General features: G+C 33.9%; 4 protein-coding genes and 1 long non-coding RNA gene across 7 annotated transcripts; 2 read left to right on the forward strand and 3 right to left on the reverse strand.

Annotated features, from left to right (window-relative positions):
- The first annotated feature begins 8,211 nt into the window (after positions 1 to 8,211).
- Positions 8,212 to 8,798, forward strand: LOC120579701 (uncharacterized). The gene is made up of 2 exons (XR_005645453.1): positions 8,212 to 8,356; positions 8,491 to 8,798. It is a non-coding gene; the product is annotated as an uncharacterized lncRNA (long non-coding RNA).
- Positions 8,799 to 12,131: 3,333 nt separating this feature from the next.
- On the forward strand, positions 12,132 to 16,845 carry LOC11410424 (protein PNS1). Of its 2 annotated transcripts, none has more exons than XM_003599402.4 (5): positions 12,132 to 12,294; positions 12,407 to 12,802; positions 13,399 to 14,310; positions 15,017 to 15,250; positions 15,765 to 16,845. In XM_003599402.4, the coding sequence occupies exons 1-5, from the start codon at positions 12,277 to 12,279 to the stop codon at positions 15,945 to 15,947; spliced, it is 1,743 nt and encodes a 580-aa protein (XP_003599450.3). In that variant the 5' UTR covers positions 12,132 to 12,276; the 3' UTR covers positions 15,948 to 16,845. The 2 variants fall into 2 exon arrangements, with proteins under 2 accessions (XP_003599450.3, XP_013459229.1); XM_013603775.3 differs by having other exon boundaries at positions 13,402 to 14,310.
- A 3,621-nt stretch (positions 16,846 to 20,466) lies between these two features.
- On the reverse strand, positions 20,467 to 23,642 carry LOC11416442 (uncharacterized). 2 transcript variants are annotated; one of them, XM_024780072.2, is made up of 3 exons: positions 23,029 to 23,642; positions 22,644 to 22,829; positions 20,467 to 21,051 (listed from the first exon to the last, which is right to left on the reverse strand). In XM_024780072.2, the coding sequence occupies exons 1-3, from the start codon at positions 23,533 to 23,535 to the stop codon at positions 20,764 to 20,766; spliced, it is 981 nt and encodes a 326-aa protein (XP_024635840.1). In that variant the 5' UTR covers positions 23,536 to 23,642; the 3' UTR covers positions 20,467 to 20,763. The 2 variants fall into 2 exon arrangements, with proteins under 2 accessions (XP_024635840.1, XP_003599451.1); XM_003599403.4 differs by having other exon boundaries at positions 22,957 to 23,635.
- A 2,936-nt stretch (positions 23,643 to 26,578) lies between these two features.
- LOC112420077 (uncharacterized) lies at positions 26,579 to 30,554 on the reverse strand. Its single transcript, XM_024778697.1, has 3 exons — positions 30,515 to 30,554; positions 27,918 to 28,950; positions 26,579 to 27,635 (listed from the first exon to the last, which is right to left on the reverse strand). The coding sequence occupies exons 1-3, from the start codon at positions 30,552 to 30,554 to the stop codon at positions 26,579 to 26,581; spliced, it is 2,130 nt and encodes a 709-aa protein (XP_024634465.1).
- Positions 30,555 to 66,903: 36,349 nt separating this feature from the next.
- Positions 66,904 to 70,489, reverse strand: LOC25488788 (protein RETICULATA-RELATED 4, chloroplastic). Its single transcript, XM_013603776.3, has 8 exons — positions 69,835 to 70,489; positions 69,398 to 69,466; positions 68,506 to 68,637; positions 68,134 to 68,187; positions 68,013 to 68,057; positions 67,596 to 67,729; positions 67,233 to 67,358; positions 66,904 to 67,139 (listed from the first exon to the last, which is right to left on the reverse strand). The coding sequence occupies exons 1-8, from the start codon at positions 70,399 to 70,401 to the stop codon at positions 67,091 to 67,093; spliced, it is 1,176 nt and encodes a 391-aa protein (XP_013459230.1). The 5' UTR covers positions 70,402 to 70,489; the 3' UTR covers positions 66,904 to 67,090.
- Positions 70,490 to 72,089: the final 1,600 nt, after the last annotated feature.

The raw sequence follows: 72,089 nt of genomic DNA on the forward strand, positions 1-72,089 counted from the left end.
AGTTTGATGTGGCAAGAATTAGGTTAGAGCTTGACCTTTGTGATTTTTTCATAAACATGCTTTGCAATTGTATATTATTAAGATTAAGATTAGGATTCTTTGTTTGGAGGATAATATTCAATTGGGTTTTCAGGGTTTTGAGGTGGAGAAGTTGAAAAAAGGTGGAATAATCTGACCTATATATAGAGAGAAGATGAACAAATGCGTGAGTCAGAGATTGAACGTTAGATTTGAATTTTGAATTTTAATTGTAATTTTTTTTGTCTTCTACATACAGTTGGAACAAAGGCAAGGAGGCAGGGAAGCGTTGTTTTCACATTGTGCTTATGCTTCTGGCTTTTGATGGCTTCTCACAAAATTTTATTTTTTGATGTGTAAGAAGTGAGCAGATGCTACAAATAAGAAAGTATTTATTGGGCCTAGGAGATGTGGGCTTCCAATTTATTTTGTTTTTGTTTGTATTTTAATGAGTGTCCTAAAATTGTATATAAATTGTTTTTACTTCTTTAGCATTAGTTTTGATAATGATCAACTTTTTGAATACTTTCTTGAAAAGATATGATGATATATGTTAATTAATCAAGACTTAATTAGGTAAAGAAAAAATTTACATTTTTAGTATGACGTTGCAAGAATTAGTTTAGAGCTTGACATGTGTGTTTTTTTTTTCTTTCTAAAACATGCTTTGCATTTGTGGTCTATTAAGATTAAGATTAACATTAACATTAAGATTAAGATTGCAATTGTGAATTTTGTCTTCTACATACAGTCTGAACAAAGGCACGGAGGCATGGAAGTGTTGGTTTCATATTGTACTTATGCTTCTAACTTTTGATGGCTTCTCACATATTTTTACTTTTCGATGCGTGAGGAGAGAAGCAGATGCCATAAATAGGTTAAACATTTATTGAGTCTGGGTGATGTGATTTTATCATGATGTATGTTAATTAATCATGGCTTAAGGGGGTGTATTGGATTAGGATTTTAAAAGACTATTTTAATAAAAAAAAAGTCTTTAAGATTTTAAAAGAATGTGTGAGATTGTATTGATTCTGTGAGATTTTAAAAGACTTTTTATGTAAAAGACTTTATACACTCAAGATTTTAAAGGATTTATCACACTGATTTTTAAGGATTTCAAAGGATTTTATGTGATTTTAAAATTTCAAAGGATTCAATGAATTTTAGGGGAAAAAGAACAAACTTACAAGCGTGAATGATAAAAATAATGAACAAATAAATTCTAGCGTTTGAATAAAATAAAATAAAACCAATAAAAAATTCTTTTACTATTGATTTTCAAATTTTAAGAATTTTATGAGATTTTAAAGGGACTAAAAAACACTCTAACACATTATTCTCAACGAGAGAGAGAGAGAGAGAGAGAGAGAGAGAGAGAGAGAGAGAGAGAGAGAGAGAGAGAGAGAGAGAGAGAGAGAGAGAGAGAGAGAGAGAGAGAGAGAGGAAATAGTAACTTTTAAAAGAAAAACAATCTCAAGAAATCTCATCTTTTCATGAAAGACTTTTTCTTGTTAAAATTACACTACAAAATCCATCAAAATCCAATTTATTAAACAATCCTTCCAAATTTGAATGATTTTAAATACCACAAGACTTTTTGTAAGTGATGAAAAGTCTTGATTGAATACCTCAAGACTTTTTTAAAATGACAAAGAGTCTTGATTGAATACCACAAGACTTTTTCATAATTAAAAAGTCTTTTAAAATTCCATAGAATGCTAATCCAATACATCCCCCTTAATTAGGTAAGAAAAAGTTAAGTTTTTTAATGTGATGTGGCAAGAATTAGGTTAAACCTGTGTGATTTTTCTTCCTAAAACATGCTTTGCATTTGTGTATTATTAAGATAAGATTAAGATTGTAAAATTTTCAATTGTGATTTTTCTCTTCAACATACAGTTTGAACAAAGGCAAGGAGGCGGGGAAGTATTGTAAAAATAGATTAAGCATTTATTGGATGTGGGTGATGTGGGCTTTCGGTTTGTATAGTTTTTGTTTGTTTCTGAATGTGAGGTTCAAAATTGTATATATATATATATATATATATATTTTTTTTTTTTGCTTCTTTGGCAATAGTTTTGATCATGATCCATTTTTAAAAAAAATATTTTCTTGAAGAGATATGATGTATGTTAATGAATCAAAACTTAATTATGTAAGAATTTTTTTTTACTTTTTTAGTGTGATGTAGCAAGAATTAGGTTAGAGCTTAATATGTGTGAGTTTTTCTTAAAACATGTTTTGCATTTGTATATTATTAAGATTAAGATTAATAGTGGAGTTGTGATTTTTGTCTTCTACAAATAGTCTAAACAAAGGAAGGAAGGCAAGGAAGTGTTGTTTTCACAATTTGCTTATGCTTCTGACTTTTGATGACTTCTCACATAATTTTATTTTTTGATGCATGAGGAGAGAAGCAGATGTCAGAAATAGGTCAAGCATTTATTGACTATGGGTGATGTGGGCTTCCAATTTGCATTGTTTTTGTTTGTTTCTGAATGTGAGGATCAAAATTGCATATAAATTTTTCTTCTTCTTTAGCATTAGTTTTAATCGTAATAATTTTTCTTTAATATTTTCATATAGAGATATGATGTATGTTAATAAATCAAGACTTAATTAGGTAAGAAAAAATGTATTTTTTAGTGTGACGTTGCAATAATTAGATTCGAGCTCGACATGTGTGATTTTGTCCTAAAACATGCTTTGCATTTGTGATAACAGTAAGATTAAGATTAAGATTGCAATTACAATTATTTTTGTCTTCTACATACAGATTGAACAAAGGCACTCAGGCAGGGAAGTGTTGTTTTCACACTTTGCTTATGCATCTAACTTTTGATGGCTTCTCACATATATTTATTAATTTATTTTATGCATGAGGAGAGAAGCAGATGCAAGAAATAGGTTAAACATTTATTGGGCCTAGGTGATGTGGACTTCCAATTTTTTTTTATTTTTTATTTTTGTTTATGAATGCGTGGCTCAAAATTATATATAATTTTTTTTCTTCTTTAGCAATAGTTTTGATCATGATCATTTTTTTTTAATATTTACTTGAAGAGGTAGGAAGTATGTTACTTAATCATGGCTTAATTAGGTAAGACAAATTAACCTTTTTAGTGTGATGTGGCAAGAATTAGGTTAAAGCTTCACATGTGTAATTTTTCCCTAAAATATGCTTTGCATTTGTGTATTGTTAAGATTAAGATTGAAACTCTGATTTTTTTTTCCTTCTACACACAGTCTGAACAAAGGCAAGGAGGTGAGGAAGTGTTGATTTCACACTTTTTTTATTCTTATGTCTTTTTTTGGCTTCTCACATATTTTATTTTTGGCTTAATTGTACTTTTGGCCCCCTATGTATTAGATCTTTGGCAGTTTTCGCCCCCTAGACCAATTTTGACTCGGTCAACGTTGACGTGACACTTCAAAGCCACCACGTGTGCATTGTTTTAATTAAAAATAAATAAAAAAACCACATATAAATTAAAGAATTAAATAAATGAAAAAAACAACAAATAATTAAAAAAAATAAAAAAGAAAGAAAAAAAAGGAAGGAAATAGTGTTCCAAAATCTGATTCTCTCTAAAACACTGATTCCTTCCGATTGAATCTCTCTCGTATTCAAATTTTAACCAAAAACACGAGGAAGTAAAGTGGAATTCTAATTTTTCAAACACAGGTAAACTAGTTTTAGGCTTATTGGATCGTTTGATCCCTTATTCAATTTCTTGTTTTCATTTTGGTCCCATAATTAATAAAAATGGCATTTTGGTCCTTCACTTTTTTCTCCGTTTGCCAAATAAATCCCGACTGTTAACTTTAACTTCAAATGTCTATGGTGAACCAACCTTAAAAGTGGTCTATCATATACCTTATTAATTTTGTTAATTTTAATCATTCGATCTTTTGCTAAAGATGTGAAATACCTAAAACACCCCTAATGTCAAATTAAAAATCCCAATTTATGTTGTCCTCTTCTTCTCCAACAATCACTAACACAAACATATTCTTCCCCTTCATCACAAACACAGCAGCAACATAGCAGAACCCATAACACAGCAACAATAACAACACAACAACAACACATCACAACAACAACAACAATTTTCAACAATTTATCTCTTCCCCTTCATAACAAAATAACAAAAATCCAGAAATTAAACTAAATTAAATCCGAAATTTGTTTTAGGGTTATAACATGAAGCAGATTCTGATAGATTTTTGGAAATTTCAGAATTGAAGTTAACTGATATCGAACAATGCAATTTTTTAGAAGAAGCTGAAGAAGAAGAAAAGGAAATCTAGAAGCGTTATGTTGTTTACATTTTTTAGATCCAATGCAATTTTAATGCTTAATCTTTTTCTTCTTATCCCATCGTCACCGCCGTTAAACCCATCGCCGCTGCCGTTACAACCGTTAGAATCAATCAACGACGTCGCAACCACCGCTTCCATTAGCCTCTGAATCCGCTTCCAATTCCACTTCCATTAGCCTCTCAATCGCAACAACCCTATGTCTTTGAATCGCAACAAAATTCGAATCCACCTTCTTTCAGATCTGGGTAGTTTTTCCTGGAAAATTGATGAAGGAGTTGTTTTTTTCTGGGTAGGAAAATCAGAGGATGAATTTTTTAATTGATTGTGATTTTAATTGAGGATGAAGAAATGGTGAAAATATTAGTTCTTGAAAGGGAAAATGGGATTTTGTCAAAACTGTGATTGTGGAACTGTGAATGTTAAACCGTGAATATAGAAGATGAAGAAAAGGAAAAAAAATTAGGTGTTGGTGATACTTCTTAAGATAAAATAGACTTGCCTAATCCAATGGTTCTTTGTTAAAAGAAAAATCAAACGGTCGAAATTAAAATAATTAATAGGATCTATGGTGGACCGCTCTTAAGGTTGGTCCACCATAGACATCATTTGGGTTAAACTTAACCGTCGGAATTTATTTGGTAAACGGAGGAAAATGTGAGGGACTAAAACGCCATTTTTATTAATTATGGGACCAAAATGAAAACAATAAATTAAATAAGGGATCAAACGATCTAATAAGCCCTAGTTTTAGCATTCAGGAACAAATTTAAAATTGGTTTGGGGGGCCAAAACTGCTAAAGATCCAATACATAGGGGGCTGTTTTGTATTTTAATTAGTTAGTGGGCCAAAACTGCCAAAAATCCAATACATAGGGGGCTGTTTTGTATTTTAATTAGTTAGGGGTCGAAAATCGCAACTTCTTGAAACATAAGGGGCCAAAAGTGCAATTAAACCTTTATTTTTTTATGTTTAAGGAGAGAAGCGGACGTCAGAAATAGGTTAAGCATTTATTTAGCGTGGGTGATGTGGGCTTCCAATTTGTATTGTTTTTGTTTGTCTCTGAATGTGAGGCTCAAAATAGCATATAACTTTTGCTTTTTGGGCATTAGTTTTGATCATGATCAATTTTTTTTAATATTTTCTTGAAGAGATATGATGTATGAATTAAGACTTAATTATGTAAGTTTTTTTTTTTTTTTTTTTACTTTTTAGTGTGACGTTGCAAGAATTAGATTAGAGCTTGAGATTTTTCCTTAAACATACTTTGCATCTGTGTATTATTAAGATTAAGATTAAGATTGAGATTGCAATTTAGATTTTTGTTTTCTACATATAGTCTGAACAAAGGCACCGAGGAAGTGTTGTTTTCACATTTTACTTATGCTTCTAACTTTTTATGGTTTCTCACATGTTTTTATTTTTTGATGCATGAGGAGAGAAGCAGATGCCAGAAATAGGTTAAATAGTTATTGTGTCTGGGTGATGTGGACTTCCAATTAGTATTGTTTTTGTTTCTTTTTGAATGTGTGGCTCAAAATTTTATATAATCTTTTTTTGCTTCTTTAGCATTAGTTTTGATCATGATCACTTTTTTTTTTTTTTAATATTTACTTCAAGAGGTATGATGTATGTTACTTAATCATGGCTTAACTAGGTAAGAAAAAATTGACTCTTTTAGTGTGATGCGGCAAGAATTAGAGCCTATACAAATTTTTTATAGATACTAAATTATAAGATCGAGTCATCCAATTTAATCCAATTTAGTCATGCGGTTCAATCAGTGATTCAGTGACTTTATCGAGTCGATGTCCGATCCGAGTTTTAAAACTAAGATTAAAATAAAGATATGTATTGAATAATAATGAAATCATCATGGCACAAAGTAAGAGATCATGCACATAAATGAACATAACGACAATTAATTACAATTTTACTTCACATTTCAGTTTTATATATTTATTCTAGGAGATTTTGGTTTTATGTTGGAATGTAAACTATACGTATTGATTTGTATTAAAGTATATTTTATTTATTTCCTTATGTACTAGGTTGGAACATATCATTGCTCTTTAATATAATTGGCCATCTCTCAATATATATAAATAGGGAGACTAATATAAAACTTCTCAACACAATTCAAATTCATCTCCTTATACTCTCTATATACTCTATAACTCTATAGTTTGTACAAGATGAACACTACAAGGAATTTTGCTATCACAATGATATTTTTATTGGCTTTTTTCATGTTAACATCAGGTTTGAACCCAATTAAATTAATTGAATAAATTGTCTATTTCAAACATGTTAATTTACCCTTCTTTGCTTTCATTGTTTATCTCATGTTCTAATGTATTGGTTGAATATATAGATACGTGCTTGGCATTAGACAGAAAAAGACCTATCGGGAAGAAGTTCCCTTGTAAAGCTGATAAAGACTGTGGATGCGGAAATGGAGAGCGTCCAGAATGTCTTGGTGGGCAGTGTTGGTGTTTTTCGCCACCATCTTCTGCTAATAAACATACCTAATTAGTTTCATACCCCCAAATTATAAATTTACTATTGAATTTGAATGTTATGATGCAATTATAATGTATTAATAAAAGAGAATTTGAATGTTATGATGCAATGATAATGTATGAATAAAAAAGCAATATAATAAATTGCAAATTGGGCAGTGTTGGTGTGTTTTCTTTCATGATACTTCTTTCACTAGTAACTCTTTTTTATACAATTCTTTAAAGGGAAATGCTAACCGGTGCCTCGGGGGCACCGGTTAGCCGGACCCTTCTTTAAAAATAAAAAATAAACTCTTTTTATTACAATTAATTATCATTTATATGAATATATTACCAAAATCTACTATATAAGAAAATCAATTCACACTAAATATTCTCCAATGTCCTTTTTCGTTGCCTTTTGAATTGTGACACACTCGCCTTTTAAGGTGTATTTTTTTTCTTCTTTTCCCTAATTAAAACTTGGTACCACATGCATATAGAGTAGAACTAGAACATCGCATACATATGAGTCTATGTGACAGTCGTGTATTTGATTATGTGAACTTATGTGAAGATGTGTACGTGGATATTTGTGCTTTGTGATAAATGTGTAATTGTGTTAGTTTGGTAATGAAGTGTTAATAATGTATATTCGACTTTGTGACAAAATGATGATGTGGATACTTGCTATAACTTGTGATGATAATTGAAAGTTGTTGCAGTTATTTTATTGATTGATTGAATGAAATGATAAATGTTTATAGTAGTTTAGGAAATGAATATGTGTATATGATATTTGAATCATAAATATTAAGCTTGAGTTCATATATTCTTTATGTTGAACATATATCTTTTCCTCCAGTGACATTTTGGTCGCCTACATCATCGTAGTGAAGACGTGCAGGTTGAGGACGCTTGATCGGCGTGAGTTCCTGAGGATGGCATGATGTCTATCCTCCTTTATTTGCTTTTATCTTGGAGTCTTAGTAGAAGTGTTCTAATTAGGTGTCAGGGATTTTATTTACTTTATGGATTTTGATGTCTAAGATGTTATTTTCGTTGTGACAATTTATATTTATGATGTATATGCATTTTTTGGATTAATGATGACGTAGCACCTTGAACCTTTGTGATTATCCGTTGATTTTATTATTAAATATTATATGTGGGGTTTGAGGGTGTTAGATCTTCTAAAAAATATGATCAAGGTGAAGTCTCACCATATGGAAAGACAAATTATAGATAAATATAAACTATAAAATATAATATACTATTTCTGTCTCATATAAATAAATGTTATTTATAAATATATTATTTATATTTAAAATAATCAATAAGGTCAAGGTGCAGTATCACCATATGCATGTATAAATAATTGACATCTATAGAATACTATATGTTTTCCTGAAAGAAAGAAAAAATACTATATGTTCTATGTACAAAATGGACACTAAAAGGATAACTGTTGTCACAATGATATTTTTATTGGAATTCTTCATCCATGCTTCAGGTTTGAAATCAATGATCAAATTGTCTTGCTTTGTTCTGTGATGAAATTAGATAACTTCAAAAAATAAAAAAATTTCACTTTTTACATACAACATATTAATCTTATATGTCCTCGTGCATTGTTTGTATATGTAGATATGTGCATGAAATTAGAAGGAAAAGGAGTTGAAGGAACTCACCCTTGTAAATATGATTCAGATTGTCAGCCTGGTTGTCCTCCTAACACACATGGATGTTGTATTCACGGGCGGTGTTGGTGTTTTAATTCACCCATTTTTGCTGATAAAATTCCTGGCCTAATACCACAAGGAAATTGTTTTATACGCTAGATACATAAGATTGGTCATTGAGGTATCATCTCACTAGTAAAAGTGTGACCTTGTAATATCAAGTGATGCAAAAATAAAACCATCTTAAAAAGAGGTGTAAAATTAGTAATTGAATATTGTGATGCAGTTATCATAAATAATATATAAAAATAATAATATTCATAGCTAAGCACAATGTCTTTTATATCAAAATATCATCTTATAAAAGTTAGATAAACCTTTTTAAATATATTGATCTCAAAATAAAAATATATATTGATCATTCTTGTAAAACTTTGACAAATGTTTGGATTGATGATAACCAATGGAATGAAATGGTAAGTTATTATATTCCATTGGTTTAGATTTGAAAAAAAAAAAATGAATAAAGTGGAATGGAACATAATGAATGGAACACATTTCATAAATCCATCTTATCCCATTTTATCCAATCCATCAATTTTTTATTCCTCCCAATTTAGGGTGTGTGCAATGAAATGAAACTTTATAATTTAAATATTAATTTTTATCTCTATCTTTATTTGATCATTGTTTATTTCCTATTTCTCTCAAATACAATCTGTAACACTCATATTTCTATTAAAGCAATTAAACATGCGAATAATACATTTATTCAAGAAATAGAGGCTACGCCACATTCAAAATTCAAAACCAATAAACATGTATATAAACCTCAACAGTTGCAGCGGAATATAAACCAGAGTAATCCGAATATGTACATGTCATGAATCAATAAATCACATCACATAGATGCATCTCAAAAATCCCAAACAAACGTGTAATCTCCAACAAGACAAAATCCAAAAATAACCTAATATAGACCGACACAATAAGCCTAGATCAGAGCCGACTCAACACTGATATCGGAGAAAGCTCCCGATATCACCAAGCACAAACTCACCAAGCACTACTCCTGCACAACGTCTACCCATCCATACAGACAGATAGGTGGTTAAAACCACTGGGGGTAAGTATTACATTATCATAATCCAAATAACAGTTAACATGAATATTTCAATTAACATCATGCATTTGACCAATAAAAACCACATGTCAATACTTACGTCACACTCCAATATCTCACATTAATAATCACCAATCACATGAACAACAATCAATTCACAATTATCCATTCACTATCACAAATCACATTTATCATGAATAATCAATAATCACATTTCATGAACAATCACCAATCACATATATCAAATCAGACTCATGTTATGATATGCACTTATTGACACATAAATTCATGTGGTACCAAATCTCCAAAAGGTCGCCACCTTCGATGATAAAACACATCGTATGTAAGGGTTCACACCCGCCTTACATAATCTCTGAAGTAGAAGAGCTCAACCCTTTTACAACTACACGACTATGATGCATGGACATGTCACAAGACTCGATAATGCGACAACAATAACAATTTTCTCCACAATATATAGGACAACACCCAATTGTATTGTTCATCTTCACATCATTTGCATTATCAAGAAAACATGCCCATACACAAATAAATCATAGTATTCACCATGACACGTCAACTATCACATATAGTTTCACCATTTCAGGCATTCTCATACTCCAAGTAAGATAGCATACATATCTCATGATAATCATCATATCCAAAATATAACTATTCAACATCTTCACTTAGTTATATAAACAAAGTCACCATAATTCTTAAGACAAACGACATAGACAATTTGAAAACCTTCAAGCAATCTTAATCGACAATGTATTCATGAAATTAAGTCGCCTCCGGATCATCAACATTAACCCAAGCACAACTTAAGTCCATACAAAAATCTCGTTTTCATAACCTTTTACTTTCCACCCGAAATATCACTTTATCCTTGATTAAGATGTTTGACCACCCTTGCAAGTATTACCTAAGTCTATATGAGCTGTAGGTTTAACTTGTAAACCTTATTAGTTTACAAAATTTGTTTTCGACAAAGTTTGGAATTCCCTAAATTCACAAGTTAAGACTCAATTCAAAATTTTCAAGTATAGGCAAGCAATCATTGTTCCAGTTGGCTTTGGAGGATTAACAGTGGTTAAACATGCTTAAAGAATCATTTAAGAAAACTCGGATTGGCCCCCAAAGACCCGGAACAAAAGATTAAAGTGACTGAAACTGGACATGTTCGCTTAAGCAACCACCTGGTTCGCTTAAGCGAACAAGTTACATTAGCAACTCACTTTGTTCGCTTTCTGGTCGCTGACTGGTCGCTCACCAGTTCGCTTAAGCGACCACATGTCCTTCATTGTTCTTTAATGAAAGTGACATCCATTGACCTTCTAACACTCCAAAACCATTATACTTGATTTTCATAACTATCATAGCTTGACATCCAATGCTTATGCTCCTTTGTTCTTCTGCTTATCTAAAGTCTGACTTCCAAAGTCTGAGGTCCAGCTTCTGGTTGATCTTCAGAGTCTGATTGTACCAGCTTCTAGGTAGTCATCATAGTATGACTTGCAACTTGGTTTTTCTTGAAAATTATTTTGCTCTAAATTTGTTCTTTTAGAACCAATACTTTAATAAGACATTATAAATTTTAGTCCATGATCTTGCACACTTTGAACAAATATTAACATATTTAATTGATCTGTTACTATCAAAACTTAAGAGGCTTGTTTAAACTTGTTTTGTTCCAACCACGGCCTCTATTATCCTTCAACGATTCAGGTACACCACCCCCAGCCTATGGAGAAGGATTATCAACAGAACATGACTCGCAACAGAACCTGACTCCATTATCCCTCTGTAGAGCGGATCTCAACCAACCAAACATATCAATTCCTATTTACTTAGATAAATCAGTCTCATGAACTACATATATTTTGATGACTTGTAATCGAACTTTTTTTTTTAACTAAATATAAATTTTAAAAATTTTAATCTTTATTTAAAAAATAGTAATTCAATATCATAAAAGTTTGTCATTCTTTCTTGGATCGTGTTATTTTATTTATGTTATTATATCGTGTACCTATCTTTTAACAAAATCTTATCTCTTAACAAGATCATGTACACATTAAACGTATCAATTGAAAGACAGATACCAATAACATTCAAGTGAAAACCATCTATATTGACATGGAAAAAAGGAATATGAGACACAATTTTTAATATTAACCATTTGATCTAAGATGAACGACCGAGATCGAAAACTGCGTGAAACCATGATATTTTGCTACAGCTGCAAAACTGAATCACGGAAAAAAGAAGGAGACGCATGCTGTCAAAAGAAAAAAGAAAGTGGCAATTTTATACTCGTTTCCCTCTTCCACGTGCTATGTTTTTCTCTGACACGTGAAACAATGACTATTCAGTAAAACATTATCGCGTAGCCTCCACTCGCTACTGTGACACGTGAATAACTCTTCCCCAAACATCAATACCCAGTGGATCCCACCATTGAACAATAGTTCGTGTTAGAGAAACTGTGAGTAACTTGTAACTACAAACTCCAAATGAAAACAACAACATAAGCCAGTAACGTCATCTTTATCAATCTAGAACACAACACCAACATTATTCTCTCAGAAAAAAAAAAAAACATCATAACCTTAAATTTTTCAAATGGGTGCCACAGAACATGTAATTAATTTCATTTGTTTCAATTTATTGTTTTTGTAAAATGGGTTGTTACCATTTGTGTAAAATTTTGATTTTTTTTTTTGTTTTTTGATGTTTTTTTTTTTTTGTTTAGGTGGTGGATGAGAGAGGGAATGAAAGTGAAGGAGCTAGAAAGATGGATGATGGAAAGAAGGAAGAAGGGTTAAGGGATTTGGAGAAAGGTGAAGTTGGAAAGAATGATGTTGAAGATGATGATGATGATGATGATGAAGATGTTGAGAATGTTGCTCATGGTCATGGTGGTCATGGTCATCATGATGAACATGAAGGGTTTAATGTTTCAAGATTTCATAGATTAAACCCTACTAACCCTTTGAGGATTGTGATGAATAGCAATACAAGAGTTGCAAAACCTCCTCCTCCTAAGAAATCTCAACGCTCTCATACTCCTACACGTTCCATTCCAATACCAACACCAGCACCAATTCAAACTCCACAACCACCACCACCACCACCACCACAACAACAGGTATGTTAGTTTTTTTTGGTCTTTTAATTCATTAACTTCTTTAATCCTTAATTTTAATTAAGTTGAGCTACATGACCCATTGTTCATGTCAATACTTCATGGAAATTTACATTTTTTTTTTACTATTTTGTAAATGTGTTAAGAGGATTTTTTTTTTTTATGTGTTTTGTTCAAGTCAAATACTTTAATGAAATTCACGTTCTTGTTAAAGGTTATGCAGGTTTCTTGTTCAATTCAAATACTTCAAAAAAAAATTACTTACATTTTAGTTGTTTTCTTTGTAAAGGGTAATGAGGGTTTCTTGTGTCTTGTACAAGTTGAATACTTTATTGAAATTTACTTTTTTTAGTAAAGGATTGTGAGTGTTTCTTGTTGAGTTCAAATACTTAGAGGTAATTTATTTACATTTTTAATCTTTTTTTGGAAAATGGTTGTGAGGGTTAAATGTGTCTTGTTTAAGTCAAATACTTTACACAAATTAAATTTACATGTGTTCATTTGGACAAAGATTGTAATTTTTTAAGGGTTTATTTTTGTTTTTTGTTACTAAATTTATTTTTTTAGTAATTTATATAGATTCTGTTTTATTTTTTCAGCAGCAACCGGTGACGCTTAATTCAAGAAGATATACTAACAGAATATCCTTGTTTATATTCGCTCTCCACCAATTACTAGCTATTGCTCTTGTGTGTTTTCTTGTGTTCAAGGGAATCCAAGGACTAGTACAAGAATCTGGTTCTGTTAAGAGGAAAGAAAAAAGAGTGTTGATGTATTTTCTTCCACAAGTGGAAGCTGCAACTTTTATGAGCATAATTCTTGCTTTTATTTGGCAAGGTGCAATTAGAAAATGGCCAACTTTTATGGTTCATTTCATACTTTGGTTTACTTTTGTGATGTCTCTTGCAGCCGGGATTCTTCTTATTTGCTTCCAAAAGCCTCCAACTGACGGTGTTGGTGTTTGTTTCATTGCTTTTGCGATTGGAAATGGCTTATATGGTTGTTGGATTAGTCATAGAATTAAGTTCTGTTGTAAGGTTTTGAGTTTATCGCTTCAACCGATGTCCAAATTCAGTGATTTGAATCGACCTACTTATTACATGCTTGCGGCTGGATTCTTGTGGATATCTCTGTGGACTTTAGCAGTAGTTGGAGCTTTGAACTTTTATTTTCCGCCTTTGGTTATCATCGCATTGGTGTTGAGTTTGGCTTGGACCACAGAGGTTATGAGGAATGTTGTTAATATAACGGTTAGTAGGGTTATCGCGTTGTATTACTTGAGAGGAATGCAATCTAGCACACAATTTTGCTTTCTGAGAGCGTTGACTCGGAATCTTGGAAGTGCTTGTTTGGGGTCTCTATTTGTGCCAACAATTGAAGCGCTGAGAATTGTTGCTAGGGGGCTGAATTTGCTTGAGGGAGAAGATGAGTTCATGTTTTGTTGCGCTCGTTGTTGTTTGGGAGTCATGCAATCAATTTTCAGAAATGGCAATAGTTGGGCATATGTACAGGTAACATCACAGATAAACAATTGATTAATATTCGGTACATATAATATAACTGTATGTACAAGTGACCATTATAATTAGTATATGAGTGCAAATTCAAATTGTTGGTCTTCAAGAAATGCTATCTTTAGTTTTTTCTTCTTAGCTTATAATCAACATTTTAAATGATTCAAGAATTCTGAAAAATTAAATTTGCTGTTAGTTCTTAGCTTCGCTTTTTTACTCTAAAATTTATCGATGAGTCTTTTTTTGTTGAGTTTAGTGACTATACACTGACGTTAAAAAAAATCCATGGTCATCCAAAATCACATTTTACTATGATGTCATTTTAATCTATTACTTCTTAAAATTTATCAATAAGTATCTGCATCCTCATTGTTACAGCCTGGGATCGAACCTGCTCACCACATTTCCCTCGTCCGTGTGTGTTTATTTGAGTATGTGTTGAACACTCGGCCAATACAAAAAAGAACTATGTGGCTTAGATTTGATTGGAAGTTTGTGTAAAATTATCATACACCATCAATTCGTAGTCATCAAACTCTTTTCTGTTTCGGATTACATGATCTGTTGGATTCCTCTATTACACGGACCCTACCGTCTTTCAAATTCGTTGTCATCATATCCCTTGTAGTACATTATCACATAGCAATCACTATCCACCAATTATTTAAAGTTACCTAACTTAAATTTGAATTGATCATAACAGATTGCAGCCTATGGAAGAGGTTTTGTAATGGCATCACAAGACACATGGTCCCTATTCGAGAAGGAAGACATGGTGCCAATAGTAGATGCTGATATAACCAGCTCAATTTGCTTCCTCACAGGAGTTTGTAGTGGCTCTATGTGTGTTATTGTTGTGGCTGCTTGGACTCAAAGTGTACACAAAAGTTTCACAGCCACCCTGTCTTTACTCACATTCTTCATTGGATACCTTTTGGTTGGTACCCCTTATTTGACTAATGGTTTGTTTACTATGCTATGTAGGTCCCTGACTTATTTTCTGATTTTTAAACAAATCTTTGAAATTATTATTTTAATATTTTCTAATTTTTTTAAAATATTTAGTTAGATTCCCGAACTAATTTATTTAACCATGTCTTTGGATTTTTCAAATAATTTATAATTAGTCCCTCTTAAACTTTTAAATAAATTTTAGTTAGGTTCCTAATTTTTTAAACAATTTGTATACAGGTCTCTTAAGTTCAAGGACCTAACTCTAATTTATATAAAATTTTATGGACCCAATTAAAACTTTAGTTAAAAACCTAATTACAAACTACTAACCAAATTTTGGGATTCAATTATAAATTTTTTGTTTAGTAATTTACTAAAAAGTCTTTAAGTAGTTAAGGGACCTACATTGTAATTAAACCATTTTTTTTACTATTAATTAACAATGATTAATTAGCATGTGATCAAATCTTAACATGATCAACTTGTTGATTTTGCAGACTAGGATTGCAATGGCAGTGCCTCATGCTTGTGTGAGTTGTTACTATGTATGTTATGCTGAAAATCCAGAAAACAGATTGTTTGATAAAACAATTAAGGATCGTCAAGCTTTGTTAAAAACTGGTCGTGAAGTGGTTGTACCTACACCAAGGGGACTAAGAAGATATACTACAAGGTCCTAAATTCATAATTTCACTATCCAAAAACAAAAATTAAATTAACGACGAAAATTTAGAGATGGAAAACATGAAATTCGTCTCTAATTTCGTCATTAAATCTAGCGAATTAGAGATAGATTTTATTTTTTCGTCTCTAAATATTTTTGTTACTAATTTTTTTTTATGGTAGTGTTAGCTTTGTTGTTACACTAAGTAAATTCAAGATGAAGGTCAAGATAAGATATGAAAAATGCTCTTAGTGGAAGGGCATACATGACCAAAAGAGTTGAATACTTGAATTGAAGCGAATAAAAAAAAAAGGCTAAACTCCTCTTTTCGCCCCCTAAGTTTTAAAATGTTGCGATTTTGGCCCCCTATTAAAAAAATGACAAAAGTGACTCCCTATGTTTAGGGAAATATGCTCTTTTAACCCCTAACATAAGGGAAATATGTTTTTTGACCCCTTATCTTTACAAAAAGTTGCGATTATGACCCCTTTTCTGGGTCACGTGGCATCTTTTGAGCAATTTTGGGATGAAAGGGGCCAAAATTGCTAATTTTTTTAATAGGGGGTCAAAATCGCAACATTATGAAACATAGGGGCGGAAAGTACTGTTAAGCCTTAAAAAAAAAAGTCATGATGGCTGAGGAAGTGGTTTTGTTGAAAGAATGATCTGGCTTGAAGAGCCATCATTGGATCTCTTGGAATTTTGTACCTTGAAATAAATGTGGGGTAAATGAGACTAATCAACAATGCCACTAAAGTGATTTGTGGTCCATCCTTGTAATATCATGTTTATTTATTTTTGTACATATACTTTTAGGATATTCCATAAGGTGGAGTTCCATCATTATTTTATTGTTAGGTATGCGTAGAAGGCACTGATTCCTAATTTAATTAGTTTTTCTAATCTTTTAGCAATGTCCATGAGTTTTATTTTATGTTAAAAAAAGTAGTTGTATGCTATTCCATGGTGTAAATAATTAATTAATATTTTTTTGTAAAGTGTACAACTTGTTATAAAATCATTGAGGCTGGTTGGTGTGGTCACATGTTATAACTAAGATGCTTGAAGATACTGTACTTTTTTAGATTTGTTTCTGAAGGCTGGATTTTTATTCCTATTGAAGATTCCTTTTTCTAATATAAAAGTCCATGTTGTCATTTGTTATTGCTTATTTGTCAAAATAAAATTTTATTGCTTTTTCACATCACAAGCTTTAAAATTATGTAAATTAGTAACTTTTTTCAATATAAATTTCTTTTAAGCAAAAAAGTTTATATCATTTTACTAGATATCAGTTTAATGATAGGTATGTCAATCAAAGTAAATGTGACATCTCTGGTTAATCTTGTTTGTCTATGACTAAATTCAACATAAGAGTTTGTGAAAGATGAATTACAACAACATTGATTCAAAATCGAACAAATTCAATAGAAAAATCGTAAACTGAACCAATCTAAATTGAAACCGTAAAAAATCAAATTTGGTTTGAATGTGTTCAAATCATTTTTTTACTCAACTGTATGGTTTGATTTGATTTGCGGTTTTTATATTACCAATTGAACCAAACAAACCAAACCGCAACATAAGATAAACACTAATTAAATCTATATCACCTAAATAAATACTCATAGTATTAGAGATATATGATTAGTGGTATATTAGTCTTAATATATAGTAGTATAAATAGCTTGAAACCACCTCATTAGTGGGCAATTTCACTAATTTATAATATTCAATTTCCATCAATACAAAGAGCTTTACTACATTTCTCTCATTCCTTCTATGGATGTTGATGATCAAATTAGGCAAGTTTACCAAATCGTTTACCAAGTAATAAAGTGATAAGTAGAGTATCGTTTCCATAGGGATTGTCGTTTCGTCTAAACAAATCACATTAATTATTTTAAAACAAAATTATAATAAAAGAGTTGAGGGTAAGAGATTTGCAATTTTTATCTATTTGCAACAGAGCAAGTTACCTGTTTTGGTTGCAGAAATGTAAGCAACAGTTAAAAATTTTCGAATCCCCCTATTAATTTGTTGGAACTAATTAACAGTCACGTCGCGTTCAGTTATTCTAAGTAGGCTATTGTATTGTGATTCTGTTCATGATGGTTAAGCCATGTTGATAAGCTTCTGTCATGAATGGTTAAGTGTTGTTGTGCTTCTATCCAAGGATTGTTAAGCGTCGTTATTGTGCTTCTGTCTTGAGTGATTGAGAATTCTTGATAGTTAAGGTTTGTGTCTTTTATGACTTTGTTGGTGCTTGCTTCTACCAGATGGTGGTTAAGCGTTGTTTTATTGCTTATACTCCCAAACAGTTAAACCTTGAGTTGTAGTTTCCTCTTGTTGGATACACATTTGGTTATTGACTATGCTCTTGGACGATGTGTTTCCGACATCTCTTGTAATTTATTTTGTTTTATGTACTTTTGTATTTCTCTTTCCAAATTGGAAGTGTTGACCACCTTCCAACTTGCAGGGGACTATTAAGATATAAGATTAGTGGTATATTAGCCCTAATAGATAGTACTACAAAATGGTAAATTTTAAATTCATTAGAGATTAATTTTTGCTACAAGAAAAAAAATTTACAATGCAAAAAAAAAAAAAGGCAATCAAATACAAAAGAATCAAAGTTATAAAATAAAACAAAATAATTGTCAATGAATATGACACCTACAACATTTATACCCAGTGCATTACCATTTAAGTCAAAAATGTGTGAGATGTGATTTTTATCCACTAAATATCCATAATTAAATAACCATTAAATAATTACAACTAAGTAACCAATTTTAGCCATTAACTATTAATATACTTTTTTATCTTATTCTTTTAATGATTACTCAGTTGATACGTTATGAACATAGAAAGATTTGTTATATGATATCATATATCTCTATTAACCCAAGAAGCACCATGATAGGGAACAACCACATCAAGAGGTTTAAAATCATGAAAAGATGGCTTGAATACATACTGCATGTTTGGCAATAGAAAATACATAAGTTACATGAAAATTATACACATGAACCGTATAGAAACAAAGTTAATACAAAACTCTTAACAAACAAAGTTTTGGTACAAATCAACAATAACAAACAAAAGAATAAAATCAAACCAAACCACAATAAAAGTTACTTTATACAAATATATATTTCCTTAACATTAATGAGATTTTTTTTCTAATAACACCATCAAGTATATCATCAAAAGCTATTTTCAACCTGTACCTAAAATAGATAGCATAAGTTATATATACAGATCGATCTATACACAAAAATAATAATCACCAACTTTAAATTTTAATGCAGTTGTTTTGAAATATTGAAGGTTCAAAACTATCTCCAACTGAAGATAAAACCAAGGACATAGGTTTTGAAATCTTCCTAACTTATCTCCAACTTTAAATTTTAATGCAGTTGTTTAAACATCAATAATCTAAGTAAACAAAATTAACTTTTTATTAATGAAATGGCTGACCGGTTATTTTAATTATATTGTTTAAATTTAATTATCTAATTTCAAAAACAAAAATATTGATATAAAACATTCCAATAATTCATATTAAAAAATATTAATGTAATTGACTATAAGCATTGCCATATAGCCATATTAGTATTCTAACTTAAAAGTAAATGTCTCAAATTTAATTATACGAATTAGTAAACCGGACAATCCTGATTACCTTAATTGTTCGACATAAATTAATGGATAATGCTAACCAATTTCCCGATGCACTGGTTAAGGATGCCAAAAGGGAAAATTTTAAATAGAAAAGGATATTTTTTAAGCATTTAATGCACAAATTTGAATGAAAATATTACCCTAATTTTGAATCATTATTTAAGCATTTAATTCAAAAATTACTATATTTGACTTCTTAAACGGAGCCCCGGAGGCATCGGTTAGCATGACCTTAAATTAATTTGTCAAAAAAGACATTTAATGATCACATGAGAGGGAAAAGGGAAAAATTTGGGATATGAAGGGTGCGTTTGGTTTGCAAAACAGCAAGTACAGTATAAAACAGTACAAGAAAGAACAACACAATACAAGGGAGAACAGCACAAGACAAATTTTTATGACATTGAATAATTTTTTGTTTTATACGATTTTTGGGGGGACAAAATGCTATTTTGATATTTTAGACAACTTGTACGTGTGGTTTGCTGACGAACAAAAATATCAGTTTTTGTCCTATCTCTTGTCTCCAGTTTGTCCTGTACCTAAAATAGTTTTACAAATCAAACACTGAACAACTGAAATTGTTTTGTCCTGTCCTTCATTTTTTAACAAATCAAACGAAGGGTCACATTTAATGCATACGGATGAGATGGAGAGAATATGCTTTATTCCAATGCATTTAATGATATGAAGGACAGAAAAGCTTGGCTTGATTAGGGTTTAACAATTGCTAGACCTAATAAACTTTTATCAAACTTTTAGAATAAGAAGTTAAGAAGAAGAAGATAGGCTTTTATAATTAAAAAAAAAAGTACATCTAATACATTGAAAATTAAAATATTTAATTTTTGTAAATAATAACTTCTTATTTTAAAATTCTTAAATAGTGTCCCGGGTAGCATTTCCCTATCTTTGATTGCTTCTTTAAGGAGGGTAGCTAACAAGCATTACATGCTCTTAACCAAAATATCACTTATATTGGAGATGTTCTAATACCAAATAATACATTACATCTACTTCATTATCTTCTATTTTTCTTTTCTCAATCCTTTCTCACCACTTTCTCTCCTTTCCGTTTAACAACCCACCAAAAGACTTCAAGCTTTTATCAATAATATAGAGTACTTCAAACTCACATTTAATCAAGAAGTTACTTTACAAGTGCTATTAAATGCTTGGGAATGATGTTTCTTATTGTAAGTCTTCTTAAGAACCACTATACATTCTACTCGGTGATGGAACTTAGGCTTTACAAGTGCTGGCACAACTTCAAAACTTGAACTCAAGGTTACTTGTATCAATATTGGTAATCCTCTTCCAGAATCTAGCATATCCTCCATGCTTCTTCCAGCACCATACATGGGCTTATTCTTTACCTCTAATTGCAATGGAAAGACTGTTAATCCACTTTCTGCGTATAGCTCAGGTCCCTACATATATGCAAACATTGTAAAAAAACATGCTGATGAGATGAGATGATACCCTCTCAGGTCCCTACAAATATCCTTACGATGTGTTTGGATGGAGGGTTTAGGAGGGGAAGGGAGAAGAGAGTTTACATTTTTAAATTACGGGCATTATAAAATGTTTTTTAAAAAGTTAACATATTAACATGATAAATGATAAAAGGTCATATAATACTTTTATCACACTTAATTTATTTTAGAAAAACATGTTATATACTCCGTAATTTAAAAAAAAAAAAAAGTAACACCCCCCTCCCTCTAAACCATCAATCTAAACACACCCTTGATAAAACAAGGTCTATATTTTATTTTACTATATTATACAAATAAATAAACTAATAATGAGATGAGACCATCTCATGGCCGGATCAACTTAGGGTCATGTTTTAAATACTGATGGTTGCTCCTTTGGTTCCTCTATTCTTTATTTTGAAAAACTATTACAGGAAGTTCTTTCCTTAAGTTTTTAAAAACACAAAAAATAGTGTTTGAGAGTTATCTCTCTAATGGTTTGCGTATTTATGGAGGACTAAAAAACAACGTACCACCTCTATCTCTAAATATAACCCTCTTAGACAAAAAAAAAAAAAAAAAAAACTCTTATTTCTAGTTACTACGATACTAATTTGTATTAAAAGATTAAAAAAAAAGTGACAATCTAATACATCTATATACATAAGGTAAAATTAGGAATGTTATACAAAAATTTAAAAATTAGTTACACTACCAAGCTTTTATAATATATCTGAAAAAGTGTCAAAGAGGCTTATGAAGCTTAAAAGTTTCAATAGCGAAAAAAATAGTGATTAATATCATCACAATGACCAACTAAGCTCGATCTAAAATGCACCTCACTAAAAGGGCGTGTCTTGATTTATCATCTAGAAATAAATAAATAGTAAAGTTTTGCCTTTTGTGATTTCTAATGGCAATCATAATGTGTAATCCTATAGTGATATATGAGGATCGCTTTTTGTTTTGGGACAAAATGTGAGGATCATTATTCACTAGTTTATGTCCAATTAACAAGGACATATGCTAGAATCAATCATTCAATATTTTGTAGGCTTAAATAGGTCTTTCGTCCCTGTAAATATAGGTCATTTGAATTTTCGTCCCTGAAGTTACTAATCCTTCTAATCTATCCCTGCAAATATTAATCATTTGACTTTTGGTCCTAATTACATCTGATTAGTAACTTCAGGGACGAAAATTTAAATGACCTATATTTGCAGGGATGAAAGACCTATTAAAGCAAACCACCTCGCTCAATCATCACTTGCCACATGGACACTACGTCGCTAATGACAACCCACCTCAGCAAAAAAAATCCAATTAGGACCAAAAGTCAAATGATTAATATTTGCTGGGGCAGATTGGAAGGATTAGTAACTTCAGCAAAAAAAACCCAATTATGACCAAAAGTCAAATGATTAATATTTGCTGAGGCAGATTGGAAAGATTAGTAACTTCAGGGACGAAAATTTAAATGACCTATATTTGCAGGGACGAAAGACATATTCAAGCCTATTCTATATTATAATTGACATACTTACATTTGAAAATGCAAAGGGTAAGATGGAAAATTTCATATCCATCTTGGGAGGCCGAATATGAAGACCAAAGAATCTTGATTTATTCTCGACGATTAAATTCATGGAGCAATTGCATGTCAGAATCTTTGTTGTCACTCCAGTTCTATCCACTCCTTCCCCTAGTTTAAATTCTGGAATCCTTGCAATCTGTAAATCAATAAAGAAACCTTATTTGTTCAAAAAAAAAATAAAGAAACCTTATGAGTAAAAATTAGTGACATCATGCTATTGCTATCAATGTATAAATTATATATGGATAAATTGACCCACTCACCTCAAAGGAGATTTTGGGTGTTGGAGGTTTTGTAGCAATGTAGAAAACAAGCAATGCAAATCCAAAACTCACCATAACTCTCCAAGTAACTTGCAACCAAATCCATGCACATGAATCAGAGTTATGGTAAGAGAAGTACCTCTTCCACCCTCCATTTTTTTCATAATAATACTCGTCAAACAACCCTTTCTCTTCCTCATCACTGACCACACTGCCACTGTCGTTGACGATCATCAGATGGTGATCATCACCGTTTTCAGTGGCAGTGCCGTCATATGAGACCTTCTTGTGGTGCAAGAAAGAGTTGTTGGAGCCTCGAGAGGAGGAGTAGCGGCAAAGGGCAAAACGGTTGGGTTCTTGTTCGTGGACCGGATTTATCGGAAGGGTCTCGGATCGGTTCGGGGAATGGAAAGTTGATTCGGTGTCGTTTTGGATGTTGCTATGTTTGTCAATGCTATTTGCATGGGAGACTGTGGAGGGGCTTTGAACATAGTATCCACACGGGTAGGTTTGGTATGTCAGAGTTTCATGATCTTCAACAACATTGTTGTTATGATGCATACCATTATGGTAAGACATTATTGTCGTGTGTTTCTTAGCATGCCAAATAAGTGGGAGAGAAAGTGGTTTGTTTATTTGTGTGTTTTCAATTGTGAATGAGGGAGGCTTTGGATGGATTAGGTTTTAAACAAAATAAAGATAGGGAATTAAGGTTTACATCATGAAGGATGGGCCTAGTTGAGGCATTTTACACATTTGTTTAATAAAATATATTTTGTTTTTTATACAAATAGTTTGGGTGTTCATTAAGGGACATGAGTAGAACTAACATTATTGTTGCTTCTAATTTGAAGTCTCATCATGCATTAGCATTATATATTGTTTTCATTGTACTATACTCTCTTTGATTCTCAATGCATTTCTTTTCTCTTTATTTGACGTAAAATTATAAGTTCAATGAATCAATGTATGATTTTCCATATTTTTATTTAATAAACTGAGATAAGTTTAGGTGAATTTGATTTCGAAACTCACTAGAACTATGAAAGCCTATATAATACTTATGTATTTACAATGAACGAAGTTTTTACATTATCAACGAAAATTCTAACATCTGAGATAAATTCTTACCAATTAGACAAAACTATATTAATGTAGTTTTTCCAAATTGAATTTATTTTGTTTACAATATTTTAGTGATTATTGAAAATAAGTTTGGTTTTAATAAACCAAATTATATCAATCTGCCCCAACTCTTTAAGGGGATAAGGATGGTTTGACATAGGGTTAAACAACAAAACGATAAGAAGGTTGAATGTTTGAATTCCACTCAAAGCATAATAATTTTTTCTTTGGCCTTAATTCTCCGATTTTTAGGAAAAAGAGATTTTGGTAATCTAGAATTAGGTAGTGAAATAAAAATATTTGATCAAGGAATTTTTTCATATAAAAATTAAATATGGGTTCTCCTATTACTAACCATATAAATTTTTGTCACTTAATCTTGTTTGAACAGGTGGTTGACGGTTCAAACACTGACGTGTGGAACAAATTAGTTCCAACAAAAGTCTTTCTTTTTGCTTGGCGACTCCTTTAAGATAGAGTTCCAACAAGAGCTAACTTCGTGCGATGACATGTTCTCCAACCTAACGATAACTTGTATGTTGGAGGATGTGATCTCATTGAGACGGTGGATTATCTCTTCATTTGGTGTGACTTATTTGGAAGTGTTTGGTACTTAGTTTGTCACTGGCTTGACTTTCCTTTTGTCTTTCCAGGCTCGATTTCGAACCACTACTTCCAATTTATTCATTTGGTAGGTTTGCCGAGATCTTCTCATTTCCATCTTAAAGTTATTTGGCTTGCTTGTCTTTGGGCAATATAGAAGGAGAGAAACAACCGCGTCTTTAAAAATGTGGTAATTGACCCTCAAAGTATTGTTGAAAAAGTGAAGCTGAATTCCTTTTTATGGCTATCTTCGAACACAATGCCAATTGCATTTCGTTTTCATGATTGGTGGAGACACCCACCCATTTGTATGGTGTCATGTAAATTTGTTTATTTTTCTGGTGGTGGCACCTTTGTTAGATGTCTTGTTTTTGTAACAGACTTTGGGTGATTCACCACTTTTAACACACCTTGTACGGGGTGAATCCCTCTACATTTGAGCAATATATTCTATTTTGATTTGTAAAAAAAAACTGTATCCACAAGTTCTAGTTCAACTGACAAAATGTCAAAATTGTTAGACCTTATGTCATGACCGAGGTTCGAACCCCGATACCTCCACTTATGAGTTTATAATGACTTTGTCATTTCGTCTATCTAAAAAAAAAAACGTCAATAACGAAAATGTATTTTTTTTACCAAATAAAGAAAATGTAATTAATCCCCCTATCCCTATATTATGGCAAAACCATTGATTATGTTGTGATCATGGGTATTGCGCGCCTATTATAACGGCATTAGTTAATTTGCTTTACACCGAATGTTTCTCTTTCCACATTCAAGAAATGATAACAAAGTAAGCACGCTTTACCATTCTGTTTCCTCTGAAATGTTTAGCAAAAGATTCAGATCTAAACCGAAAAGGATGCTAGAGCTATGCTATTTTATTATTACTATTCCTAATTTATAAGCATCCATTTTTTAACAAACTAAAGTGAAATTTGAAATTTCATTAACGATAATTTTTCTAGCACAAGTCGTACTAAAGAAGATTACAAAAGATACACAAAGTCAACAATATCTAAGGAAATAAAACACCAAAATTACAACATAGCAACTAGGAGATTACTAATAAGTATTGACGAGGGTTAAGTCTCTAAAAATGATAACTAAAATTAAAGGTAACGAATTTTGATTTCAACTACCAAAAGCACTTGAACTTGATCTTCTTGGATAAAGTATGCAAATTTTCCTCTTTATACCGGAAAAATCCGACCTTTTTAGCTATTTTCAAATAATCCAAACCGTATAGAACCAACCAATATTCAAAGAAATCCAACCCCTTTTTAAAAAGCCACTAGGAGCAATAAAATGCAAAAGATGTTCAAATAAGATTAAGGCATGTTGTTGCGACACACTAGCCAATTAGTCATCAAAGACCATAACCTGCCAAAAAAGTCGCATCTAACAAATAAATGATTCAAACAGCAGGAGACGGTTAAGCAGCAAACGCCAAACAAACAATGAAACTTTAGGATGGATAGCTTTGAATCAAATATTATAACTGTCATATCATTAGAATTCATAGAAGTAATGTAAACATTCACACTACACACGGGATAACCTTTGATCAGATTGAATTGCCAAACCCACCTATCCTTCTCATCTTCTTGCAAAACAATAGATGCTATCTGCTCACATATTTTCCCACTGGCTCTTCGTCCCACGCAAACAAACGTATACGCCACTAAATTTGAGATTTCTTTCAGTTTTCTAAATGTATTTATTATTTTTTCAAAAAATATTTTAATTAATAATACTATTGATTTATCTTTTTTGAAGAAGCTAAGCAAAATATATTAAAGAAATAACCGGTCCCTCAAGCACAAGGTGTGCCTAGAGGACTAAACAAAATTCGTTACACAACAATAATCCAAGGAAGCAGAAAAAAACATTACAAAGCAGTCTGTAAACAAAGAAAGGGATTTTTCCTCCAATAAGGATAGTCAAAATCGAACAAGATGTAATTCGCTTTCAACCACCAAAACGTCTGGAGTTTAACCCTTTCAAGAAGAACTTCAAGCTGATCAAATTGTTGCTGAAAAATTCTTCTGTTTCTATCCTTCCATATGACAAATAAAACCGAAATCCAAATAATAGTAAAACCTGTCACAGATTTTTTCGAAAAACCTCCAAGAGCGCAAAATTGGGAAGCATGTGAATGTAAATTACCATTCAAAGTGGTAACAAATCCAAGCCACTGTGAAATCAAAAGCCAAAGACGACCATAATGATCACAAAGAAAAAACAGATGATCCCTTTCCTCTTCCTTACCACACGAAGTCACGCAAGCCAAAAGAGAAGAAGCAATGACATTTCTTTTACACAAATTATCTTTTGTAGCAAGTCTATTCATAAAGAGACGCCAAACAAAGATGTTAACCTTCAACGGAACCGCTTTCAACCAAAGGAATTGATCGAAATCTTCAGAAATGTTAGTATCCACCGCTGTTAAGTACGAATAAGCCGATTGAACTGAATATGATTTTGTCGGGAGAAGTTTCCACTCCCACCTATCTGAGACATCAACCTGCAAAACAGAGTTAACCAACCGCCCCACACACTCTCCCAACAACCCTTCCTCCCACGCAAACAATCTCCGCCTCCACCGCCAAGCACCCCCATCAAGTCCCCAACCTAACAAAGACATCTCCCTCACCGTAGCTAGTTTGAAGTTAGACAACTCATAAAGCCTAGAAAAAGACACAGCTAACGGAACGTCCTCCAACCAAGGGTCCTCCCAAAACAAAGTATGACACCCATCACCCACCTTCCTCACAATATTGTCCAACAACCACCTAGGATCCACCAACCCCACACCGGATCGAATTTGGTTTATGTGACGCCACCAAACCGATCCCACCCCCTCACAAAACCGCACCCTCCCTCCAACCTCTCCATACTTCGCACGAAGCACTACATTCCACAAACTCTCCCTATCCTCCAACACCCTCCACACCCATTTACCCAATAAAGAAATATTAAATTCCCGCAACTGTTTCACCCCCAAACCTCCGTTCTCCCGTTTCAGACAAACACTGTCCCATTTGATCCAAGATAATTTCCTAACATCCTCACAACCCCCCCAAAAGAAATTAATAAATAAAGAGTCAAGAGTAGATATGATACCTGAGAGAGCTTTGAAGAAGGAAAGAAAATAAACCAGAATGGACGACAGAACGGACTTAAGCAAAACCAACCGACCACCCAAAGATAGATTTTTACATTTCTACCCAGATAGACGACTACGAATCCTCTCAACAAGGGGCTGCCAAAATTGAAGTTTCCGTGGGTCACCACCAATAGGCAAACCTAAATAAAGAAACGGAATCCGACCATGTTTACAATTCATAACCACTGCTGCCTCATGAAGCCAAGAATTATTAACATTCACACCAAAAAGCATACTCTTATGGAAGTTAACTTTCAACCCGGAGATAGATTCAAATAATAACAGAACAGCCCTCATAGCCCGAACATTAGCCCATGACTTGACTCCTACTAGTAATGTGTCATCTGCAAATTGCAAGTGAGATACCAACACATTGTCCTGCGCCCCTACACCATATGGAGTAAACATCCCATTCGTAACCAATGCTGTCATCATCACATTGAGACCTTCAGCTGCTAAAAGGAACAAAAACGGTGAAAGCGGATCCCCTTGCCGGAGACCCCTTTCAAGAGTAAACTCATCTGTCGGACACCCATTAACTAACACTGATGTCGTTGCCGTTGTAATACACTCCATAATCCAGGACCGCCAAACACTCAGAAAATTCATCTTACACATAACTTCATCAATGTACCCCCAATCAACAAAATCATAAGCTTTCTCAAAATCCACCTTAAACAAAAGTAAATCTTTCTTCTTGACCTTTGCATCATCAACTAATTCATTTGCAATCAAGATACCATCGAGAATTTGTCTACCCTTAATAAAAGCGGACTGTGAATCAGACACCACCTTACCAACCACCTTTCTAAGCCGATTAGCCAAAACTTTAGATAAAATTTTATACACACTACTCACCAAAGAGATTGGACGAAAATCAGCCACCCGCTGAGGAGACTCAACCTTAGGAATTAAAGCTATAAAAGTTGAGTTAAGACCTTTGGTTAGTTTACCATTACGATGAAACTCCGCAAAAAAATTCAACAAATCAATCTTCAAAACATCCGAAAAGTCTTTGAAAAAACCCAAATTAACACCATCTGAACCGGGACATTTAAAACTATCACAGTCCCATATACCTGCTTTAATCTCTTCTAACACGAAGGGTTTAAAAAATGTGAATAGTCAATATTAAAAAATTATACACAAAATTACCAATACTCATATAAATTAAATACATTAATTATATTACCAACTTTTTTGAATGTATGTAAAATTTGTAATGAAGATATATATTTAGAGATAGATGGACTATTTTATTGTTTATACTATGGACTACCTACCTTATGATGATACATTTTTTGTGGGTGGAATGACCATCAAACACACTCTACGGATAAACGAGAAAATATGAATAGGCAAAATGTCGAATTAGTACTTATAGCATATATTTTTACAATGCATAATCCTTCAAAAAAAAAATATTACAATGCATAAGTTTATTTTTAAGGAGTGCATAAGTTTTAGTTATGAAGTTTATTTATTTTTTTTTTTTTTGAAAGAAGTTATGAGGTTTTGTTGCTTTGTATAAATTTATATGATTATATTAAAAACACTTTTCACTAGCTCATAGCGTATAAATTTTTCTGACATTTTTACTTTTATTATCTTAAATAAAAAAAATTCAAATGTTCATTTAAAAATTTGTTTTTGTCATTTTATAAGTATCATGTCTTTCAACGACTAATTTTATAAAGACTAAATTGTATTTTTGGTCCCTTAGCTATTTAGGTAGTATCGCTTTGGTCCCTTAACTAAAATTCGATTTATTTTGGTCCCTTAACTTCTCTCTGTTACACATTTTGTTGCTTTCCGTTAGTTTTAATTCAAAAACGTTAGGTTTTCTTCATTTTTTCTGGAATTTTTCTAGGATTCTTGTTGATGGAGATGATATGAAGATGAAAAAGAGGAGAAGAAGATGAAGAAAAATCTAACGTTTTTGAATTAAAATTAACGGAAAAGATCAAAATGTGTAACGGAGAGAAATTAAGAGACCAAAATAAATTGAATTTTAATTAAGGGACCAAAACGATACTGCCTAAATAGTTAAAGGACAAAAAATACAATTTACCTTCTTATAAATCACTGCAAACTCATTCTCCAGCTTGCTATCATATATATAGTTTATCTATTATAAGTTCATTTTAAATTAGTAAACTTAATCTATTACTTTTACCGAACAATGTCTAAATGTCCCTCTCCCTCTCTCCCTCCATTTTCTCTCCACCAAAAATATAATCATTAAACTATCCATTTGGTCACAAGCACTCTAAGGTAGTCTAAGATTGCTCATGGTATAAATCGGCATTGCTTCAGCAACAATTTTATTAAAGATTTATTTCTTAGAAAAGAAAAAGTTTTCCGTCTTTTAAGTTTTGTTTGAAAGTTTAGAGGAGAGGGGAGAGATGGGAAATATATGGTAATTAAAAGAGAAAAATATTTCACATTTTATAAAAGAGATTTTTTTAGAGAATAATATATTGATGTCTATGATTAATATATTATTAATTTTAAGAATATTGTAACAACATATACTGAATTTGAAGAATTCATTAAAATGCATCCAAAATGCTTCAAAACCTTACCCTCGGTACAATTTTTGAGTCCCCAAAATTAAGAAAGTTTGGTATTGTGAGGAAAAATGAAGCCACCAAAGACCTCCCATCTCAAAAACATCTATTTCTTCAACTTGCTCCATTCTTTTTTCTAAAGTCCTTTCATCTCTTCCTCTCGAAACTCGCAAACAAAGTTTTAAGAGTATATCTACTAGTTGAGTTTTAGAGGGTTTTAAAGGACTACATTTATATGTTGATGTAAATTTGAGAATTTTAAAATAACTAAAGGAGGGATATCATACATAATCAAACAATATTTGGATCACTTTTTCAATAAATTTTAAAGAACATTTTATAATTTATTTAATTTAGAAATAAAAAGTATACCTTCCTCCTCTTTCTCACTAAAACCCACCTTGCAAACATAGTAGCATTTCTTCCATATTTTGTACAATATTGCAATAAAAACAACAATCTAATTCTTACTTGTCTCAAGTTTCAACAATATTGCACGAGTTATTTCCCTTCCTATGGTTTATATATTTTAATCATGTTTTTACGTAATGAAATAATCAAGTTATTCGAAAAAAGGTCACAGTTGTAACCAAAAAAAAGAAAATAGGTCACAGTAAGTTTAGTTGAATTGGATCGTAGGTGTGATCACTAAGATTAGAGAATGATTTAAGACTTAACTACTTATATATATTACTTATAAACCATTGCAAAAAATTGGCATATAGAAAATAAGAAGAGTATTCAGGGCAAGAATATAGCGCGGAAACTAGAAAATCGGAGAAAAAACCACGATCATTATCTAATGACAATCATATAAACACTTATGCAGATTATTACAACATATAGACTATTCTCAAAACATCCAGCGATCCCAATACATCCACACCCTTTAAAACAGAAGCAATTGTCAAACTACATATCACAACACTTTAAAACAAGACTAAGAGAAAAAAAATCAAATAAAAGCTTAAAATGTTTACGAATGGTGCATCTTGTAAAGAGTTAACTAAAGTGCATATATATACTCTTGGCTTCTTTCTTCCTTTACAAATTTAAGCAAAGTGTGACTTCTTTCAACATGTATATTTTCATTCAAAACCAACATAAACAAGATTGTCACATCGACAATGGAATTTGAACATAAATCTTTATGGTATGAGTTGAATGTTGAAATTTAGAGTCTAACTCATCCTTACAAAACCGGCTTGTGAGGTGAGTATTGTCTTCTATTTATATAATCTTCTCAAGAGTCTTATCTATCCGATGTGGGACTTGAGTTTTTTCCAATACACCCCTCATGCCCAGCACTTTCCCAGTACACCCCCCTCAAGCCCATCATGCACTCTTTGGGCTTGGTGCGTGAATAAGTTTAGACGGCTCTTGAATTCGATAAGCTATGATATCATGTTGAAATTTGGGGTCTAACTCATCCTTACAAAACCGACTTGTGAGGTGAGAATTGCCTCCTATTTATATATTCTTCTCAAAAATCTTATCTATCCGATGTGGAACTTAAGTTTTTTTCAATATTGAATTCTTATCAACTAGACCTAACTATGCTGGTTTAACTAAATTGTTTTCTCATACTAACTTTTTTTATTAAACAAATGACTTTAAGTCCTCAAGATTGTTTTTGTTTTTGTTTTGTTTTAACCATCCGGTTCTTAGGAAAAGGGGACTCTAGCTAATTAGTAATATGGAATTCCGCCGCAAGTTAAGTAAAGTGTGACAAAAAATTGTTCCACCTAAAAATCGAATTCTGGATCTCCTGAACGATCTCAATATAGGTCTACCAAAGCATAAATCATACTTTAAATAAATCAAATCACTTGACCAATATATTTTCTAACAAGCTTAACGAAGAATGGCCTTCAAAATAAAAAAAAAAAAAACATGTTTAACAAATAAACTCATACACTCCAGAAGTGAAAGGTTGAACAACTCACTTCTCAACATATCAACTGTCTGTACAATATTTTACGGTGTAAAAGATACTTATGAGATGGGTAAGGCCACTGATGGAGCTACATAGAGTTGAGTGGAGGCTACTGCATCCCCTGGAATTTTTCAAGATTACACCAGTTGAATCCCCTGAATTTCTAAAAAGTACAATATAGTATCCTTCTTTTTTTCCTATTTCGAACACCCTGAATACCTCAAGTTTTTGTCGGATTATATCAATTCTTAGGCATTAAAGACGGAGAAAAATCTATATATATGCTTTCTAAAGGAGGAGAAAAAAAGACAATAGGGACTTGAATCAAGTGTATATTAAAGATGAAGATCGAAAAGGTGAAGTTTTTGTTTTGGAAAAAGACAATAAAGATATATCGAAGTACATCATAACTTAAATGATCGTTTGTTATAGATTTAAAAAGTGTTTTTTTGTTTGTATTTCTATAAATGATTTTGTTTTTAAATTTACTCAAAAATATTATAATTTTATTCAAACTCATTTTTTATAAGTTAAATGAGAGATTTGGTCATTCACCAACTTTAAATATTAATTTTTAAAGTTTTTAAATGATAAAAAATAATTTTTTTCAAAGAGATATATCTCCAAAATTATTTTCATGACAAACTATTCGAAGTAGCTTCTTATCTTAGAGATTTTTTTTAAAATTTCATTATCTAAAAAAAGTTATAAAAAATATTAAATATTTAGAACGACATTTTAAGATAAACAATTCAAACCAATTGTTCATTTGAAATTTCTTTTTTAAAAAATTATTTATTAATAAATTATAAAAAAAAAGATGCTATACTATAATAATCAGTTTTAGAAAAAACTATAACAAACATAATCTGATGAATAATGTTAGAAAGAATTGACTATCACGAAATATTATTTCCTATTTTTTAAAGAAAAATATTATTTCCTTTATTTTTTTTTTTTTGAGGGGAAAAATATTATTTCCTATTGTGAAGCATAATATAATAAAAAATTATAAATACTTAGAAGATGGAAAAGAGGACAACGTGTTTGCTCATAATGACCAGTGTAGCGTTTGTTTTTGAAACAATTAGAAACTGGTATCGTATGTTGGAAATTTAGGTCTTATTAAAAACAGATTTCATAATACATGTTCAACAATTATAAATCAATAGCGGAAGCAAATAAAACATTGAACATGATTATGATCGGATCTACGACATGTTTGATTTATCAAGGATATTAAGAATTAGGGTATTAGGAATACCTGGATAAAGCTTTCAAGGCAGCCCTCTCATCAACAACGATAACCAAAGAGAGGAGATGATCTGAAACACACAATAGAGTTAGCGGCGACTGATTTGGTTCTTCCTCAACCAGTACCTTTATGCCTCAAGTTCTCTTCAGATGGGGAGAAGAGAGAGTATTGTCGTGTACGGTATATTGGGGACCATAGCCTCTTTTATATTGGATGGTCATTAGGGTTTCCCATTATTCCGTTAATGGGCCATCCGGACATCCACTCATTGAGTCCATATCAACTAATTAAATATTTAATTAATTATCCAATTAGAAATCTAATAGCCTTATTACTTAATTTGATCACTAATCAACTAAGGCTCACAATTGATAAATAGCTAATATAATTATTGTTACGATATTTGCCCACATAATGATATTGGAATATAATAAATAATAAAATATTCCAACAATCTTCCACTTGGGCTACATATCTTAATAATTATATCAGAATTCTTTAGGCGTGCAACTGAATGCTATTTATCTTTAGATTTCAACTTTACAATCTGGTCCACCTCATACATTAATAATGGGACCACCGCGGCTGTCGTCACTGACATATAACGTGACAGAACCCCGACGACCACCATATCAATGCACTTGATGACATAGATCGATATGGATGAGTGACATGGAAATTTCATGTAATGTGATCTCTAAATCATGTCTATTTCCAACTGGTCCAACTGAAAACTTTAGTGAGATCAAACTGAAGTTTGCAAATTCAATATTTGCACAAAATGATACAGAAATGGTTATAACAAAATAACCTTATGAACTTTATTTCTGCAGAAAATCATACCATAAAGTCTGTATCGATACTAAAACAAAGTATAGAACATAAAATAAAAGAGACTCCCACTAATCCAAGACATCCTTAATGATAACAACCATATGAAAGACCTTAGGTGTCATGTCTTTGATTAGTGGATCAGCTAGCATAAAGTTTGTCTCTGCATGTTCTATCATTTAACAACAATAATCTATAAGGTAATGAATTTTTAGAAATTTGTTGTTAAACAACTATACGACTGAATTATGTCACTATATAACTTGAGAGGTCTTTCAATACCTTTAACAATATGCAACCAAGTGGCATAAATACTTATAATCATTTCTTGAGTTAGAATGTGTATTATCTACTTACATCCAAAAAACCATAGTCTGACACACTAATGATCTCCAAATTGTCAGATTTCTGATGCGAGCATAAGCTGTCTTGTTCTCTTTAATAATCATTATGGTTGTTTTTTAAACAATTCAAACTTTGAATTGCTCAAATATCTGCCAAACAATTTTATTATATACACTATTTCAAAATGCGCATAATAATATTATACATAAAAATCCTATAGACAAAGTGTAGGAAAATACTTAAATTTATGAATTCATAAATTTCCTAATGGGCTATATTTGAGACTGCAAAGTCTCTCTCGGTGATTGAGGTCATCCAAAAATTATGTCATTTCATTTACAACTTTATTGATATAACTCTTTTGTGATATCCGAATAATACCTTGAGAAGAATCTCTAAGTATTGAAATGCCTAATACAAAAGAGGTGTCCCCAGGATCTTTCATCACTAACTTTTGTTAGAGATTTCCTTGGTTTCACATAACAAACATATATCATCGTTGACTGAATAAAATAAAATTGACATATTAAACTAGAAATATAAAATTACTCCCACTGAACTTGCTAAATCCACAATTCTCCATAATATTATCTCAAAACCAAATAAGACAATTACTTCATGAGAATTTTTGGTAACACTAAAGAGACAAATTTCTTAACTTATAAGTGGATTTCATGACTTTGCAAATCATTTACTTTGTATCAATTGACACAAAAGTTTTATTCAGATGCACCATATTGTGTCGTTAATGTCACCATTAAGAAACACTATATTATAATCCATCTTATGCAGCTCCAAAATTATAATCAGCAAACTAGTATCATGACTGTCCTAATAGAGTCTTTCAATTAAACTAAATAGAACATCTCTTTTCAGTCAATTCTTAATGACACTAGAAGCCATATTTCTTGAGGGTGTTGAGTTTGATCTATATGAATTAATTTCTTAACTTGATTGAGAGAAAGAACAATAATGTCCTCACGAGGATCCAAATATACTATAATAATAGTAACTATATAAATTAGTTTAGAACTAATTCTTCCTCATTCAATTTTGTTCTAAAACCATATCTCTCCTCCCCCAAACTCAATATCCTCAAGAAAGCTTAACAATTTATGTCTCAAAAAAAATTTCTTAATTTGTGGGACGAAAAACTTATAGTATTCAAAACCTTAAACAATATAGAATGTCACAAGTCATAACTGAATTGACTCTAATAATTGAACTTAAAAGACACATTGAATCATCAATTGAAAATAGAACTCAAAATATCTTGACTTATTAAAAAAAATAAAAAAATAAAAAATAAAAAAAAATTCAAAGGATGATTCACCAAATTGTCTTTTAAATACAAAAAAAAAAGCTAGTAACGACAATCTAAAATTGGTTCAAAAAATGAATAAAGCAATCTTTATCGACTTTGTCCATTCTAAATTGATATATCTTTCAACATCATTGGACATAAGTCAGTCAAGACTATCTTTCTTTATTTGCCCTTATCTTTTGAGGTATTTTTCCGAATGAGCACTATTTTATTTTCTCTTGCTGCAACATTTCCTTATTTGCACACTTTATGAATTGATCATTTAAACGATCATTTCTAACTGTAACAATTATAAACTTAGTTGTGCAAAGATAATACAAAATACTGAATTCTCGAACAAGTCATATGATAGTCGAAATTACTGAATTTTCGAACAAGTCATATGATAGTCGAATTTTTAGCGTCTTAGCAAGATTAAATGTTTACATAATGTGCTCCTAACATTTTCTTTGCCTAATAACCTTAACGAAATACCCACTCTCCAATGAGAGCTTGTCTTTCTCTATATTGCTTTTAAAAAAAAACACCTTAGTTTAAGCAAAGAAAATATGACAATTTTTTATTTTTTTTTTATCATTTAAAATAACACCTCTAATACATATGATATTTTGGCTTTATGATCTTACGTGACCTAAGAGATTTGGTGTATATTCACTTGTCAAACTTGATTCTCACATTAGGTGCTGAATTTGTGAGAGAATGTGAGTTTCACCACCCTTATCTAAGGTCTAGATCCAAGAACAATATTAATATTATTCTTTAATTCCTAAAAGAACTTTTAAGAGTTAAAATTTAACTCAAATTAACAGATACATAAACTATATTAGTTTAAAGAGAATAAGAGAAGCAAAAGTACTCACCAAAATACCTAGTGCACCATCAATATCAAGTCTTCAAACATTAATATCAATTGATAGTGGTAGTTTACAACAATGATCAAACAATGACAATTTACTTTGACAAAGAATAAATTCTTATAATTGTCATATGTTTATCGTAATATATGTGAATGTAAACTCTTAAATAATTAAATAAGTTTACACTAACACAACATCAACATACATGTCAGTAAAATATTAAAGAAACGTGCTTCTTTATTTGTAAATAAAAGACCTTAACAAGATACCAAGCACACCATTAAAACACAATCTTTGGATTGCTAAGAATTAACTGCAAGCGGTACTCTCAATGTAATGATCAAACATTGGTGATAAGTCCTGTCAAATAATAGTCACCTTTGGGCATCCTATTATCCACATGGATAATTACGTTATAATCACCACATATTTACCATCACATATATGTAACTATCCGGCCAAGTTGTGCCTTCCTTGGGGCCGACGACAACTCGCATAAATAATTACACACTACATCTTTTGTAACTTCAGTTGAATCGAATCTACGCAACAGAGGTTACTTGGGCAACATTATTGTTTCAACCGACTCAACTGCAGTTACTAGATTATCTTAATATATATTAAATGAGGTGATAAGTCCTGTCAAATAATAGTCACATTCAGGTATCCTATTATTCACATGGATAATTACTTTATAATCACCATACATTTACTATCATATGTATGTAATTATCCGGTCAAGTTGTGCCTTCCTTGGGGCCGACGACAACTCACATGGATAATTTCATACTACGTCTTTTGCAAGTTCAGTTGAGTCAAATCTACGCAACAGAGGTTACTTTGGCAACATGTTGCTTCAACCAAAACAACCGCAATTACTAGACATTTCACAACAAATTAAATGGGAATGATCTTAAATTTACAAAGCACTACTGACATAATGTATGCTGAATTAGTCCATTATGTTGCCAAGTAACCATAAGGTCACTCGACAACCCTTAAGTGTTAAGACAAATTCATGAATTTGAAAGAAGATGAAAAGTCACATATCACACCAATGTGTGTAGGAGAATACATTTACATATATAGCATAAAAGCAACAACAAACATAGCATGAAATATATTCAAAATGCATGATAAGACAAAATATTATTGTAGAAAACTTAATAACAATAAACTCTAATATGATAATCATGCTATAACCAAATATTCAATTTCAAACTAAAAGAAAATTGAATCTTATATACATCAAAATATTCATTCATGCCACAATTGATTCACGTACCAAATGATTCTTTAAATAAAATAATGAATAACTCTAAACTCAATTATTTCCTAAATAAGGAAACAAACTTTATATGTTTATAAATAAACAAACATAACTAGAATTAATATTTTTTCGAATTAGAGAATTCAATCATTATCTTTAGTACTACCATACTATACAACAATATTTTGAGTTCCATAAGTAAAAGACGAGAAATCTTCCACAAGTCTATATAATAACCAAATATATATATAACAAATTTATTTGTTAATTTCTCAAAATAAACTGTTAAGTGCATAATATGTGTCTTGTCAAAAAAAAAGTACATAATTTATGTGAATCAAAACCAATTTCAAATAGAAATCAAATGGAAGGCTCTAAACAGCAGAACATGGGTAAATTATAGAAAGAATTCTCACCTATATGAAATTTCCAAACACCAACCAATATCCTGCTTTTGAAAACTTTATGTAAACCAAATACTCAATGTACAAAGGTCAAACCAAACCAAACAAAATATGCTTATGAGCCCTTTTTCAATTAAAATTCAAACCACCAAAAAATTAAGATTTATATGAATTAAATCTTCATAACAATTCAATTTGGTCAAACTAAGCAATCACTGCATATCAATTTTCTCAATACAAAGATGGCTGATGCTGAAGGAGCCACAAGCGTATAACATGCTTACCCAATTAAAATTGAATAAAGCTAATACCGGAACTGAATTAAACGCAAATATTGACATAACAAAAAAAAAATGAAAAAAAAAAATTAAAATCAATATGTATCAAGACCGGAAAAATTTATTCATGACACAATAATCCAAGAGATTGTTATATTCATATGCAATTATACGCAGTAAACCAAAAGTGATTATATCTCACCAAATTGAAAATCAATATGATGGATCTTGTAAACCAAACAAACTATCATGCCCAAACAATTTTAAAGGAACAAGAAGGGAGCACTATTTTGAAATTGACGGACAAGCAACACTGATATACAAGTGAGCAAATATATGTATGCACAATGAAAATTAGCAAAAAATTCAATATGCCTATCGATGCACAAATTCATGTATATAATATAAAGCATCATTCAATAAAAAATAAAATAAAAACAAATAGGCATCGACGAAGGCATTACGGCCAAAATAAAATTGACACCGATTTACAAATAGGAAAAGGTGAAAAGCCATCAATTGCAGATATGTGTCACGCCTCAACAAACAAAAATTGAAGCTAAACATTCAATAACAAAGCAATAGCTAACAGGCATAGATTTACACCGATTTACAAATAGGCTACATGAAGTCATCGATAAAGAAAATAAAGCAATAATCATCGATAACATATATAAGCCATACCAAAATAAAATCGAACAATATAATTAACACAAAATCTCAATAAATCAAACATGAAGGTGGCTCTGATACCACTTGTTGGAAATTTAGGTCTTATTAAAAACAAATTTCATAATACATGTTCAACAATTATAAATCAACAGCGGAAGCAAACAAAACATTGAACATGATTATGACCGGATCTACGACATGTTTGATTTATCAAGGATATTAAGAATTAGGGTATTAGGAATACCTGGATAAAGCTTTCAAGGCAGCCCTTGTAACACCCCGTTACCCAAAAGCAATTAAATAACAAAATATACATCAGAGTAGTTCCACAACGGGCATGCTACACGTCATTTCAAAATTTCTTAAATAGAAGATAAAACTATTTAATCAAGCAACTTATTATTTATGAAAACATAGCAGCGGAATAGTTTTCAAAATCCATAACCTCATGAACATCCAACAATAGTCTAAGGCATTAAAGGCCTTAACATAATTCAACATCATAGTTCAAAGACAACAAAAGGCTCCACACCATAAGTTCCAAAATTTGATACATGGAAAGGAAAAGCAACAATAATAAAAATGATAAATCCCATCCCACGTATCAGAGCCCTAAACACGACTTTGAGCCACCACCTACTACTCAGGATCACCTGCAAGTTACCTATAGGAAGTGCAACATTTTCAAGCAGAAGGGGTGAGATTCACAACAATAAATATAGATATTAAAATCATCAATTGAATCTAACACCCTAATCAACAACACTTTATCTTGTAAACAAATATATGTATAAGTCACAAGCAACAACAACATCAACAATACACCATGATCACAATGAATATATATATAAATGCATATTCAACACCAACATCATCCATCAGAAAATAACTGAAATCAACAACCAAGACTCATGCAAATGACATGACCACTGCTAAGACACCATCTTAGACTTCTTAATGAAATGCAATATGCATGTGGTACCAAACAGGACCGAAGCCCTCACCGCTTTTGAATGGTTAAAGCATTCATCAGGACCGAAGCCCTCACCGCTGTTGAGCAACTAGTACTCCAGGACCGAAGCCCTCACCGTTGTTTTATGCATATGCCATGGACCTACTTGTGTATATCTACATACAACTGACCATGCAATGCAACTCAATATGACTCCACTTTATTAATATGTATGATTCAACAATTGACATACATTTCAACCATCATCAGTAATCATTTATCCAGTAGTTCAATCAACCAAAATAATGCATAATTATATATAACCATGCTCAAAAACAACAACATCAACCACTACTATTCAAGCTAGCAAAAACAACATTCAGGAACTGTGCAGCTCGCCTCGCGAGCACATCTGCTCGCCATGGCGAGATCACAAAAACACTAGCTCGCCGTGGCGAGTTCAAGGCGAACTCAAGGCGAGTGAACATCAGGTGCTCTCGGGAAAAAATGCCATTTTCTCACTCAAATCCAAATTCTAAGTTCCCTATTCATCTTTTTAGCCTAAAAATTCCACCATTCATCATTAATATCACCTAGGTACCTTAAACCATCCCCAAAACATCTTATAACAACTTTTCAGAAATCAAGTTTTATTATGGGCTACTCGCCATGGCGAGTTGGACTGCTCGCGAGGCGAGTTATGAAGTTGCTCACTCGCCATGGCGAGCACAGCTACTCGCGAGGCGAGCGATGAACTTCTGTACGGGCAGAAAACTGGTTTTTCCCAAAAATCCCATTTTCCTTCCAATCACTCCCCAAATCAGTTTACAGATACATAATTAAGTGTTCTATGCAACCAGAACCCAATTCTAACATCAAAAACATGCTTACAACTTCAAAATCATCATTCTATCATAAAACCCCAAATTCCCAATTCCTCAGCAAAACCTGTTAAATACAAAATCAGAATTTAATAACTACATTCTTGAAGTAAACATCACCCTTATCTTAGAATTGCAGAAAGAAATGCACAGCAATAATCAACTCTAGGTTCTTCCTTGGTTCTCTCTTGCTTCCTCCCAAAACTGGTTCTACGTGAAACTGTTTTTCTAACTTCTCTGTATTAACTTCCCACTTAATGTAACTCCCTTCTATTTACACTTAACTCCTCATAATTTCTACTAACTCCAATTAATTCCCCAAACACCAAAATAATTATTATTTCATACTTATTCTAATTATTATTAAATAAACCATATGATAAAATATTATACCACATAAATCAACCAAAAACGCACATATATATAAATATATGCATATTCTCCACATAAATCACCAACCTCATATAAATATGTATATATATATATACTCCACATAATAAAATAATTAAATAAACAACTAGGGTGTTACAGCCCTCTCATCAACAACGATAACCAAAGAGAGGAGATGATCTGAAATACACAATAGAGTTAGCGGCGGCTGATTTGGTTCTTCCTCAACCGGTACCTTTATGCCTCAAGTTCTCTTCAGATGGGGAGAAGAGAGAGTATTGCCGTGTACGGTATATTGGGGACCATAGCCTCTTTTATATTGGATGGCCATTAGGGTTTCCCATTATTCCGTTAATGGGCCATCCGGACATCCACTCATTGAGTCCATATCAACTAATTAAATATTTAATTAATTATCCAATTAGAAATCTAATAGCCTTATTACTTAATTTGATCACTAATCAACTAAGGCTCACAATTGATAAATAGCTAATATAATTATTGTTACGATATTTGCCCACATAATGATATTGGAATATAATAAATAATAAAATATTCCAACATCGTATTTTTCGATCGAAAACGCAAAGTTTGTGACCACTTTTTTGGCTGGGTATTTTAATTTGAATGCTAGCTAGCACTCACTTATCCAAGCACACGATAAAGAAAAGGATTATGTGAGCTTGATGTATGACATAGTTTTGGCTCATGCAGTCACAACACTAAGGAGGAATGCTAATAACACTCTCTTTTGAGCACTCTCTCTAGCACTTACTCTTTTATTTGATGAAATCAATGTAGGACCTACACTTTAGAAATGGAACCCATATAAAGTGGTGGGACATACATTGATTTCACCAAATAAAAGAGTCGGTGATAGAGAGAGTGCTCAAAAGAGAGTGTTGCTAGCATTCCTCAAGCACTAAGTGCACTAGTAGTGATCCCGTTTGCTATGCAGAACATTCTATCTAAAGGCATTGGTTTTTTAAAAAAAATTATGATATATATAGAGAGAATATCAATCAGATATTTCTCAAAAAAAATATAAAATGAATATTTATTCATCGATAGATGTCATTGTTAGTTTTATACTCTAAGCGAGTTGGTCGTTATTGACGAGAATGAGGAAATCGTTGATATTGTTTATGATTGGGGCCTGATTCCTCTCCTGCCAAATGCGGTTTGCCCCGTCCGTTTGCCTTTTTTTGCTCGCAGGCCGACCGATTTTGGACGGGTCGGCCCAATCTGTCCGGCCCTACATTGTATGTCTCAAGCCTTCATGGACAATAAAGTCATGGGAGAGCATCTCTTCCCTAAGATTGGTGTTTGCGCCTTTACCCATTAATGAACTTATTTTACTTGACAAAAGAGTTCAATAGTAAGTTTTGCGTAAAATTTACCAAAAGTTACAATAGAGTTCAATAGTTAGAACATTATATTAGAAGAATAGTGATAAAAGAAAGAACGATAGAAAAGAGAAGAAAATTTGTATATTTTAGGTTTAATGATGTGATTAGTCCTTGCAATTAGGCGTCATTTAAAAATTCGTCCCTGTAATTGCTAATCCTGGCAATTTAGCCTTGCAATTGTTAATCATTTAAAATTTGGTCCTTGGACCAACTTAATCACTGCCACATCACTAATTTGATGACGTGGCAATCACCGTCACACATGAAATTCCAATTTTGCCCTTAAGAAGAGGACAAAATATTGAAGAAAGAATTGGAAACCCAGGGGTAAATTTGGAATTTCATGTGGCGTGGCAGTGATTAAGTGGGGAGAGGGACGAAATTTTAAATGATTAACAATTGCAAGGCTAAATTGCCAGGATTAACAATTACAGGGACGAATTTTTAAATGACGCCTAATTGTAAGGACTAATCACATCATTAAACCTATATTTTACAATGCTATTTGAGTTTGTACGCCTAACTCAACTTACAATGCTACATGAGCATGTAACATCTAGTTCAACTTAAAATGTCAAATTCTTGTAGGATATTTTATGTGGTTATCTATATTCGAACTTGTGATCCCTATGTGTAGTTGTGTACGAACTTGCAACTAAGCCTACATTCAAAAATTGAACTTTTAACTACATGGAACAGGGGTACAACAATTTAAAGAATGTCTTGTAATATTCATCATTTTGTAACTAATGATCATTGCATTATCCATGTAGTGGTTGGGGGTTCGAATTCAAATTCCCCATTTATTTATCTTTTTTTTTTTTTAAGGATCCACTTATTTACCTTAAAATGATGGAAATTTAGCCACTAAAATACTTGACCATAATATAAGAAAAAATAATAAAAATAAATTAAAAGGGAAGGGCAAATAAGGATAGAACAAGCGAAATAAATAGAAACTTTGAGAGGAAAGGGCTTCGAGAATACATTTTTTTTTTCTAATATGAAATTTTTTGATAAGGATAAAATTGTATTAGATTTTTTTTTTGATATTCATCGTACAACAAGTTTTTTTTTTTTTTTTTTGTGCAGAAAATTTTAGGCTTAATTGCATTTTTTTCCCTATCTTTTGTCAATTGTGCGATTTTTTACTCCATGTTTTTAACCGAGCGATTTTACACCTATCATTTTTCCCTTTCTGGTTTGAAGGCCCCCATGTGTTTTAGTTTTAGTGATTATGTGTATGATTTTGATGTCAGTTTCATTTAATGTCTGCCTTGTGTCTGATTTTCAGTTATTCATACCAGTTTTCAAAGTATTCACATTCATACATTGGTGTATCTTGATCTACTTGTGTTGAATAAACAAAACAATCTAATGGTTCTAACAAAGCATCTGATGCTATTTGAGCAATCTAATGTTCCAAAGAGCACCAATTATCACATTTACTGCAACAGTAGTTCTTATTTTGACCGAAACTGACAAATTGATCAGTTTCTTAAATTACCGTTTAAGAAGTTGTACACAAATTACATGTGGATTTGATATCCCTAATAATATAACAAGGGAGAATATAACTATTATTTATTATTGTCGACTAATATAATCAACAAATTGTTAAAAATATTTGAGAAGCGGCGATGAGCGTGGCACTACTAGAAAAAGTAAAATTAACGAGGGAAATTAGTGACAGAAAAAAATGGAATTCTTCACAAATTTTTTAGTCGCAAAATTTAATGACGAAATTAGAGAGGGATTTCATATTTTCCCTCACTAAATTTTTGTTTTTTTTACTAGTGTGGGAGGGTAAGCGATGGTAAGAGAGGTAGAAGAGTAACTACATGGTAAACGTGACCAATAAGAGAGGAATTATAAGATTTATTATAAAAAGGTGTACTTTGTAATCCCTCAATTATGTTAAGTAAAACATATGATTGTAAAATTCCAAAAATTTGAAAAATTGCCAGATTTTCTTTATTCAAACAACAACGTATTCCCTGAAAAATTGTGTTACCTATTTAAATTTATTCATCCAAACATATTCTTAAGATTTTTGTTTAATAAAGTTTCAATGATTTATGCTCGGGAAATTTGTAAAAAATATGATTGCAATATTTCAGAAATTTTAAAAACTCTGATTTTTTTTTTTATTCTAACAACGTATTCCTTGGGGATTTCAGGAAGTATAATGTCCATAAACAAATTTTAGTTTGGCGAACAATGAGCCAATTTTGATGCAGGTCTTGATGCATGTATGGCATAATTGTGTTCCTTCCAAGGTGTCTGTGTTTGTGTTTGCTTGGCGTCTTCTTCAAGATAGAGTTGCTACTCGCGCAAATTTGGTGCATCGTCGTGTGTTACAAGTTGCTGATATTTTGTGTGTTGGTGGATGTGGCTATCCTGAGACAGCGGATCATCTTTTTGTTTAGTGTACTTCCTTTGGGAAGGTCTGGTATCTTGTGTGTCATTGGCTTGGTATCCCTTGCGTTTTTCAGGGTTCGGTAAAACAACACTTTTTTCAGTTTAGTCAGATGGCAGGGATGACGCGTGCTTCTCATGATTTTTTGAAGGTTATTTGGTTGGCTTGTGTTTGGGCAATCTGGAAGGAGAGAAATAACTGTGTCTTCAATAATTTGGTTAGCAATTCTCTTAACATTGTTGAAAGAGTGAAGCTGTTGTCTTTTTTTTGGCTTTCGTCCAATGTGGCTAGTTTTCCGTTTGGTTTTCATGATTGGTGGCGATATCCACGGTTTTGTATGGATATCATGTAATCTCTTTTAACTTTCAACTTTTTTGGCATCGGTTCTAGGTCCTTTTGTTTGTAACAGATGTTGGGTGTTTTCCCACTTTAGCACACCTTGTGCGGGGTGAATCACCTTTCTTTTGAGCAATATATCCCATTTTGATTTGTTAAAAAAAAAAAATGAGCCAATTTTGTAAACTTTCCAATTAGTTTCATATATGATCACATCTCCGATCACAATGAAGTTTGAGTCCAAAGATGAACATTAGGGATAGGCAAAAATATCCAAAACTAAACCGAACTAAACTAAAGTTAACTGTTGCTCAAACAAAAAAAACTAAAATTAACTGAACCATTTTATTGATTATTGAACCGAACCGTTATTTTAAAAACGGTCAATTAACTGAACCGAACCATTATTTTCAGGTCCTAGACATTATCATACCCTTTTGTGAATTAATTGCTCGTCGTCTTCCTTCAATTGATCAATCTGAAAGGTACTGTTCTAGATATTAGACGTAATTAAGGTTAACTAGCATATTATTTCATTGGATTTGCACCAGTGAAATTAAAGTTTATGAACCAATGAAATTAAAGTTTTGTCGCGGCGTTGGAGTTTGAGCAAGGCATCGATGAACCATTGTCTATTTTATGAATGATTTTCTGATCTTGTTAGATGTATGGTGTGCTGAACATGTAAGAAAGTAAGAAAAAAAAAAACTCTAAAGATGGTTGACCCAAATATTCTTACTTTCATTTTTTCCTCAAAGTTCATACCTGTTCGCCAGAAGTTCTTCTTTATACAATTTTTTGTATCTCACCACCAAAAATTTCTATCTTAACAAATTTGTCAAGTTATCAAATGAAAGATCTTATGTAAAATATTTATATCGATTAAAACAAAATTGTAGATGACTTTGTAATTTATATCGTATTTATTGTTTTCAAAATCAAATCTTGTAGGAGAGTGCGCCTAAACCCAACAGACCTTCTGAAGAACCTTTTTTAGGTCCTTACAAATGGCGTTTAAGACCTTTCCGAGGGTCTCTAAACTTTGAGGAATATAATGACGGTCCACAGCCCCAAAGCACAAGTCTTGGTACAAGGCGTGGTGCTTTTAAAGCTTACGAATTACTTTAGAATATACTTCTTCCAGGACTAGATGCTTTTCAGAAGCATCTGGAATTTCATGAGGGCAACTACCCTTAAGAGGCGAACTCTCGGATTTTTCCAACCGGGCGCCAAGTACAGAGCCTTTAATAAGGTTGGTGGCGAACTCTCGGATTTTTTCAACCGGGCGCCAAGTACAGAGCCTTTAATAAGGTTGGTGGCAAACTCTCGGATTTTTTTCAACCGGGCGCCAAGTACAGAGCCTTTAATAAGGTTGGTGGCGAACTCTCGGATTTTTTCAACCGGGCGCCAAGTACAGAGCCTTTAATAAGGTTGGTGGCGAACTCTCGGATTTTTTTCAACCGGGCGCCAAGTACAGACCCTTTAATAAGGTTGGTGGCGAACTCTCGGATTTTTTCAACCGGGTGCCAAGTACAGAGCCTTTAATAAGATTGGTGGCGAACTCTCGGATTTTTCCAACCGGGCGCCAAGTACAGAGCCTTTAATAAGGTTGGTGGCGAACTCTTAGATTTTTTCAACCGGGCGCCAAGTACAGAGCCTTTAATAAGGTTGGTGGCGAACTCTCAGATTTTTTCAATCGGGCCGCCGAGTCAGAGCCTTAGAAAGGTTGACCCAGTTTGGGCGGTCTGTCGATACTTCTTCTTTATCGGGCCGCCGAGTCAGAGCCTTAGAAAGGTTGATCCAGTTTGGGCGGTCTGTCGATACTTCTTCTTTATCGGGCCGCCGAGCCAGAGCCTTAGAAAGGTTGACCCAGTTTGGGCGGTCTCTCGATAATCTTCATTAAAAACCTGCAAAACAAATCTTTAAAAGTCGAAAAAGTTATTTTAGAATATCATTCCGCGTGGCATCTTTATGTTTTTCATGGCGGGACTGTTGCTTCCATGCTCGTTTAATTATGGCGTGTTGATTGGCGAGTTCTCTCCTTTCATTCATCTAGCCCTTGGCGACTTGTTAGTATCTCAACCTTGATTTATCTGAAATATAACAATTCTTCCAAACTTCCAAAGTAATCAGTATCATAAATAAACAAGTCCTTTAATCATATGCAATCATATTTAATGGAAACTAACTATTCTTAATCTTCTTTTATTTAGCTCGCCTATACTTTGTATTTCTCTTCCTTTTCCTCTTAATTCTATGAGATTAAACATCTTATGCAGCTTTTCCTTTTTGTTCTTCTACTAACTCATGACTATCTTGCCTGTTAACTTGCCATGCTCCTATTACATCTGAACTAACTTACTCTCTCAGTTATTCTTTATGTCTTTACTTCATCCTATGAAGTTGGAACTATGTTTCATGCCCAACTTTATTCTTTTATACGGGTATACATGTTCCTTTTTTATTGTGCACATAATGCAGGGTTGACTACATAATATATATACACACAATCTATAGTAGTATACATGCACCGAAAACACACAAAAAGAACAAATAAATATCAATGAAGTTAGAGAAAGTCCACTTGTTTGATCATGCCTTTCACCTTCAGCAAGTGCCACCTGATACAAGTTACCAACTCATTGTTCCTGCTTCATATAAGCTAACAAGTGTAACATGAAAATTATATATGGCGAAGGATATTACCAAAACAACAGTCAACAACCACTTAAAAAGAACATGATAATAACAATAACACGACGACGATTTACGAATGTCCTCTTTCACATGAAAGAAATTTAACGAGGCCATAACAATATTCAATAAAAACTAGTACTTCTGTTGAAAATTACAACTAGATATAGTAAATTACAAACAAGGTGTTTTTGGTGAAGTTATTACAAATAAGGAATTCTAACTACTCAAATGGTATATCAGGTCAAGTTGTTAAACACTAACTATTCTTTGAAACAGGAGGCATATATTTTATCAAATTTTGAAGAAAAAGACAAAATCAGAACAAGCTGCGTAGCATCACCAACAACATATTGGTACAGTTGATAAAATTCACTCATAGTAGCTGGTAGCTGGAGATCTATATATAGTTTATGATTGATATATTATAGAAAGCAATATCACTTACAACAGTCAACGGGCATCTCCGCCATTGTGAGGCAGTCATAATATGCACTGCCGATAGCGATGCCAGAAATAAATAGCATAGCTTTTGCAGCAGCAATAATCGATTGAGGTGGAGTGAGCAGGCTCTGATAATCGCCCAATACCTGGAGACTTGAAACTAAATCATTACGACATTTTCCAGGAAACCTTTTCTCCTTCCACTGATCTGTAGGATCGCCGTCTTTTTCATCAATGGTTGTCTGTTCTTCCTCCTCATCCTCCTCAATAAAATTGGCGACAACAAGATGTATGAACAAATTTTGCAATCCAACTATTGAGTCAGGAATCACTTGGAGTATCAATAGCCTCGTGATTGGACAAATTGATCTTCGAAGCTGGATTGATATTCGCTAGAATTGCTCGCCAAAGCTGGTTTGGTTTCGCCGGCTACTTTCTTTCGAGATCGCCAGGAAGGTTTTTAGGTTTGTGAGTGTGGTCTAGGTTAGTTTTACCGTTTCCCACAGACGGCGCCATCTGTACTTGCAGAAAAAGTACAGAAAGGATTCTAGGGTTAAGAATTGTCTATTAGGGTTTTGACTGAATATTTCCTCCTCTAGAGTGTTCTCAAGGGTGGTATTTATAACCTTCTATGGGCTTGGGCCTTGGTTGCTTAGCCTCCAAGTAATAGGGGTATTTATGTATTTAGGGTGGTTTCTAGAGATTAGTATGGCGGCGATCTGACTAGTGCGCGCCTTGGGCCTATGGGCTCTCTTTAAGGGTGTTAAGGCCTTCTTGAGAGGTCTAAGAAGCCCTTTTGGAGGTTTTTAGGTCCTTAGGAATATTATGACGGTCCAGTTTTATTTTTATTTTTAAAATAATATAATTTGGAATTTGGCGGCCATCATAGTATGCTGTGTGATTCTTAGGTTTTGTGAAATTATTTTCGTGGAATACAACATTTTTCTAAAAAGAATGTGATTAATTCCTATGCATCAATTATTTTTGACACATATATCCAATAAAAAATAGATATTATTAGATATTATTTTTTATGAACTAACCTAAAAATATGGCATAATGGAATAATTTGATTGAATTTTTTTTTTTGACAAAAAATTGATTGAATGTTTTTTTAGAAAAATAAGAGTTTTACATTGTTAGTGTATATAAATTAAGACCAAAAATAATAAATATTAAATGAGGGTGCAAAGGACTACAACCCAATACACAAATTTATATCACATTATATATGCAATCAAAACGCTCATTGCCCAAACAAACCAACCCCAACACACCATATTTGTTCTAGACATACTCATCCTAATACACAACTCCATTCATGGCATCTTTATTTTCTAACCTCTACAAACTATAACCCCATCATTTACATACACACCACATTTATTTTAAACAAACTAACCCCCAATGCTTCTTTTTTTACCTTTTTTTGTCCAAAATCCCAAATTTTAGGCTCATTTTTATACAATTGATATGTTAAAATTCTTCCACTTGATAATATAGTAAAATTATTAATCAAAGAATAAATGAACATAGAGGACAACCATATTAACAAAAGAGAAGAATAATCAAAGAAGAAACAATCAAAAGAGGAATCAACATACCAAACCAATCTAAACGAACCAAAACTCATAAATTAAGAGGTAACTTATGCAAAACCAAGACCAAATAATTACAAAGAAAAACACCTTAGTATTTTTTTAATGTTAATAAAGTGACCAATAATTACAAACCAATGCTATATTCAAATATGTCGACCAAACAATGGACAAAAATCCAATTAAATCAACCAAGTTCGTTCCTTCTTATAACTGATTCCACACCAACGTGATGTTTGGCACAAAACTTGGCTCAATAACTTGACGCACAAAACTAACGAAAATGGTAGCATCCGTAAGAGAATCAATAAGGACGATCGAACCTTGAAAAAACTTGGCTCAAATTTAAAAATAAGTGTTTTGCAAAAATTGAACGATTCATTATTTAGAAATTGGTCCCCACCTTGAAATTGGTCCCTACCTTGTCAAAACTTAACTTCATCAAAATATTTCATAGATTCATATGATTTTGAAAAGGTTAAAATATGGTTTTAGTTTCTGCAAATATGCCTCGTTTTGATTTTAGTTCCTGTAATTTTTGTTTTGTTTTTGGTCCCTTGTAAAATTTTTTGTTTTTGAAAATAGTCCCTTCAGGGACTATTTTCAAAAACAAAAAATTTTGCACGGACCTTTTTTAAAAACAAAATATTTTGCAGGGACCAAAAACTACAAAATTGGTTCAGTTATAATGTGCCACATATGCAAATCATCACAAAAGTAGGGTCAGGGACTATTTTCAAAAACAAAAAATTTTGCAGGGACCAATAACAATTTTTTTTTACCAGGGACTAAAACCAAAACGAGGCATATTTGTGTTAGCCAATATTTGTGAAAATATGATCATTTAATGCAGTCAAGGGTTTGACCAAAAAATGAGGCGTAGCTTTGTGGATGGAATTCATCGAAAAGGATATAAATCTACTTCAGCAGGAATCGAAGAATAAGTTTTTGTTCAACGAGTAAAGGAAGTTGTCGACGCGCCTTCCAAGTTTTTGGATAGAGCCAAGCGGTTAGCAAACGGCTAGTTTTCGAACGGCTAGTTTCGATTTGAATCGAAAGATAGGATTAGGTAGTTACAGGACTATCTGTATAAATAGTAGTTTTTTCTTAAGAAAAAGGGTCACAATTCAATCATACTAAAAACTTACACTCAATACTGTCCGTATGGAAGCGACAAACGAGTTACAAGTTGCAAAGTATGAATATGTGTACCAACTTTCCTTAAGTCTTTACAAATTCAATACAATCTTTTAAACACTTTTGCAATTTAAGTCTTGTTTTACTAAGTCTTTCAAAACATTTCTTTTACATTACAGTTAATTACAACATTTCGATTGAATTCAACACGGATTGGATTCGATTCTTTACATTTTGTTCTTATCTTTACAATTATCGAAAATACTTTACGAACAAGTATTACTCCTATTTTCAATTAGTAAAAACACAATATGCTCCTAAGATTTACCGGTTGATCTTGCAAGTTAACATCATTGAAACCAGCGATTGTTTACCAAAAATCAGTGTAAACAAATTGGCACGCCCAGTGGGACCTTTTGTGTTTTAACTTTGAAATTATTTGTTTTTGAATTCAAAACTTTTATTTGGTCTGTACGGTGCATGCGTTTAAGGAATAAGAAAATACTTCCTGAAATGACGCGCCCTCCTGTAGTTTCTGGTACGACGGCAGCCAATATTGCTTCTACTTCAGGAACAGCGACCAATCAATCAATCCCCGCAGGGTCTACTTTACTTGGCCGAAATAACCCTACAGGTCATGTATTAGAACCCGTCGAGGCCGTACTTGAAGAAAATGTAACTTCACAAACATCGCAAGCCAATACGTCGAATACTATGGCTAATAATTCTTCAAGGAATATCCCAGTGGCTACGACAGCCGCCCACACGACCCAATCCGCGGGAAATATGTTTTCTCAAAGTGTTCTCAATTTGGGAAACAATGGAAGAGGGTCATATGGTATCCCAACATCCTCGACCCAAACTTCACACACTACCACAATCACGCCTCCCTTTTCTAACCAAGGGGAGAATATAGCGTTTGGTAGATCTCCACAAGGGTTTGTCCCATTTGGTTCGCCTCAACAATCGTTGACCAACGCTTCGACGAATGCGTTAAGGCAAACCATGGCGGAAACTAACCACGATATGGTTAATATGGTAACACAACAAGTGGCGACAGTTATTAGCCCTTTGATCAAAGATACGAATAGCAGTTACCAAGCCCTTTCACAACATATGGGGCGGATAGCAGATTTTCTGGGAGCACCCCAAGCACGCGCTACGCCGGCTACGCGAAATTCGAATGCGAATGCCAGGCCAAGAGAGGCGTCAGTCGAAGAACAGACTAATCAAGTGCTCGAAAACCAGGCGCAAAACGAACAGCCTGAAATTCCAGAAGAACCCGTTAGGATCCCAGTAGTGGTAAATAGGAACCAAAATGCTGACCAAGTGGTTATGCAGGCCCGTCGAAATAATTATGGAGGCCATAATAACATAGCCGATATAGTCGAAACTTTGATGGCCTAAAATGGTTTCAACACTGGAATTCATCGTCCAAATTTCGTTTCCGCGTTAGCCGATTTCGTTTTAGAAACGGAGATGCCAAGAAACCATAAGATTCCAAAATTTACCAAGTTTGCTGGGGAAACAAATGAATCCACTGTTGAACATATTGCTCGATATATTATGGAGGCCGGAGATCTGGCAAACAATGAGAATTTGAAATTGAAATATTTCCCAAGTTCTCTGACGAAGAACGCATTCACATGGTTCACAACATTACCTCCACATTCCATAGTCACTTGGAATCAATTGGAGAAAGCGTTCCATGAGCAGTTTTACATGGGCCAGTCGAAAATCAGTTTGAAAGAACTGGCCAGTGTTAGACGAAAAACGCATGAGTCGATAGATGATTACCTGAACAGATTTCGACTCCTCAAAGCCCGATGTTTCACCGCCGTGCCAGAACACAAATTGGTCGAAATGGCTGCGGGTGGTTTAGATTATTCCGTCCGAAAGAAATTGGATACACAATACCTTAGGGACATGGCACAATTAGCAGATAGAGTCCGCCAAGTGGAAAGACTCAAGGCTGAAAAGGCCAGGACAAATAGATTCCCTAAGAAAGAAAAAGTTGGTTACATCGAAACTGGGGATAGTGAGCCAGAATTCGATTGGGGTTTCGATTCCGTTGAGGACAGCGAAATAAATCTCGCGGAGTTAAAAGAAGGGCCGCCTTACACTTGCAAATTGTTAAGGCCATCAAACGGAAAAAACGTAGAAGAGCCCAAAAATTATAAATATCCCTCAAAAACTTATACGTTTGATGTATCTAAAAGCGAAGAAATATTTGATCTTTTAGTTGCTGATGGCATAATTTTAGTGCCAGATAATATGAAAATTCCTCCTCTTGACCAGAGGAAGAAAAGAGGTTTTTGTAAATTTCATGGTTTTTTGGGCCATAACTTATCCCGTTGTACTCGTTTCAGGGATTCTGTGCAGAAAGCTCTCGATGAAGGAAGGCTAAAGCAGCAAGCAAGCCTGATGTCGATTCTTCCAAAAAGGCCGAATCCATGTACGCTGAAGTAGTGGGTATAAACATGGTGGACGTAGCAACACCAAATGATGGTAGACTATCATCAAGGGAGGCTGTACCTGATGACATCAAAATGGTTACTGAAGGCCATGTTCAAAATACTAGCCTGGTCACTGAGGATCAATTCCAAAAGAATGTTGAAAAGGCATATCCCAAAGCTGAAGAAGATCTAATTGATTTTCTGAATTGTTGCAAAATTTCAAACACCAACGCTATGCTTTGCCCAAGAAGTAGCGCGGTCTTCGATAAAGAGGCCGCTAAAGCCATAGAGGGTACCCAGCCACAAGCAAAGTGGAAAGGGAAGAAGAAGGATAACCGCCCTAGATACAATTTCAACAAAAGGGGTGCTCCATATAAAGACCATGCCACCGGAAATACTCAAAAAAGGAATTGGGGGAAAACTTTCAATCCACCTGCAAATTCTCCCACCAACACTTGGGTTTTTTCAGGAGGAAGAAAATCTGGTTACTCTGCCCCTCCAACTAAATGGGTAAAGAGAAAAGTACCCGCTCCTCGAGTTGAGGCGCCAAGATCGCCTACCAGGTATCCCTATAATAATAATTACAGGCGACAACAGCCAATGACGCGAACTCAATGGCGTAGGTATCAACGCCAGAAAAAGCCACAGCCTCACAAGATACCACCAACATTGATAAGATGGAGGACAAGCAGAAAGCTGTGTTTGAGATGGTTAAGAAGCCAGCAACAGAGCGAATTTCGCCCCCATTGTCGATTCTGATGAAAGATCATCCAAAAGAAGATGAGGAAATGACTTCGAATTTCACAGAATCTGACCCAAGTCTTGACATAGTTTGTAATGTGGTTTCCATTTTGCCTGTGGAATATGATGTCCAGTCAGAAATTAATGAAGCCGAAAGTGATTTTGTCGATGAGATGGCAACTCACAAACCACTGTGCTATTATGTCATGAATAATGACTGTGTGGAAGAACAACATGCGGTTTTCGAGAAGCCAGATATTTCGATGAAATCGCATCTTAAGCCTTTATTTATTCAGGCCAAGATAAATGGCGTGGGGGTAAATAAAGTACTGGTAGATGGTGGAGCCACCGTCAATCTGCTGCCTCAATCTTTCCTGGGGAGAATAGGACTCTATGATTCTGACTTGAAGCCTCACAATGTCATACTCACAAACTATGAAGGCACTTCGGGAAATTCTTTGGGCGCCATTGAACTTGAATTAATGGTAGGCAGCACCAAAAGAATACCGACTTTCATGGTGGTCCCTTTGAAAGCAAACTTCAATGTACTGTTGGGTAGGGAATGGATACATGGTGTGGGTGCAGTTCCCTCTACGGTGCATCAAAGGATTGCCATATGGAAAGAAGATGGGCTCGTTGAAAATGTTGAAGCTGATCAAAGTTACTTCTTGGCTGAAGTAAACACCATCACCAAGAATAATTTCGATAAACAGCTGGCGCATATAGCCCCAGTCGTATCTCCAGGGCTCAAACAGATAGCTTCGAACAATGAAATGTACTCGATGAAGTTACAACCAGAAGCAGGGTTCGTATGGGAGAAAGATTTCAGAGACCATGATTTTGTAATGGTCAATCAACAAGAAGCTCAGTTGGATGACGAGGGTCTGTTGGTGACTAGAGCCCAAGCATACAAAAAGGCTACTGATGGCCTTGTCCCTAAGGCTTCCGAATATGTTACCCCACCTCTGGGGGGGAGCGCAGGAAATTGAAATTATGTCCAGTACCAATATGTGGGAGAAAATCACGGCCTACTTGGCCGAGAAAGAACCACAAACGGCCAGAGAGGCCGAATCTTCGAAATCAGGAAGCATTGAAAAACCAAAAGATGGCTTGATAGACGTGGAGGTCGAAGACCAGAAACTAGATTGCATTTATGACGATGAGCCACTAGGTTTCGAAGAAGATCCTATGGGTTCCACCACGAAGATGAAGGCACAAGATCCCCTCGAAGAAATCGATTTGGGTGATGGAACAGTTAAAAAACCTACTTATGTAAGTGCCAAAATCCTTGAAAAATTTAGATGTCAAATTGCAGAGCTATTGAAAGAATACAAAGATTGCTTTGCGTGGGATTACAACGAAATGCCAGGTTTAAAAAGAGAAGTGGTGGAATTAAAACTACCAATTCGACAAAACAAAAAGCCGGTCAAACAGATTCCGCGTAGGTTCGCTCCACAAATCTTACCAAAGATCAAAGAAGAAATAGATCGATTGTTGAAATGCGGCTTCATCAGGCCGGCAAGGTATGTGGATTGGCTAGCAAATGTAGTTCCAGTTAAAAAGAAGAATGGAATCATAAGGGTATGCATAGATTTTAGAGATTTGAATCTTGCTACCCCTAAAGACGAATACCCAATGCCCGTAGCAGAAATGCTAGTAGATTCAGTGGCGGGTTTCGATTATTTGAGTATGCTTGACGGATACTCTGGTTATAATCAAATCTTTATTGCAGAAGAAGATATCGCTAAGACCGCATTTCGATGCCCAGGGGCGTTAGGATGTTATGAGTGGATAGTAATGCCATTCGGTCTAAAGAACGCTGGTGCTACGTACCAGAGGGCGATGAATTTAATGTTCCATGATTTCATAGAGAATTTTATGCAAGTCTACATAGATGACATTGTAGTGAAATCTTCTTCGGAAGAAAGACACTTGGAACATTTACGCCAATCATTCGAAAGGATGAGGCAATATGGATTGAAAATGAATCCATTAAAATGCGCATTTGGGGTTTGTGCAGGTGATTTTTTAGGGTTCGTTGTGCACAAAAAAGGAATCGAGATCAACCAGAACAAAACCAAAGCAATAATCGAGACTAAAGCTCCCTCTACGAAGAAAGAATTACAGTCTCTATTGGGAAAAATCAACTTTCTCCGAAGATTTATATCAAATCTAAGTGGCAGGACACAAGCTTTCTCACCACTACTTCGATTGAAGAAAGATGATGTTTTCAAATGGGAACCTGAGCACCAAAAAGCCTTCGATGAAATCAAGTCTTATTTGGTGAATCCTCCGGTCCTTTCTCCTTTGTTGAAAGGGAAACGAATGAAGTTATATATAGCAACGTCAGATGGCACCATTGGAAGCATGTTAGCACAAGAGGATGAATATGGCGCAGAAAAGGCCATTTATTATTTAAGTCGAGTACTTAATGATGCTGAAACAAGATACCATCCTAGTGAAAAGCTTTATTTGTGTTTATTCTTCTCATGTACAAAACTGAAGCATTATATAAAGCCTTTTGACGTTTATGTGTATTCTCATTTTGATATCATTAAACATATGTTGTCGAAACCAATTTTACATAGCCGAGTCGGGAAATGGGCTTTGGCATTGACAGAATATTCATTAACTTATCAATCATTAAAAGCTGTCAAAGGCCAGATTGTGGCCGATTTCATTGTAGATCATTCGATGAGCGAGGTTTTGACAACTGAAATCGACAACCATCCATGGTGTTTATATTTCGATGGTTCTAGCCATAAGAATGGTACTGGCATAGGGATAGTCTTAATATCGCCTAAACACCACAAATTCGAACATATGTTTCGAATCAGTCGGTTTTGCTCTAACAACGAAGCCGAATATGAAGCCCTAATTACAGGTCTAGAAATTGCACTCGAACTGGGGGCAAGATGCATCGAGATCAAGGGAGATTCCGAACTTGTCCTCAAACAGATGACTAAAGAATATAGGTGCGTCAAAGAGAGTTTGGTTACTTATCATGCAATAGCTAGCAGATTACTAAAGCAATTTAATCATGTGGGCATTCGGCATATACCTCGAATGGAGAACCAAGATGCAAATGATCTAGCGCAAAAGGCTTCTGGATACAAAATGTCCAAAGAACAGATGCAGGAGCCAATAGAAATTAGAAACAGGCGAAATTCGATAGAGTGTTTTTCTGGCAAATCGTTAACGCCAAAACTTGGGGGGACCAGAGCAAGCCAAGCTTCCTTAAACGGTACGGATTCTATCGAAATTTTTGTCATTAACGATTTAAATGAAAATGATTGGCGCAAGCCCATAGTAGATTATCTGGAAAATCCAAATGGAACCACCCCTCGAAAGATGAATATAGGGCCCTGAGTTATGTGATAATGGGTACTGAGCTATTCAAAAAGACTTCAGAAGGAGTTTTATTGAAATGCCTAGGAGAAACAGACGCGTATCTGGCTGTTTCCAATACTCATGATGGAGCATGCGGAACACACCAGGCAGGCCACAAGATGAAATGGCTCTTGTTTCGACAAGGCTTATATTGGCCAACTATGCTCAAAGATTGCATAGAATTCGCGAAAGGATGCCAGGGATGCCAGAAATATGCTGGAATTCAACGCGTTCCAGCAAGTGAACTCCATGCAATAATAAAACCTTGGCCATTCAGAGGATGGGCTTTAGATGTGATAGGGGAGATTAAACCCACTTCATCGAAAGGATACAAATATATCTTAGTGGGGATAGATTATTTTACAAAATGGATAGAAGCGATTCCCTTAAAAGATGTTACTCAAGAGGAAGTTATAAGCTTTATCCAAAAATTCATCATCTATAGGTTTGGTATTCCAGAAACCATAACCACAGACCAAGGATCAATATTCACTGGTCGAAAAATGGTGAAATGTGCCGAAGATACAGGTTTTAAATTGCTAACTTCGACACATACTATGCACAAGCAAATGGTCAAGTTGAAGCAGCAAACAAAAATATCATCGCCATTATTAAACGGAAAATAAAGGCAAAGCCCAAGAATTGGCCTGAAATATTAGGCGAAGCTTTATGGGCGTGTCGAACTTCTCCCAAAGAATCGACAAATACTACACCTTTCAGATCGACATTTGGTCATGATGCTGTGCTACCAGTAGAGATTCTGTTGCAATCAGTCAGAATTCAAAGACAATGTGAAATACCAGTTAATCATTATTGGGACATGGTCATAGATGAATTGACCGATCTCGATGAAGAAAGATTAACAGCGTTAGAAGTCCTAGCGAGACAAAAAGAAAGGGTAGCAAAAGCATATAATAAGAAGGTGAAGTCGAAGTTTTTTGCCCAAGGTGATTTAGTATGGAAAGTCATATTACCCATGGACAAAAAAGATAGAGCATTGGGAAAATGGTCTCCCGGATGGGAAGGACCATGGCAAATATTAAGGGTTTTTTCAAATAACGCGTATGAGATCGAAGAGTTGAACGACGATCGAAGGATTTTGCGAATAAATGGAAAATACTTGAAGAAGTATAAACCAACATTGCAAGAAATTAAAATCATACAAGAGTAATTCGAAAATAAACATAAACATAGCATTTCATTAAAGCCAACTAATGGGCGGTTTACACAAAGTTTCAAAATAAGCTCTAAAAGAGCGCAAAAGTAAACCATTACAAAAGAAATGCTATAAGAAAGAAAATGGCTTTTCGATGGAAAACCCTACGCAAGTTGGCCAAAGCTAAAGAGATCGAGGAACCATCGAACTTCGCTATCCAGACGACACCTGAGACAGAAGCGCTGGAGATCATATTGCTCGTCCTCAGCAGGGTGATAACCTCGATAGTTACGTCTCAATCCATCCCCGTGACAGTTGTGCCAGTTATTACAAAATCGACGGCGAACCAACTGAGGAGGCAGTAATCTTTTGTACCAGCCTGAAACGAAGCGGAAACGGGTGTCCCCGCCTGTTATCTCTCTGCGATAGCGCGCAACGTTTTTTGTCTCCAAAAGAGACCAGAAATCATGAAAAAGTCTAGCGGAATCAAGTCTGACACCGTTAAGCGCCCTCAGCAGTACATCGAAGTACAGGGCGGTCACAGAGCCAGCGTCCATAGCATTCTGCAACAAGCCTTGGACGGTAGGAATGCAGGGCTCAGGGTCTAGCATGAACTGGGTACACCTCAGAATGCAGAACATGTGATGTCCATGCTCCCATAAACGAAGCTGGAAATCCAACTTAGGATGAGAAGGCTTCAAATCGGTGAGTAGCTTGATACAATCCCCACCAAATGCTCTTGAAAATGTAGGGTCTCTACAAAGAGCAGCAATCCGTTTGTTCTGCCTTTGGAAGTAGAAAAGATCAGACATGCTTTCTTTGGCCACTCTGGCAGCAATGTCAATAAGCAGATCATCGCTTAAACTGCTTATATGATCCATGAAATTTTCTTTTTGTTTTGTGTTTGCAAAGAAGTGTTTGATAAAACACAAAGAAAGATAAGTGAGAAATGAAGAGACAAAACCAAAGGACTCTATTTATAAGAGGAGTGGGAAGTTGAAAGCGGTTTTTTCATCTTTGAAATGGACGGTTCTTGTCTTGATCATCATGGATCATCAAAGGACATGTGGCAATAGATTTACGGTTTGATTGCCAAATCTTGGGAAGGAAGTAGTTGTAAAAAACTTTTTGTTTCATCTTCCCTAAAAAGAATCTCATAATTAGATTTTTATAGGGTTTACGGTTCCCTAGGCGAACTAATCCTACTAAAAGTTATGAGAGGACTTTTCGGTTTCTCATCATGATGAATGCCTTGAGATTTGTTCCAACAAAATTTTATTGAAGAAAATAAGGAACTTCTCAATAAAAATTGTGCCAATAAAAAAAACGGTTGCTAGACCGTTACAAAGTTAATGCAAGTACAATGAGAAACAAAATAAACTAAACTCCCATAATGGTTTCGATACAAGATGATTACATTTGGAAACCAGAAGTAAGCCGGTGTAATTGTTGTTTGAAGCCATCGAGTTTGTCTTCGAGTGCTTTGCCCTGGGCAGTAAGAAGCAATATTTCCTGTTGAGAAGACTTCGATTCTTTGATCTTCTTGATAGCAATCTGGGCCTCATACTTCATTACACCTTCTTTGGCCAAGAGTTGGGTTTTTTGACCCTCCAGCTGTTCGATTTTAGCTTTATATTGAGCAATCGACGAATCAATGTCAGCTACTTGGGATTGAATGAGGGGAGTTTCTTGTCGAAAGGCTTCCAGTTTGGACTTGAAGGCAGCAACCTCATCCAACAGCTGATCATATCGAAGAGTCTGCTCCTTTAGCTTGGACTCACCATCCTTTCTTTGAAGACATCCTTGCTTTATGCTATCTAACAAAGGATTTAAGGCTTCAAAAAGCTACTGGAAATTGAGACTCGAGGGAAGAGCTATGAGTTTGTGGAACAATGCTTGTATTTCGGAAATAGCATTTTCATCTTGCTCTATAACTTCGAATAAATCAGCCCTCAACACTTTGCTCCGGAATTCCGCAAAGAGACCTTCGGTCGAAGCGTGAGAGGGATCCTCAATCGACACATTGGAAGATCTCCCAGTACTCCTGGACATAAGAAGGTCACTGGCCAAAAGATCGAAAGCATCCAAAGGGTTAGATTCCTCAAGTTGACTTAGGTTCGTTGGGACCAAAGTTGGATCCAAAGATGGGTCAGCATTGCGTTGATCATCCAAGGTGTGTGTTAGTGGCGAATTTTCAACTACCAGATTTTCTTTGGGAGTAGCAATAAACTGATCAATGTCGAGATCCACTCCCATGTCACTATCCTCCTCTAGCCCTTCATCTTGATGATCACTCGAGTCAACCACCACATGATTAGGTGAAGTGATCTCCAAATCAGGTGTTAGGATACTGGTTTCGACACCTTCATCCTCTTCAGCAATAGGCGAAGCTTCGGCTTGACCAACCTGAGCATGTTGGGGAATGTCGGTTTGCATGGCCTGCAAAATAAAACGCTATTGTAAGAGGCATATTTCGAAACTCATGAAAAGAAAAGGCAAAGAGATTCTTTTTGAAAAATACCTTCGAAGTGTTGTCACCAACGCAAGAATGAGCACTGGTAGGATTTGAATCTTTGCGAGTTTTCATCTTCTTGGGACTAGGTTGACCCAGAGTTTCTTCTATTACAATCATCTCGAGAGCCGGAGAGTCATGTTTCCTCTTCCTACGAGTCTCCTTTGGTTGAATGGGCTCAGAGACAGCAGTTCTTTCGATGGCAGCATGGGAAACTTCGACCTACAGAGGAACATAAGGTTTAGAAAATCCCTTACGGCGAGTGTAAGATTAAAGTTATTCGATGGAATAACTCACTTCATCTTCGACAATATGGGCTTGTTTGCCTTTGGAAGATTTGTCGGACTTCTTCTTTTTGTCCGCCTTCGAAGATTTTTTCTTCTGAGCAGTCTTATCAGACTTCGATCTAGACGTCCTTCGAGAATTGTCTTCCTCCAGGTCTTCCACATCTCCTGAAGACAAAGGAATTGCTGCTAGCCATGAACACAAAACAGATAAGTATCCTCTCTTATTCAAGTATAATAGATTCGAAATTGGGATATTTTTTTTCTAGGAAAAAAGAAAAAATCGAAAAGGTTCATTACCTAATCCCATTTCGGACAAAATTCGAATATAAGGATCATTTAAGTGCAGATGCCATCTATATGTATATAGGTTATGTTTGGTTGCAGTTACCCTGTCTTTTTCCCTCTTTACAAATCTTTGTTTCATTCCCATCAAGCTATCACAAAACAACCATTTGGGATAGGGTGGCCTAAAGGCCAAGGCCAACGGGCTAGTTGGCAAAACTGGGAACTTAATTCTAAAGTGAAGTGCAAAAAGATATTTACTAGGGGTAAAGGGTGGAAAAGACATCGAAGGAATTCTGTCATGAATTTTATCATTTAAAGTTTTGGCCGCATAATGAACTGTCCTCTTTAGATGGAGAGGATCATATACAGTTTGAAAGAAATTTTGAAAAGCTTGAATTTCTCGAATATGCGTACCTTTGTTTTTCTTCGATTTTTTCTGCACAGTATGAAAAGCAAGAATCAGTTCAGGAAGTAGAGAATCAGGATCTACGCGATCGGATTGGTGCTTAAAATAGCACTGCCACCATCGATAGAACACTTCAGTGCATGCATAAGATGAAGTAAACAGTTTGGGTTCAAAAATCAGCTTTTGCCGTTGAGCTTGACGCAGAATAGACCTCCAGGCATGCTCTATAAGGGGTTGTCTCAAATCATCTAAACACTTATGCAACGAATTTGGCTTGATTTGAACTAAGCCAAACTGTCGAGCCACATGATTGGGTTGATAGCTGTACACACCATAGGGGCTTCCAGCGGTCACTCGACTGGATAAAAAGGTGGGGGTAAGGTAAGCCTCCCAGATGACATTTATATCCACCTCTTCTTCAGTAGAATCCGATGGGAATTTTGAAGTAAACCACGAAGGCCCACGAGATCTGGTAGTAAAAGGAGCCATCGAAGGAGTAAAGGAAATGCAGCTTAAGAAGGCGTTGAAAGCCACTGCAAATAAATCTGGAGAGCTCCTGTTCCCGTATTGGAGCATGGCTAGACCTAAACCTTCGATAGATCTGTTGTCATAGGCTTTCGAGAGAGCAGGGGGCAAGTGAACTGCCAGCTTTGTTCTGAAAGTGGCCAAAAGCCACAGTTGAAATAACCAGACAGGGCCAGGAATGATAAGACTGCTACCAGCTCGAAAATTCTTTATGCTGGATACCGCATGGTTCAAACTTTCATATAAAGATCCTAAGATGAGTTTACTTAGGCATATGTCTCGCCCTTCGTGCAACTGAATAGCTAAAGTGGTAAATTTTTTGGGGATTTGAATCGATCTCGAGCAGAATATATACATGGATAGCCAATAAGTCAAGAAGGCTATGTGCTCCTGATCCGACACTGTAGTGCTAGAAGTGTCGTAATGATCAATGATGAAGTTACCATAAGCAGGTCTCGAAAAATCAAAAGATGTTTCCGAAGAATGAGTATCAGGATCGAAAATTTGGCCTATGGGTTTCAGGCCAACTAAACCAGCAACATCTAGTAACGTAGGAGTCAGCATCCCACATTTTAAGTGAAGGCTATTGGTTGAAGGATTCCAGAAGTGAAGAGCAGCAATTATCATTTCATTATGATATTTCGGTCCTTGGCGAGATAATTGAATGAGATCGAAGATGCCCATTTCTTTCCAAAATGGACCTTTGATTTTCTCTAATTTCTCCAACCATTCAAGATATTTTTCGTTGTTTTCTATTTTGGGTTCAGTCCTAAATTTGGATTTCAGAAAACTTAGGTCATATGGACCTTTGGAGAAAATAAGAGGCGAATGTGTTTCGTTGCAAGGAAAAACGGGGGCTAGTTTTTTCTGATCGTCGGAGTCATCCGGCAAAGGCCCTAGGTATGCATGCGATGAGTTTGAGCATGGAATAATTACCTGGGATTTCCAGATTCTGTCTTTAGCTTCTTTGACGTCTGGTTCTTCCATAAACTGAGTATTTATGGAAAGATTGGCATTTGTTTCTTGTTGCTTCATTGATTGAGAAGAAGAACCTTCTATGCGCACCATAAAAATTCAAAAATTTTGGTTCGTTGAGATGAACAGTATTTTGGATCGTAAGGTAGAAGAAGGGGATGGTGAAAAGAGTAAAAGTAACTAAAAGGAGCAAAGTAAGAGCAAAAGTATGACTCGCAGTCATATATAACTTTTGATACTGGACAGATGTCAATCATCGCGTGGAGCAGTTGTTTTTGATGATTCCAAATGGCGGTATGGCCCACTAAGTCTTTATGATGACGGTTCTACACTTTTTTGATATCCCATTTCCAAAAGAATGATGTCATGCTAAGGAATTACATGTTTTCTTCAGAAACGTCAAGTTTCTCCTGAAAATCGAAGAAGAGAAAGTTCGAACATAACGTTTCTGGGGGGCAATTTGTTAGCCAATATTTGTGAAAATATGATCATTTAATGCAGTCAAGGGTTTGACCAAAAAATGAGGCGTAGCTTTGTGGATGGAATTCATCGAAAAGGATATAAATCTACTTCAGCAGGAATCGAAGAATAAGTTTTTGTTCGACGAGTAAAGGAAGTTGTCGACGCGCCTTCCAAGTTTTTGGATAGAGCCAAGCGGTTAGCAAACGGCTAGTTTTCGAACGGCTAGTTTCGATTTGAATCGAAAGATAGGATTAGGTAGTTACAGGACTATCTGTATAAATAGTAGTTTTTTCTTAAGAAAAAGGGTCACAATTCAATCATACTAAAAACTTACACTCAATAGTGTCCGTATGGAAGCGACAAACGAGTTACAAGTTGCAAAGTATGAATATGTGTACCAACTTTCATTAAGTCTTTACAAATTCAATACAATCTTTTAAACACTTTTGCAATTTAAGTCTTGTTTTACTAAGTCTTTCAAAACATTTCTTTTACATTACAGTTAATTACAACATTTCGATTGAATTCAACACGGATTGGATTCGATTCTTTACATTTTGTTCTTATCTTTACAATTATCGAAAATATTTTACGAACAAGTATTACTCCTATTTTCAAACAGTAAAAACACAATATGCTCCTAAGATTTACTGGTTGATCTTGCAAGTTAACATCATTGAAACCAGCGATTGTTTACCAAAAATCAGTGTAAACAATTTGCAGGGACTAAAACCATATTTTAGCCTTTTGAAAATTCTCTAAATTAATCATTCAACAATAAAATTTACCTAAAACGATTTGAATTCTCTCAAAACATTACATTATCTTCAAACATTCCCCATCAAAATACACTCCAAAAATATACTTAATTTTCACTTAATTAAAATAATTATAAAATATTTCTAATTTTTTTTAAGGTAAATTATTGCGATAAAGAGAAGATGAAATGTTAACACTTGATTATGCATTTATGGAAATAATGAAAACAAATCTTTTAACATGTTCATTGTTTCTAGAAATAAACACAATTGTTTACTTAAGAATCTATTGCGATATTGTTCCTTTCAGTTGGTTCAATTGTTTCCACTATGGTATACACGCAATGTGCTTACCGTAAAGGTAATTGTTGCGCGGATAAATTGGCCATCCACGAGCATTCTATCACTGATGTAGTTTGGTTCTCAACAATGCCCCATTTTCTAGATGCAAATTTCTATCGAGACCGCAACGGTTTGTCTAATTTTCGTTTTCCTTAGGTTGTTTTTGTATTTTTTCCGCACTTTTGAGGGTTCCGGTTTATGTCCCCCCCTCTTGTATGTATTTCTCTTTTCTTTAATCAGGGCCGTTCCTAACAATTCGCAGACCTAGTTAATGGCTTGACAATTTTCATTTAATAAAAAGTGGAAAAAAAAATCCAACACTATTTATGATGACAAACAATTAAGTTTTAGTTAAATATATGAGCAATGATTCAAACATGACTTTTACCTATAGATAAATAGACATTTACCTATGAATAGTGCATAATTGAGAGTAAAATTGATCACTTTTAGACCATTTACCTACGAAAAATTGACATTTAGTGACGGATTTTGTCTGCAGGTACAAGTTTTTTTTTTTTTTACAAATTTAGAGGCCCCCTATAGGTGAGGCACTGTGCCAAGGGCCTTGTTGCACTTGGCTAGGGCCGGCCCTGTCTTTAATAATATACCATGAGTAGATGTCTTTAATAATATACCATGAGTAGACAGTATAGGATGGAGGTTTCTGAGAGGTGCCAACTTAGTTGGGATGTCTCATATTCGCCCATATACCCAACCTGTCTCTTGGCTTATAAAAAAAAACACAAGTAAAATAACACAATTTTAGAAAATGAAAATATAAAATTATTTGACAAAGTAAATGACCCTTATGCACTTCCAAAAGAAAAAAAAGAAAGAAGAACCAACCAATCATAGTTCTATGAATGAACAAATATACTCAAGCTTTGAATTGAACTCATATATACTATATCTTGTGATGCAAGGTAATGGTTGGTTAAGCCTTTATCTTCTGGACTCCAACCCATCTTGCAAAATCCACCCACCTACTCAAAGATATATACCAAATCATGAGAACTGAGAAGAACATAATAACTTTTAGGTTACAAATATTAACTGAGATAAATCAATAATCTTACAGTAGGGAGCCCCAATAAGTATTAGCAGTTCTAACAATAAAGTATGCTCCAGTTAGTATAAGTTTGTTTTGGCGTAGCAATGGTTCCAGAATCCGTTGCTCAATAATTCCTGCTAGTACTTGATACCTGATCACATAAACAAATCCACAATAATTTGAGGATATAAATTACTGAACTTAAACATATGTGTAAGTGTCAGACACTGAACACGTCTTCAATATGAAGTGTCGGTGCTACGTAGCTTACTATACTTCACACTCAAGCTACCCCTCAAAAGTGCGAAAAAGTATATGCACAAGAATATTTGATTGATTACTAACTGTCTGGAATTCTGTAGTAGTTTGTTGAAGGAAAATGGAATACCTGAGGTTGCTAACTACTACCATGTAAATCCCATATGCTACACTGGTTGAGATTACAGGTAAATTCTCAACAGTAAATGCTTTATTTACAGCCTTCTGTGCATTGATCAAGGCATTTGTTATACCTATACCAACCTGAATAAAAAATATTGCAAGCACTCATGTTAGAAATTCATGGATTCTGTGATTTGTTTTGATTATTAGACAAATATTCAAGTTTCATGCTGAAATTATAGACAAAGTGCACAAGGAGATAAACCCTATGTCCACTTTCTTGATTGTTTGCAGAACGTTGAAGTTCACCATATGCAAGGATCAAGAGCAAGTTTGGCGAAATCATAGAATTTTAAAGAATGTATGAAAATGTTAGAACAAGCTGAAAGGATAGCTTTGTTAAGAAGGTAAATTGCGTTTTTACCAGTGAAGCACCGGTTCCAACTACGAACAGCTTTGCCCCGTTACGCTGCATAAGAGATGGAGATGACCTTCACTTATAAGGATATAATTATTTGACTTGGTTTAAATGATCCAACACATACCACTATAGCACCTATTCTTTGTAGAAGTGTGTATGATGTTCCTGCCAAAGCCACCTGTTGAGACAATGAAAATTCATCGACAACTGATCATATATGTTTGGATCGGTTTATTTGAGTAAAGGGCAACCTGGTGCACTGAAGCTCCCGCATACGCAGGGTCCAGGAAGGGGTCCCACCATTTTTGGTGTATTGTACGCAGCCTTACCCTGTCTTTTACACAAGAGGCTGTTTCCAGGACTTGAACCCGTGGGATCGGTTTATTTGAGTATCACATTATATTTTGTTATAGAAATTAATAAGCACTTATATGATGAACACTGGATTTTTATGCCGAATATGAAAAGGAGATGCAGAAAGCTAGAGTGTCTTAACCTGAAAAGCATTTTCAGGACATCCATAGAAGAATTTGGCAATAATTCCAGCACTAATTGCAGGAGGAGGTTTAAGAGAAACAGTTGGAGCAGGAAACCAAACTAGTACAAAACCTGTTACAATGCCTGTTACCTAAGATAAAGTAACAAACTGAATAAGATGGTTAACAAATTCTTACATAATAAAGAAACTAGATGAAGTTACATCAGAGTACAAGTTAAAGCAAAGATTGTCAGAACAAAAGCTAAAGTACGACATTTAGCAGATTATAGGAATGAAAAAGAATGAATGATGAAGATTGGCTAAAAATGATTCATTAATAGATAGAGCTGACATAAAAAGTTCCACATTTTGCATGTCAGCATCTAAGGAACCAAGTTTGTTAGCGGTCAGTTTCTAATGCGCATAAAATGCTTATTATAACAACTTTGCACAAGTTATGCTCATTCTTCTACAAATGTATCAGTTAGTATAAGCTATAAATGTGTATATCAAGCTTTATTTATCAACTGCATTTTGGAAGGAAAAGCGAAAATGATGCAGATGGCATGCTGAACTATCATGGTAAATGACTAATATCTAATTATTAATTTGACCAATTGGCCTAAATAACATGCACCGCAGCGGAGGAGTTTCTTGAAAATGGCATATGCCCTAGTTTTTGTGCTTTGATTTAACTCAAAAAGCATCATTTGCAGCACTACCACCACAAATGTTCATGTAGCAAACAAAAATTTATATGAAAAACTATACACTCTTGTGTCTTATGAGGAAATCAGAGATTTTCATCATCCTAAAAAGTAATAACAATTTAAACCCTGATCCTGGAAAGTCATAGGCAAGAAAAGTTCTCAAATTTTTTGTTTGAGAGTATATCTTGTTCATAGCTTACCACATTAGCAACAACAAAATCCATCTCCTTTGAGAAATTTTCTTTTCGCTTCTTCAACTCTGCAGCTGCCTGAAAACAGATAAGATATCCATTACATATGAGCACAAGCACACTATATGAAGTACAAACTCTGACACAAAAACTGGACACTCTCGCGTGTCACACAAAAAGACACGCCTAATCCCAAGAGTGTACATTTTGCATAGCACCAAATACAAGTTCTATTCTGGTCAAATATATCTCATATTCTAAAACAACTTATATCTCTATTTTACTTGTTTTTTAGGCTAGTAATCATCTTATTTAACAAGAAATATTCTTAATCTTAATTAGCTTATAAAATATTCTTAATTTAATCTAAACATTGGAATTGGGAAACAACAGTATCATATTCATAAATCACACAGACAATGCATGAAATTGTAATGGAAATAAACCTTGGTAAAGATGACAACAACACACTCCATAACAAGCTTAGTTAAGAACAAATCATCAGCCAACAACCTTTCCTTAAACCCTCCAAATTTTAACAACCATCGGAAAACAACTGACTCCTCCAACTCAAAAAACCTCCTCACTATCGAACCCGGCACCCTCCCTGCCTTAACAGCAACAGCCAAATCCACCGGAAAACTCTCCATTGACCTTCCAACCTCAGCTAAAACCAGCATTGCCTCTTCTCTATTTCTGTCCCTTTCTTCCTCTTCCCCACCTCCACCGTCGTCTCCCCCACCACCACCACCTCCACTCCCTGGAAAGCCGCCTCCATTTCCAGCTGAGAAAGAAGTGGAAACCGGAGAATGAATCAAATGATTTGGCATGAAAATGGGTGCAGAGGCAGAGGAATGATTGAGCTTGGAAGAGAAGAGTGTGAAAACTTCATGGCGGGCTGTGATGATGTAGCTTGGTAAAGAAGAATGGCTGTAGTGGTAGAATTTGGTTTGAGTGTGAGTGTGATGAGTGAACAAGTGTGTTGAAATGTTGGAGAAAGAAGCCATAGCCATTTGAGAATTGAGAGAAAGAGAGATTAGTTGGTTGGTGACAGTTAAAAATGGAGGGTCTAAGTGTAGGGGGAGTTTGTTGATAAGATAGTTTGAAATGATTTATTTTTATTTCTATTTTAGAATTTAAAATTCAATTCAATCGAAGCATTGTTTGAGATTTTTATTTAAAAAATCATGTAAAAAACTAATTTGAAATGTTGTGTGTAATTGCACAATTTAACTAAAAAAAAGTACAATGTACTTCCGAAGTTCATCATTATGTGTTACTAACAGATAATAAATCTTTAGTTTATTTTTATTTTTTTGTGTGTGTGTGTAAAGAAATCGTAACCCAACTCCTTTTGTTTTTATTTATTTATTTATATTTATTTATTTTTGAGTAAATGTATTTGTTATGTTTTGATTTAAAGACTTAGTTATGAAATTTGGGTTAGTTTTTCTTTAACACTTATCAAACCCGGTAACTTTTAATATGTTGTTTAAATAAATCTTGTTTCTCTTTGGATAAATTGAATTAATTAAAAAATGCCGATTTTTATTTGAGATCTTAATCGTCTTCGTGATATAATTTAGTTGATTTGTTCTCATATTTTTCATATGTTTATGATCTTCTTTTTTAAGTGAAAAAGAAACCGATGTAGTGCAAGTTCTCACGAAAGCTAATGTTCTTGTTGCTCCTCTGCATTATTTAAAAAATAAGAAATGTTAGCAACACTCACTTTTCAACACTCTTTTCAACATTTACTTTTTAATTGGCTTAAATTATTGTGGGTCTCATACTTTGGAAATGAGTTCCACTTAAAGTGGTGGGTCATACATTGGTTTTATCCAATACGAGAATGAGTCTTAAAAAGAGTGTTGAAAAAAGAATGTTGATAACATTTCTCTTTAAAAATACCATGTATAATCTCAAAGCATGATGAAAATAATATGTTCTTTGGCTTCTTGCTTTTTTTTTCTTTCAAAGTTTCGGATTCCTTGTCAACTGCAAATATAAATCTCATAAATAATAGTAATATGAGTCATGTTTTAAAGTTTTTTTTTTCTTTTCAAATTCACTTTTATATATTAGATAATGACCATTCATTATGAGGATATTATTTTCTTTATCACTTTTCGGTTTTGATTTCTTTTCTTAAGACTTTGGTAGTTATATTTTAGCTAACCTGGTTAATCTCACAATTTGTTGATATTAAAACGAATGTCAAATCTTTCAAAACTTCACTTTGAAACTCTTGACATTTTTCGAAAGAATTATTTGATTTGGGTTGTGGAAGCTAAAATATATTTAGTTGCGGAAGGAAATGAAGATGTCATCAAACAAGATTAAAAACAATAAAATACACTTGTTGATAAAAAAAATAATTAAACTTTATGTTCTCTTGTTTTAACTCAACCCATTCCAAATTCTCACTTTCTTATTCTTCTTTGTAAAACCCCATATCAATTAAAATAATCAGAGTTGAGATTTTTTAAAAACAATTCAGATCTGAAGTTACAAGTGACAATTCTTTAGAAGTAAATTAGATCCAAAACTGCTTTATTTTCCTCCCTTAGTCTCCCCTTCCTCCATCCATTATGGTGACGATGAAATGGCAGAATCGATGATTCCTTTGATGTCGATGCAAATAAAGAGATATAATCAACGATTGTATGTCGAAAGTAGTTAAGAACGGAAATGACAAAAA

This window comes from Medicago truncatula, chromosome 3, assembly GCF_003473485.1.
Source record: "Medicago truncatula cultivar Jemalong A17 chromosome 3, MtrunA17r5.0-ANR, whole genome shotgun sequence".
In the NCBI taxonomy this organism is placed as follows: domain Eukaryota; kingdom Viridiplantae; phylum Streptophyta; class Magnoliopsida; order Fabales; family Fabaceae; genus Medicago; species Medicago truncatula.

Excerpts from the sequence above, each read along its gene's own strand:
- LOC112420077 (XM_024778697.1), bottom strand. The coding sequence starts at position 30,554 with ATGGAGCAAGTTGAAGAAATAGATGTTTTTGAGATGGGAG. Across the intron at positions 28,951-30,514 it reads AGATGTTTTTGAGATGGGAG|AAGAGATTAAAGCAGGTATA; the intron begins GTCTTTGGTGGC and ends CCTTCGTGTTAG. Across the intron at positions 27,636-27,917 it reads ATTCGTAGTCGTCTATCTGG|GGTGTTGGAGGATAGGGAGA; the intron begins GTAGAAATGTAA and ends ATGGGTGTGGAG.
- LOC25488788 (XM_013603776.3), bottom strand. The coding sequence starts at position 70,401 with ATGGCTATGGCTTCTTTCTCCAACATTTCAACACACTTGTTCACTCAT. Across the intron at positions 68,188-68,505 it reads GTCCTGAAAATGCTTTTCAG|GTGGCTTTGGCAGGAACATC; the intron begins GTTAAGACACTC and ends TTGTCTCAACAG. Across the intron at positions 67,140-67,232 it reads ACTTATTGGGGCTCCCTACT|GTGGGTGGATTTTGCAAGAT; the intron begins GTAAGATTATTG and ends ATCTTTGAGTAG.
- LOC11416442 (XM_003599403.4), bottom strand. The coding sequence starts at position 23,535 with ATGTCTTACCATAATGGTATGCATCATAACAACAATGTTGTTGAAGAT. Across the intron at positions 22,830-22,956 it reads CACCCAAAATCTCCTTTGAG|ATTGCAAGGATTCCAGAATT; the intron begins GTGAGTGGGTCA and ends ATTGATTTACAG. Across the intron at positions 21,052-22,643 it reads TACCCTTTGCATTTTCAAAT|GGACCTGAGCTATACGCAGA; the intron begins GTAAGTATGTCA and ends GCATATATGTAG.
- LOC11410424 (XM_003599402.4), top strand. Across the intron at positions 12,803-13,398 it reads CACCACCACCACAACAACAG|CAGCAACCGGTGACGCTTAA; the intron begins GTATGTTAGTTT and ends TTATTTTTTCAG. Across the intron at positions 15,251-15,764 it reads TCTTCATTGGATACCTTTTG|ACTAGGATTGCAATGGCAGT; the intron begins GTTGGTACCCCT and ends TTGATTTTGCAG.